The 70,750-nt window shown below is 46.3% G+C and overlaps 4 protein-coding genes across 7 annotated transcripts; 2 read left to right on the top strand and 2 right to left on the bottom strand.

The window, feature by feature from the left end:
• Positions 1-40,478: 40,478 nt before the first annotated feature.
• Positions 40,479-41,140, top strand: LOC142768293 (uncharacterized; the record flags this gene model as incomplete). Its single annotated transcript, XM_075870252.1, has 1 exon — positions 40,479-41,140. A coding segment is annotated over one exon (660 nt), but the record flags the coding sequence as incomplete, so codon positions are not given.
• Positions 41,141-41,170: 30 nt separating this feature from the next.
• Positions 41,171-52,980, bottom strand: LOC142769197 (uncharacterized). Of its 2 annotated transcripts, none has more exons than XM_075872207.1 (2): positions 46,073-52,980; positions 41,171-41,520 (listed from the first exon to the last, which is right to left on the bottom strand). In XM_075872207.1, exons 1-2 carry the CDS (start codon positions 46,253-46,255, stop codon positions 41,188-41,190), a joined length of 516 nt encoding a protein of 171 aa, XP_075728322.1. In that variant the 5' UTR covers positions 46,256-52,980; the 3' UTR covers positions 41,171-41,187. The 2 variants fall into 2 exon arrangements, with proteins under 2 accessions (XP_075728322.1, XP_075728323.1); XM_075872208.1 differs by lacking the exon at positions 46,073-52,980 and adding an exon at positions 42,127-43,316.
• Positions 52,981-55,741: 2,761 nt separating this feature from the next.
• Positions 55,742-61,821, bottom strand: LOC142769196 (uncharacterized). The gene is made up of 8 exons (XM_075872206.1): positions 61,634-61,821; positions 59,995-60,107; positions 59,594-59,909; positions 58,472-58,608; positions 58,177-58,315; positions 57,580-57,654; positions 57,315-57,435; positions 55,742-55,899 (listed from the first exon to the last, which is right to left on the bottom strand). Exons 1-8 carry the CDS (start codon positions 61,818-61,820, stop codon positions 55,860-55,862), a joined length of 1,128 nt encoding a protein of 375 aa, XP_075728321.1. The 5' UTR covers position 61,821; the 3' UTR covers positions 55,742-55,859.
• A 91-nt stretch (positions 61,822-61,912) lies between these two features.
• LOC142769195 (uncharacterized) lies at positions 61,913-67,014 on the top strand. Of its 3 annotated transcripts, none has more exons than XM_075872204.1 (5): positions 61,913-62,387; positions 63,202-63,315; positions 63,375-63,524; positions 63,789-63,857; positions 64,384-67,014. In XM_075872204.1, exons 1-5 carry the CDS (start codon positions 62,175-62,177, stop codon positions 66,562-66,564), a joined length of 2,727 nt encoding a protein of 908 aa, XP_075728319.1. In that variant the 5' UTR covers positions 61,913-62,174; the 3' UTR covers positions 66,565-67,014. The 3 variants fall into 3 exon arrangements, with proteins under 3 accessions (XP_075728319.1, XP_075728317.1, XP_075728320.1); XM_075872202.1 differs by having other exon boundaries at positions 64,381-67,014; XM_075872205.1 differs by lacking the exon at positions 64,384-67,014 and having other exon boundaries at positions 63,789-64,101.
• The last annotated feature ends 3,736 nt before the right edge of the window (positions 67,015-70,750 follow it).

Here is a 70,750-nt window from a genome sequence, read left to right as displayed (position 1 = left end):
TAAAACGTGAAGAACTGTTAATGTCTCACCACATTTATCACACAATGGTGGATCACCACCGGATAAAAGATGTGTGTGTGTCGTGTATGTGTGTCCTATCCTGAGTCTTGTTAGTGTTACCTCTGTTAGACGTGATTTTGATACTGGTGGCCAATGGCCAAGGTGTGGCTTGATAACGTGTAGTTTGTTTTGTGTGTGTGTATCCCACTTGCTCTGCCAGTAGTCCCTGAGGTTTTGTTTGAGAGAGTGCTTCAGATCAAGGACCGGGATTGATATGGATGTAGGGGCAGTGTTTTTGTGGACGGATGCAGCGAGCTGATCCGCCCTCACGTTGCCTTGGATCTCACGGTGCCCTGGCACCCAGCACACCACAACATGTTGGTTGAGTGTGTAGAGTGTGCAAAATATGGAGTAAAGTGAGACAAGGACAGGGTTTTTTTGTTTTTTAAGACTGTGCAGAGCCGTTACCACACTGAGGGAGTCTGTATAAATTACTGCTTTTTGTATTTGTAATTGTTTAATGTGTTTAGCTGCCACAAGTATCGCGTAAGCTTCCGCTGTGAAGATACTTGTGCCTGGATGTAGAGGGCCAGCATCCGAAAAGGAAGGGCCAACAGCAGCGTAGGACACAGAGGAGTTAGACTTAGAGGCATCTGTAAAAAACTCAGGACGTGTGTATTTGTGTTGAAGTTCCAGGAAATATGTTCGGATATGAGCAATGGGCGCATGTTTTGTGACTTCTAGAAAAGACACATCACAGTCTGTAGTCTGCCACTGCCACGGTGGCGGGTATGCTACAGGAGCCATTAAACTGTGTTCGAGTGACACTCCAGTGTCCTCAGCTAGACCCTTCAGGCGAACCGAGAAGGGCTGCCTCATTGAAGGCCTGTTTTGAAAAAGAATGGAGCTCGACAAGTCATTGATAGTAGAGTATGAGGGGTGCCTCTTGTCTGCTTTCACCTTAAGGAAGTATACAAAGGACATGTAGGTTCTTTGCAGATGAAGCGACCACTCATTTGACTCAACATAAAGGCTTTCTACGGGGCTGGTGCGAAAAGCACCCGTAGAAAGGCGGATGCCCAAATGGTGCACGGGGTCCAGCATCTTCAAGGCACTTTGAGTAGCAGACTGATAGACAACGGCCCCATAATCTAAGCGGGTGCGAATGAGGCTTTTATAGAGGTTCATGAGGCATTGCCTATCACTACCCCAGGTAGTACGTGACAACACTTTAATAACATTCATGGCTTTTGATGATGATGATATATGGTGTTTTTTGGCGCAAGGGCCATTTGTTGGCCAAAGAGCGCCATTTCATCTTACTAAAAATATGGACAATGATTGTGATAAGCGGCTGTATAAGGGCCATAAAATTCCTCGCGATAAGGCGGGTAAGAACATACAAGTAATAAAATGATGACCATGCCGTGAAAGATGTGTGTGGTGTGAATGATGACAAAAGTTGATGATAATAAGACGATGGTGGATATGTATGGCATTAGCACAAGTGCCTCACTCGTTCGTACCCTTGCGTCCAAGGGCCGTGAGGCATGTGCTTTCCTGTGTAGCCACCGCAGCAAAAACCTCTCAAGAGAGGTCGTGCTACGGTATGCCCGGGTATATGATATGGAAATTATGAATTTCCTTTAAAAACGCTAATAGTGATTTGTGACTAAAAAGCGGTTCCCTACCGACGAACATTGCAGGGAACATTCATGGCTTTTAAACATTTTGTTTTTAAATACTTGATGTACGGTACGAAGGTCAACTTGTTGTCCAAGATTAAGCCAAAGAATTTATACTCGGCTTTGACAGACAGACGTTGCCCGTTCAGTCGAATGTCAGGTTCCGAGTGCATGCCTCTCTTTCGAGAGAACAAGACACACGTGCTCTTTTGTGGGTTCAGTCGGAATCCGTTTTCCTCTGCCCATTTGGAGACCTTGTTTAAACCTAACTGAACCTGTCGCTCACACATTACCAGATTGCAAGATCTGAAGCCAAGCTGGACATCGTCGACATATGTACAATAAAACATATTGCGAGGGATGGACAAGTGCAAGGAATTCATCTTGATGAGAAAAAGTGTGCAACTAAGCACGCCACCTTGTGGCACGCCTGTTTCCTGGACAAATGTTTGAGAGAGCACACTGCCCAGACGGACACGGAATGTCCGGTTTGACAGGTAGCTTTCGATTATATGAAACATTCTTCCGCGCACACCAAGCTGGGACAGGTCTCTTAGGATTCCAAAACGCCATGTTGTATCATACGCCTTTTCGATATCGAGGAACACAGAGAGAAAATATTGTTTATGGACAAAGGCGTCTCTGATCTGTGCCTCGATACGAACAAGATGGTCTGTGGTGGATCTACTTTCTCGAAACCCGCACTGAAATGGGTCGAGCAAATTGTTTGTTTCAAGGATATGTACAAGTCGGCAGTTTATCATTTTTTCGAATACTTTGCACAAGCAGCTTGTAAGTGCAATAGGCCTATAACTTGAAGCTAAAGAAGGGTCCTTGCCCTCTTTCAAAATGGGAATAATAATAGCCTCTTTCCAGGAGCTAGGGATAGTGCCAGAAAACCAGATAGCATTGTACAAACAAAGTATGGTTTTTCGTGTTTCGGCTGGTAGGTTTTTTAGCATTTCATACACCACACGGTCAAAACCTGGGGCAGAAGTGCTGCAGGAGTTTAGAGATGTTCGGAGCTCCGCTAGACTGAAAGCTTGGTTATATGCCTCGTATCTAGTGGATTTGTGTTCGAGTTTCTGCTTTTCTATTCTTGTTCTGTATTTTTGGAAAGTGTCAGTATAGTGGGACGAGCTGGATACCCGTTCAAAGTGTGCCCCGAGGAAGTTTGCCTGATCTTCCAAGGTATCCCCTTGAGTGTTTACGAGTGGAAGTGTGTGTACTTGTTTCCCTGCTATCCTACCGACCATGTTCCATACTTTAGCCTCCTGTGTGTATGAATTGACCCCTGATAAAAACTTCTGCCAGCTTTCTCTTCTGGCCTGCCGACGCGTTCTCCTGCCACGAGATTTTATTTTCTTAAAGCTCTCAAGGTTTTCCGCTGTCGGCGAGTTGCGCAGCAACCTCCATGCCCTGTTTTGTTCCTTTCGCGCATTCTGACACTCAGTGTTCCACCACGGGACGTGTCGTTTGCCGGGCAGTCCAGATGTTTGTGGAATGCACTTGGCTGCTGCGTCAGTAAGAAAAGCCGTGAAGTACTGCACAGCTTCATCTATGCCTAATCCGCATATGTCGGTCCAACTTAGGTGTGTAATCTTTTGAAATTGTTCCCAGTCGGCTTTGTTCACCAGCCATTTGGGAACATGTGGAGGATATTCATATGTTATTGGTGTACTCAAAACTAAAGGAAAATGGTCACTTCCGTATGGGTTATTTATGACTTTCCACTGAAGTAATGGTACAAGTGAAGGAGATGCGATACTGAGGTCTATGGAGGAGTAAGTATTGTTTGCAAGGTTATAATATGTTGCCTGTTTTCTATTCAACAGACAAGCACCTGATGAAAAGAGGAACTGTTCAATGAGACGACCTCGTGCATCACATCGACAGTCACCCCATAAACCGCTGTGCGCATTCAGGTCCCCTAGAACCAAATAAGGTTCTGGTAACTCATCTATGAAAGACTGGAAATCATGTTTTTCTAGGCAGTGTTGCGGCGGTATGTATAGAGAGCAGATGGTGACGAGCTTATTCAATAGAACTGCTCGAACAGCCACTGCCTCTAGGGGTGTTAGTAGTGGTAGATGACTGCATGCTACTCCTCGATTAACTATAATGGCTACACCACCAGATGACGCCACAGCATCATCTCTGTCCTTTCGGAAGACAACATATTGACGCAAGAAACTTGTATTCTTGGATTTTAAGTGTGTTTCTTGTACACACAGCACTTTTGGAGAATGTTTGTGTAGAAGTTCTTGGACATCGTCGAGGTTTCGAAGCAGTCCTCTGACGTTCCATTGTATAATTTGTGTCTCCATTATGGGAGTAAAGAAGTGCTGTGTGTACGAAATGAGTGTGGCTGGTGTCTAAAGAGAGAAGTGATTTATCTTACAGAGCCTTTAGAAGGCCCTGTAATTACCGTTTTGTCTTTTTTAGAGCGGTCGAGGGAACCCCGCCGCTCCTTTGGCGCAGTCTGCGCCGGTGCAGTTGAAGTGTCCATCGCCTCAGGAGAGGCGACAGATAATGTTTTCGTTGTAGGCTTCGTCGTAACAGACGGAGCCTTAAACCCCACCGGGCTGGAGGTCGAGGGGACCTCTTTAGTTTGTGTGGTGCCCTGGCTGCTGCCAAGGTTCACAGGAGCCTTCGGTAGGGCTGTATTCAAGGAGGGTGGGGCAGCCGAGGCTGCTCCCCCCATGGGGGCTTGTGGCGTTTGCCTCGGCACGCTAGGCGCGGTCCGGGCAACTGCCAAGGGCCTTTGTGGTGCCGCCCCTCGTTGCACCACTTCGGCAAAAGGTGTTTTTAGTGCTAATGATAACGAGACCCGTTGTCTTGCTTCCCTGAATGTGATATTTTCCTTAACTTTTATAGTGATTATTTCTTTTTCTCTTTTCCAGGCTGGGCACGCTCTGGAGTATGCGGGATGACTACCTTCACAGTTAGCACAGAGGACCTCGTCATGACTACATTCATCAGCGCTGTGGCCGGTTGTGCCACACTTAGCACACATCAGCTGTCCTCGGCAGCTCTGGGATGCATGACCAAATCGCTGGCATTTGAAACAACGCCTCGGGTTTGGAATGAAAGGTCGGACATGGAGTTTTACATAGCCAGTTTCGAGACTTTCAGGTAAAGTGGTTGAATTGAAGGTGAGTATCACGTGCTTTGTTGCTATTTCATTGTTGTTACGTCTGATTTTGATGCGCTGGACATGTATCACACCTTGGTCCTTCCATCCATCAAGAAGCTCTTCTTCACTCAGTGTCATCAAGTCTTCGTCCGATACCACGCCCTTCACTGTATTCATAGTACGATGTGCGCTCACCGAGACGGGGATGTTACCAAAGGCTACAAGGTGCGAGAGTTTATTGTACTGTTCTTTGTCTTTTAGTTCGAGAAGCAGATCACCACTTGCCATCTTCGTGGCCTTATAACCGGTTCCAATGGTTTCTCTCAAGCACTTAGCTACAAGGAAGGGTGAGATTGTTCTAGCTTTTGTAGATGATTGTTCGCAGTGGAGAACATGGTATTTTGGAAAAGTTTCTCTGTTTTTGGGCCAAAGTAGTAGAGTTGCGTCGGTGCGTACCCTTTTCGAGGCACGATCAGTTAGAGAGGGGGTCGAGGATCCCATGGGAAAATGTAGATTTTTCGGTAACAGCGCCTACCACCCACCACGGAGTCCAACAAGGGGACGTGGCAGAGCATGTGGGCATGTCTGCGCAACGCCAGCAGTACGCAGTTACTATAACCCAATATGGTTTACCCTAGTTTGGATAGCCACACAAGGTTAACCCTTGCCGCCAGGAAAAATCGGAAGTAAAATGAAGTGAGGAGAAGACAGGAAAGATGTAAAGTGAGAACAAAAGACGAAGATATAGGGAGAGAGAGATAGGAAAAGGCGACTGCCGATTTCCCCTGGGTGGGTCAGCCCAGAGGTGCCGTCTACGTGAAGCCGGGGCCAAAGGGGTGTGTTGCTTCTGCCGGGGGGCCTTAAAGGTCCAATCACCCAGCATCAGCTCAACCCCCAGGATCCCCTTTTCCCCGGACACGGCAAAGCCACGCACGGCTAGGCGTGGGAGGGAGCCGAAACTCCCCCGTTAGCTCGGGTCCGTGGTGTCGCTACACACCAAACGCCTACTTGCGCAGGCGCCCCTGCGGGGGTGAGGTGTTCATTGATCTATGAGGTGAAACAGATACTGGGATATTACCAAATGCTTTGAGACTGCCAAGTTTTTCATAGTGGTGTTTTTCTGGCAGCTCAAGGAGAAGGTCTCCGCTAGCCATCTTTGTAACCTTGTATCCTGGGCCAAAGAGCTCAGTCAGAGATTCAGCAACGAGAAATGGAGATATGGCTCTGGCTTGTTTTGTTGGCTTTTCGCTGTGCACTACATGAAATTTCGGAAAACAATATCTGGGTTGGTTGAAAATTAATATTTCATCGGTGCGTCCCCTCTTAAGCGGAAGACGATCTAGGAGATGGGGAAATGCAGGTGTTCCCATAGTAGTGTACTTTTTTTTTCGGCAGCAATGGCGACCACCCACCATGGAGTCCGACCAGGGGACGCTGAAGCACTTAATAGCATAAGGCTGCAGACGCCAGCCGTACATTGCCACTATAACCAAATATAACTACTCAGGGTTGAGTAATTACACAAGGTTAACCCTTGCCGCCAGGAAAAATCCGAAGTAAATGGAAGAGAGAAGAAGACAGGACCGATTTAAAGATGAGAAAAGACTAAGATGTAGGAAGAGAGAGATAGGAAAAGGCGACTGCCGATTTCCCCTGGGTGGGTCAGCCCAGGGGTGCCGTCTACGTGAAGCCGGGGCCAAAGGGGTGTGTTGCCTCTGCTGGGGGGCCTTAAAGGTCCAATCACCCAGCGTCGGCTCAACCCCCAGGATCCCCTTTTCCCCGGACACGGCATAGCCACACACGGCTAGGCGTAGGAGAAGTAGAAACTCCCCCGTTAGCTCGGGTCCGTGGTGTCGCTACACACCAAATGCCTACTTGCGCAGGCGCCCCTGCGGGGAGGACACAGAGGAGTTAGTCTTGGAGGCATCTGTGAAGAACTCAGGACATGTGTATTTGTGTTGAAGTTCCAGAAAGTATGTTTCGATATGGGCAATAGGTGCATGTTTTGTAACCTCTAGGAAAGACACATCGCAGTCTATAGTCTGCCACTGCCACGGTGGCGGGTATGCTACAGGAGCCATTAAACTGTGTTCAAGTGACACTTCAGTTTCTTCAGCTGGACACTTCAGGCGAACTGAGAAGGGCTGCCTCATCGAAGGCCTGTTTTAAAACAGAGTTGAGCTCGACAAATCATTAATTGTAGAGTATGAGGGGTGCTTCTTGTCTGCTTTCACCTTAAGGAAATAAACAAAGGACATGTAAGTTCTCTGCAGATGAAGCGACCACTCATTTGACTCGACATAAAGGCTTTCTACGGGGCAGGTGCGAAAAGCACCCGTAGAAAGGCGGATGCCCAAATGGTGCACCGGGTCCAGCATCTTCAACGCACTTTGAGTGGCAGACTGATAGACAACGGCCCCATATTCTAAGCGGGTACGAATAAGGCTTCTATAGAGGTTCATGAGGCATTGCCTATCACTACCCCACGTAGTACGTGACAACACTTTTATAACATTCATGGCTTTTAAACATTTTGTTTTTAAATACTTGATGTGCGGTACGAAGGTCAACTTGTTGTCCAAGATTAAGCCTAAGAATTTATGCTCGGCTTTGACGGACAGATGTTGCCCGTTCAGCCGAATGTCAGGTTCCGAGTGCATGCCTCTCTTTCGAGAGAACAAGACACGCGTGCTTTTTTGTGGGTTAAGTCGAAATCCGTTTTCATCTGCCCATTTGGAGACCTTATTTAAACCCATCTGAACCTGCCGCTCACACATGGCCAAGTTGCATGACTTGAAGCCAAGCTGAACGTCGTCGACATATGTACAATAGAACATCATGCGGGGAATGGACAAGTGCAAAGAATTCATTTTGATGATAAAAAGTGTGCAACTAAGTACACCACCTTGCGGTACGCCTGTTTCCTGGATAAATGTTTGGGAGAGAACACTGCCCACATGGACACGGAATGTCCGATTGGACAAGTAACTCTCGATTATAGAAAACATTCTACCGCGCACGCCAAGGTGGGACAGGTCACTTAGAATTCCAAAGCGCCATGTTGTATGATAAGCCTTTTCGATATCGAGAAACACAGAGAGAAAATATTGTTTATGGACGAAAGCGTCTCTGATCTGCGCCTCGATACGAACAAGGTGGTCTGTGGTGGATCTACTCTCTCGAAACCCGCACTGAAATGGGTCTAGCAAATTGTTTGTCTCAAGGAAATGTACAAGTCGGCAGTTTATCATTTTTTCGAATACTTTGCACAAGCAGCTTGTAAGTGCAATAGGCCTATAACTCGAAGCTAAAGAAGGGTCCTTGCCCTCTTTCAAAATGGGAATAATGATAGCCTCTTTCCAGAAGGTAGGGATAGTGCCAGAAAACCAAATAGCATCGTACAAACAAAGTAAGGTTTTTCGCGTTTCGATTGGTAGGTTCTTTAACATTTCATACATCACACGGTCAGAACCTGGGGCAGAAGTACTGCAGGAATTTAGAGATGTTCAAAGCTCAGCTAGACTGAAAGGTTGGTTATATGCCTCGTTTCTAGTGCAGTTGTGTTCGAGTTTCTGCTTTTCTATTCTTGTTCTGTATTTTTGAAAAGTGTCAGTATAGTGGCATGGGCTGGACACCCGTTCGAAGTGTGCACCGAGGAAGTTTGCCTGATCTTCCAAGGTATCACCCTGAGTGTTTACGAATGGAAATGTGTGTACTTGTTTTCCTGCTATCCTACCAACCATGTTCCAGACTTTTGCCTCCTGTGTGTATGAATTGATCCCTGACAAAAACTTTTGCCAGCTTTTTCTTCTGGCCTGCCGACGCGTTCTCCTGCCTTAAGACTTTATCTTCTTGAAGGTGTCAAGATTTTCGGCTGTCGGTGAGTTCCGAAGCAACCACCATGCCTTATTCTGCTCCTTTCGCGCATTACGACACTCAGTGTTCCACCATGGGACGTGTCGCTTGCCGGGCTGTCCAGATGTTTGTGGGATGCATTTGGCTGCTTCGTTAATAAGGAGAGCTGTGAAGTACTGCACAGCTTCATCTATGCTTAGCCCACATAATGTCAGTCCAACATAACAGAGCTTTGTTATGAAACTGTTCCCAGTCGGCTTTGTGTATAAGCCATTTGGGAACTCATGAAGGACATTCGTATGATGTTTGTGTACTCAAAACAACCGGAAAATGGTCACTTCCGTAGGCATTATTTAGAACTTTCCATTGGAGTAATGGTAAAAGTGAAGGAGATGCGATGCTGAGATCTACGGAAGAGTAGGTTTCGTTGGCAAGGTTATAATATGTTGCCTCTTTCCTATTCAACAGACAGGCACCGGAGGAAAAAAGGAACTGTTCAATGAGACGACGTCGTGCGTCGCAGCGAGAATCACCCCATAGACTGCTATGAGCATTCAGGTCACCAAGAACCAGATAAGGTTCGGGTAGTTGATCTATTAAGGACTCGAATTCTCGTTTTCCAAGGCGGTGGTGTGGGGGTATGTACAGAGTGTGGGGGTATGTACAGAGAGAGCAGATGGTGACGAGCTTGTTGAAAAGAACTGCTCAAACAGCCACTGCCTCTAGTGTTGTTTGCAGTGGTAAATGTGTGCATGCTACTTTTTGATCAACAATAATGGCTACACAGCCGGATGATGCCGCAGCATCATCGACCTCGACAGAGCAATCCAAAGAATTTCACCTCAGAGTTATCATGATGTAGAGCAGCGTGTGGCTCTTGGGGACCAAGGCTGGACCAGTAGTAATACCTATGGCGCAATTTAATACATTTGAAAATTACAAAGAGTTTTACCATGCAAAGCACCTCTATCGACACGTTCAGATGCAGCTACACTTGGGCACAGTTGAACTTTCCGCGCACTTCAGAGAGCCGGGAGACATAGCACGCCTGCATTAGGCAAATCTATATAGTTAGTTACGTTGGGTTTTATGGCGCAAAAGCAGCAATGGCTGATGCGCCAGACACTGGGTGATTATGATAATAGGGTTAAAATATGAGATAAAAAACAGATTTGTGTTTACAGTTTGTTTAAAATGCCTGCGGCTTCTAGAAACCGGAGAACGTCCTCTATGAGAATGATTGCATTTTCTGATAGTATTAACATTGGGTGGAAAGGTGTTTGTGTTCTGTAAAATTGTTTAAAGTAAGCTTGTCTTCTTTTTTCAAAGACTGGGCATGTTATTAAATTATGATTGATAGTCAGAGGTTCCTTGCAATGATCGCATTCTGGTTGATTTTCTCAGCGAAACAAGAAGTTGTGGGTGAGGTGAGTATGATCTATCCGCAGGCGGCATAGTATTACTTCGATGAAGCCCTTTTGGTGATTGCATGACTTTCATTCTTGTAGAATAGGCTTGACAATGTGCAGCTTGTTATGCACTTGAGCCTGCCACTCTTCTTGCCATTTTGCCCTAAAGGCTGTCCAACAACTGTTGAAACAGTCTCTAAATGATGCCCTTATTTCTGCTATTTTTTGATGGCCTGCTCTTGTTGCTACCCTGTCTGCCTTTTCGTTTCTTAAGCATTGACCACGTGTGGACACGTCACGCCCGTGTGTATGTCTTGCGAGGTAAATTCTACCGTCGGTGTTATTTTTTTTTGCACTGTGCCTTAGTGCTTCAAGAAACCATGCTGATGTGTTTCGTGCCCAAGTGTGCTAGCAGGTACAGAAAAAAAAAAACGCTGAGAAATGCCACTTCCCTCTGCCATCTGACCCCCTCTTACTGTGTATGTGAGAAAGATCCATTCCACACATGGGGGAAAAAAAACTTAGGGAATACCTGTGCAGAGTGCGGTGATCACTTTCAAGAAACCGGCATCCTGAAAGGCACATAAGCGTGTCAGAAATTGCGAAGTGGTCACCACACGCTAGCTTATAATATGAATACAGTCAAACCTCAATATATCGAACACGATGATTTGATTGATTTGATTTGTGGGGTTTAACGTCCCAAAACCATTATATGATTATGAGAGACGCCGTAGTGGAGGGCTCCGGAAATTTTGACCACATGGGGTTCTTTAACGTGCAAATATATATAGGGTTGTTAGTTTTTGGGTAAAACCCGATTTTACCCGATTCTTGCACCCCGAACAAGTTTCAGAGAATCGGGTTAAACCCGATTTCTCCCCGAATAAACCTCCCTGTAGCGATCTGCACAATCGTGAGTTGCTGCTAACTCGTGTTGATGCTCTTCCCCTTCTCTTCTCAGCACTACCTGTCTCCTTTGTCACCCCTTTCTCCTCTCTAATCTTTACATCCCCCCTCTCCTCTGCACGCACATGCTTGAGAGCGTACATGCACCCCCCCCCCCTAAAAAAATGCTTGCAGAAGAAAGTGGGAAACACGTTTGAGGCCGGCCATGCTTCGAGTACATTGTGAACAAATTTAGGGTGAAAGAAAAGCAAAGAAATCTGCCCCTTTGCCCACTGCAGATTAGTCTCAGGTATGTGCTCCTGCTTCCAAGAATTTCACGCGGAAGGGACGGGTGACCAGTCGGTGGGAGAGAGATTAAGCGACGAAGAAGCCAGCCATACCCTTCCCCGGCGTCCAACCCCGCGCGAACGCCCCTCACTCTCTCGCGCGACACAAGACGAGACGCATATCGCCATCCTCACTTAGCACTACCAGGCGCGTCTTGTGAGCGCAAAGCCACTGTCGCGGACATAAGGCGGCACCGGAAACTTCAGCGTGGAGATGGGAAGAAAACGAAAGACACTGGATTACTGGTGTGAAGAACATGAAGATCTCCAGATCGCAACGAAAGACAGTGAAGGCAACCGCACTTCTTCACCGATCCAGCGAAGAAGCCCTACGACCGAATTCGTGAGCATCTAATGTCATCTCGGCATAAGAAGTTCAAGACGGCTTCCAAGGAAGCCGAGACTGCGGGAACGTCTCAGCAGACCCTTTTTGATATGTCCTGTAGACAGCGTGCGAAAGAAACTGAAGCAGACGGCGTTATCCATGACTTTGTTCGTGCCCTAGCGTACAGCGGAATAAGCATGCACCAGGCGGACGGACCGCTGGGAGACTTCAAGGCCGCGAAGACCATGCCAACAGTACAAAGACTTCGGCTGAAATACCTGAAAAAAGCTTTTGACAAGGACATGGAGAAAATCCGCGATGATATGCGAGATGTAAAAGTGAGCGTCATCGTCGATGAATCCCCAGACATCACTGGTGTGCCTACCATCAACACTCTCCTGTGCTACTATAGCCAGAAAAACGTGAAGAAGCACGTTGTTCTGGTCGACGTCGACAGGGTAAATGCATCGAACAGTTACACGGTGGCCAGCGCAGTTAGCAAGGCACTCCTGACGGTTGGCAAGACGTGGAAAGACGTTGTGGCAGTAGCCACAGACTCAGCGGAGTACATGCGAAAGATGGTTCGAGAAATCTGTCAGGCTGAAGGGATCCAAATCTTGCATGTGAAAGATATAGCACACCTTATTCATGTGAGTGTTGACCATGCCATTTCTTTACCATGCATGTCTGATGTTCGATCCGTAGTGATCAAGTTTGGAGCGTTATTTAGGCACGCTAACAAGCTTTACCAAAAGTACACCGAAATTTGTTCTTCTAATGGCCTCTTTGGACCTGACATTAAGATGCCACCTTCTGTTGTCCCGAATCGATGGCAAAGCTTCTACAAGGCACTTGTGGTAGTAGTAGAAATGTGGAGCTCGTTAACAGAACTTGCTGAAAGCTCGCATGATAGCAGCAAAGCGGAAGCTATTCGAGGGATACTTTCTGAAAAAGAAGTTGTTTATGCGAAAGCAATCTTGATGAGAGATGCACTCGGCCCACTTTTGGAAGCCCAGAAAACGCTGCTTTTGATGCCCAGCTTTAATCACCTGGTAAACGTGAAGCTGCAGCAGATTGTCGGGGAGCTTAGTTAGTTAGTTATGTTGGGTTTAGTGGCGCAAAAGCAACTAAGGCTATGCTGCGCCAGCCACATGGTGAAAAAAAGGAGAGAAAAAAGAGCAAAAGAAAACGTCACTAGTTAGCTCGGCATACATTGTGCTGTGAAAGTCTGATTGAAAAACTATTTTCTCTGAGGGAGTAAATCCGTCAGTCAGGGGAAAATGTGCTTCGTCGTCCAGGTGATTTTTCCTTTACAATGGTCATGACTATGAATGCGCGGTTGACGATGACTAATGGAATAAAATGAATAATGTTGTGCGGCTGTATAGAGACCTAAAACCAATCGCGTAATGTGTATACTTTTAAAATTATGGACATGGTACATGGCGTGGTCAATGGGTATGGTATGTGCGTGAGGTGATTTTGTCAAAAAATGTGAGGGGATCGCTCCAGCACTCCCGCCTCACCTGTGTCCTTGTGCGCAAGGACCAGGAGGTAAGTGCTGTGTTCAAAAGAAGCTGTCACAGCACTGACCTCTCGCAAGAGGCCGTGCTGTGGCCACACAGGTTCGTGAATCTTGCAGATCTGTACCGTACAAATACGATGGCGTGCTTCTTATAACTTATTTAGAAATTTGGTGTCATCCAGGAAGTTGACAACGTCGGTTAGGGGTATCAGCGCGTCATCTCCTAGAAGGAACATGGGGTGACGTGGAATGCGTAACTTGTACAAGGTGTAAAAATGTTTTCTTCGATGTGCTTCCAAATGTGCGCATGTAAGCAAGATGTGCAACACTGTTAGAGGTTCATCGCATTTATCACATGTTGGCTGTTTTTCTTGTTTTAACAAGTAATTATGAGTGATGTGCGTGTGACCAATTCGAAGACGGCACAGGATTACTTCGATAAAACGTTCTTGGTGGTAACATGACTTCCATTCATTTAGGAATGGCTTGATTAGTTGAAGTTTGTTGTTGCCTGTCATATTCCATTCCCGTTGCCATTTAGATGTTAGCGCTGTACGGATTGCGCGGATACTATCCCTAACGGGAACATTTACTTGCGAGATACTTAAGTTCTTTGCTGCTGCTGCGCACTGATCTGCCCTTTCATTTCCGGGTATCCCGACGTGACTTGGGACCCAGCAGAACCGGATATTTTGTCCTTCACTTAGACGCGATAATACGCTTAAAATGTCGCCGATGAAGGGTTCGTATTGAGAGCGTATATGGAGGGCCTTCAATGCACTCAAGGAATCCGTAAAAAGTATTGCTTTCTTGTATCTAGCACTTTCAATTCTTTTTACTGCCATCCACAAGGCATAACATTCAGCAGTAAAAACTGAAACAAACCGTGGTAATCTGACTGTTTCTTCCCACGCACCTTGGACGACACTGCTACTGACATAACTAGCCGTTTTGGAGCCATCAGTGTAAAATTCTTTGTATGTGCTGTACCTTTCTTGAACGATGCGAAATTCTTGCAATATGTGTTCACGTGGTGTACCTTGTTTTTTGAGATGTGTCAATGAGAGGTCAAGAAATTGCGTAAAGTTTTTCCAGGGAGGCAGCCTTCTTGGCCTTTTAGTAACAGAAAGGGCATCTGTAGGGACGTTACACTCGCGACATTTTTCTTCGAATCTGAGTATAAGTGGCCTTATTGCGTTTGGTTTGTTTGTGTAATGGAGTCGTTTGTCACAGTGTGTGATAATGTTGTAGCATATATGGTTTGGCGATGAGCGAACTCTTAGGACATATGTAAGCATTAGCTGCGTTCGTCTGCTGTCCAGTGCCGGTTCGTTACTCTCGGAGTACAAGCTGGGAAGCGGCGAGGTCCGGTATGCACCGGTTGCCAAGCGTATCCCTTTGTTATGTACGGGGTCGAGTCTCTTGAGGTAGGATTGTCTCGCTGACCCGTAAACTACACTTCCATAATCTAATTTGCTACGCACCAATGAACGATATATGTGCAGAAGGCACTTACGGTCAGCGCCCCACCGCTTCCGCGACAGAACTTTGAGGACATTGAGTGCCCTAGTCGCTTTAATTTTTAGACTGGTAATGTGTGATAGAAAGTTAAGTTTCTTGTCAAATATGACTCCTAGAAACTTGTGCTCTTGTTTAACTGGTAGGACTGTTGCATTCAGTTCAAGAATTGGGTCCGGCTGCAAGCCTCTTTTCTGAGAATACACTACGGCAACTGTCTTTTCCCCGGAGAAACAGAAGCCGTTTTTCTCCGCCCATTGTGTTAGTTTGTTCAACGTGATTTGAGTCTGTCGTTGACATGTCACCATGTTAGACGCGCGGCACGCAATCTGGAGGTCATCAACGTACAGAGAATGCATCAGTGTGGATGGTATAACTTTGTTTACAGAGTTCATTTTCACAACAAAAAGTGTAGTGCTCAGAACGCACCCCTGAGGTACACCGTTTTCTTGAGTAAATACACGAGAGAGTGTCACGCCAAGGCGGACCTGGAAGGTTCGGTTGGACAAGAAGTCGGAGAGACAGTTAAGCATTCTGCCGCGGATTCCCAGATCCGCCAAGTCTCGTAAAATACCATACCTCCAAGTGGTGTCGTAGGCTTTTTGAAGATCAAAAAAGACTGCTAGGCAGTGTTGTTTGTGTAAGAAAGCTTCTCGTATTGTGTTTTCCAGCCGAACTAGGTGGTCAATTGTTGAACAACCTTTTTTGTACCCACATTGGTGGATATCTAGTGAGTTTTCTGTTTCGAGGACGTACGTAAGCCTGATGTTAATGACACTCTCGTAGGTTTTTGCAAGACAACTTGTAAGTGCGATTGGCCTATAGCTGTTTGCTAATGTAGAATCTTTTCCCGTTTTTAGGAATGGGATTATAATGGCCTTCTTCCAATCCGTGGGCATTCGACCAGTTTGCCAAATAACGTTGAAGAAAAACAGAAGGGCCTCGACTGTTTTTGGCGACAGGTGGGCGAGCATTGCATAGTGTATTGTGTCAGGACCAGGCGCTGTTTTTTTACCTGTGGAAAGTACTGTGTTCAGTTCATGGATGGTTAAAGGCGCATTGTATGGCAAGTCTAAGAAACCTGCTGTAGGAAGCTTTTGTTTTTCTATAGATTGCTTGTGCCTTAGGAACGTTTCTGAATAGTTTGCTGAGCTAGATATGTTGTAAAAGTGAAGCCCTAATAGGTCTGCCTGTTCCTGTAGGGATGTCTGAGTACCTGTTGTTGAAAGAAAGGGGATGGTATAGGCAGCGTAGTTGCCATTAAACTTGCGAACCTGATCCCACATTCTTTTGGATGTGACCGAGCTGTTTATGGATGAAACGTAGTTTTGCCAGGAGATTTTCTCGGCTTGCCTACGAACATATCTAGCTTTCGCTTTCGCCTTTTTGAAGGAGATGAGGTTATCGTACGTCGGGTACCTCCGGAAGATACCCCAGGCTTTATTTTGGAGTTTTTTGGCTTCTGTACATTCGTGCGTCCACCAGGGCTTCAAATTCTTTTTTAAGCAACCAGAAGACTGAGGGATAGCTCTCTTTGCTGCCGCGATTATACACGTTGTAATCCTTTGATTCATTTCATCTACGCTCAGATTATCTAGACTCTCTTTATCCAGACTGGCTTGATCGGTAAAGAGAGCCCAGTCTGCCAAATGAAGTCGCCAGCGGGGTGGTCTGGAGGGTATGGTAGGAAGTGCTGTGGTTAGACTGATGAGTGCAGGCATGTGGTCACTACCGTATGGATTATCTATTACCTTCCATTTAAAATCTGTGAACAGCGCTGGAGAGCATAGCGCAAGGTCCAGGCAGCTCATAGCTCCTGAACTTGGGGAGCAGTAAGTGGCAGCGCCAGAATTTAAAAGACAAACATCGTTGGCTAAAATAAAATCTTCAAGTGTTTGTCCTCTAGAGTCAACTGTTTTACTACCCCAAAGCGTGTTATGTGCATTAAAATCACCTGCTATCACAAAAGGTTCGGGTAGTTGGTCTAAAATTAATTCTAAATCGCTTACGGTGAATTGCGTGTGCGGTGGAATGTAGAGGGAACAGACGGTGATGGTTTTGTGCGCTACAATGGTAACGGCGGCGGCCTCTATATGACTATTAATATGAATTTCTCTCACTGCTATACCACCTTTAACAACAACAGCCACACCGCCCGACAGTCGGCTTGCCTGCGTACGATCGCGCCGCACAACAGTGAAGCCTTTTAGGATGTTTTGATATCGATCACCTAGGTTGGTTTCCTGAAGGCACAAGGCTACAGGAGAAAAGTCGTGTAGTATTTCCTTTACGTCACCAAAATTGTTTAAAAGCCCTCTACAGTTCCAATGAATTATAAAAGCCATGTTGAATGTAAAAGTTTAAAAATCGAAGGACAAGTGAGTAGGATATAGTAGAATGGAGGTGACTTGCTTCTAAAAGAAAAAAATGCGAGTTCCAAAATGGTGCAGGTTCACTTATTTTACAGGGCCCTTTTCTGGCCCTGTAATTGGGGTTTTGCTTTTTTTGGAGCGGTCGAGAGTGTCTCGCCGCTCCTTAGGCGCTGCCTGCACCGCTGGGCCAGAAGTAGTGTCCATCGCCTCGTGCAAGACGTCGGACAGTTGCTCTAGCGAGCGATGATGGCGTTGTGTTGGCTTCGTCTTGGCAGACGAGGCCTTTGACCCCACCAGAGAAGAGGTCGGCAGGACCTCTTTGGCCTCTGAGCTGTCCCGGCTGGTGCCAGGTCTAGGAGAGGCCTCCAGTGTGGCCACGTTAGGGGAGGGTAGGGCAGCCGTGGCTGCTCCCACCGTGGGGGCGAGGGGCGGTCGCCTCAGCGCACTACGCGTGGCCTGGACGGCCGCCTGATGCCGTTGTGGTGCTGGCCCCCGTTGCACCACTTCGGCGAATGATGACTTTTTAGCAAGGTATGGTGAGAGACGCTGTCTGGCTTCGCGGAAGCTTATGTTTTCCTTATATTTGATAGTGATGACCTCCTTCTCTTGTCTCCAAGCTGTGCAGGATCTCGAGTACGCCGGGTGGTCACCATCACAATTTGCACAGTGAGCTTCAGCATTGCAGTTGTCATCAGCAGAGTGTCCCGTAGCGCTGCACTTAGCACAAGTAAGCTGCCCTCGGCAGCTCTGTGATGCATGGCCAAACCTTTGGCACTTGAAGCAGCGCCTTGGGTTCGGAATGTATGGTCTGACGTGCAACTTCAAGTAGCCTGTTTCTATTTCGTCTGGGAGTGTGCTAGAGTTGAAGGTGACGATTATGTGCCTAGTGAGTATTTCCCTGTTGTCTCGTCTGATTTTTATTCGTTGTACCTGTACAACATTCTCATCCTTCCAGCCGGCCAGGAGTTCATCATCAGTAAGGTCCATGAGGTCATCGTCTGACACGACACCCTTCACCGTATTCATTGTTCTGTGGGCGGTGACAGTTATCGGTTGGTCCCCAAACGCTACAAGGTTCGTCAATTTTTGATATTGCGACTTATCTTTAACTTCAACCAGCAGGTCTCCACTGGCCATCTTCGTGGCTTTGTAGCCGCTTCCGATGGTCTCAGTGAGACACCTTGACACTAGGAAAGGTGAAATGTTACGGACTTTTTTGTCGGTGTTCTCACAGTGGATGACGTGATACTTGGGGAAGGTGTCTTTCTTTTTCTGGAGGATTTCAGCGGTTACATCGGTGCGCCCCCGCTTCGGGGGACGATCATTTGCGAAAATGTTGGACGATCCCATTAAATGAGTACATTGTTCGGCAACAATGCCAGTCACCCACCACCGAGCCCAACAAGGGGACACGGCAGAGGTTGTGATGGAGCAAGCCCTGCCATGCCAACTGTACATCGTTGCTATAACCAAATATGGTGTACCCAAGGTAGGACCACCACACAAGGTTAACCCTCGCCGCCAGGAAAATTGGAAGTAAATAGAAGAGAGTAGAAGACAGGACAGATAAATAGTAAGAGATAAAGACGAAGATGTAGGGAGAGGGAGATACGAAAAGGCGACTGCCGATTTCCCCTGGGTGGGTCAGCCCAGGGGTGCCGTCTACGTGAAGCCGGGGCCAAAGGGGTGTGTTGCCTCTGCTGGGGGGCCTTAAAGGTCCAATCACCCAGCGTCAGCTCAACCCCCAGGATCCCCTTTTCCCCGGGCACGGCAAAGCCACGCACGGCTAGGCGTGGGAGGGAGTAGAAACTCCCCCGTTAGCTCGGGTCCGTGGTGTCGCTACACACCAAACGCCTACTTGCGCAGGCGCCCCTGCGGGGAGTCGGGGAGCTTTCGGCGATGATCGGTAAAAGCGATCAGGCCAAAGCTGTTTTGTCTATGTTACCCAAGCGCAGCGCTAATTTAGTAAAAACATGTTCAGAAGAGTTCTGCACGAAACTCGCCACAAACTGGCGCTGCACTCTTGGACAGAACGTCTCAGAAAAAGAGGAAAACCAGCTAACTTTGTGGAAGTTGGGAGCTGTCCTTGATCCGTTTCAGAAGCGTCAGCTGGGGCAGTCATTTAAGGACTACCGACCTCTGTTCATGCCCATAACCGACAATGTAGATTCCCTTAATGACGAGTTCAACCAGTATTTGCTGGAAGCGAGCCCCACAAACCCAGCTGTCGAACTAATCGAGTACAGTAAACCCTCGTTAGCTCGAACTCGCATATCTCGAAATCTCGGTTAAGTCGAAACTTTTTTTCCCCGTGCATTAACCTCCCATAGGTGCTATGTATTTGCCCCCTCTTATCTCGAAACGTTTTCCGGAGGGAACAGTGGATATCTCGAAATCTTGACAGACGATGATGATGTTTGATGTTTTATGGTGCAAGGGCCATTTCACGGCCAAAGAGCGCCAGTTCATCTTACCAAAAATATGGACAATGATTGTGAGAAGTGGCTGTATAAGGGCCATAAAATTCCTCGCAGTAAGGCGGGTAAAAACATACAAGTAATAAAATCATGACCATTCCGTGAAAGGTGTGTGTGGTGTGAATAGATGACAAAAGTTGGTGATAATAAAAGACGATGGTGGATATATATGGCATTAGCACAAGTGCCTCACTCGTTCATACCCTTGCGTCCAAGGGCCATGAGGCACGTGCTTTCTTGTGTAATCACCACAGCAAAAACCTCTCTGGAGAGGTCCTGCTACGGGATGCCCGGGTATATGATATGAAAACTATGAATTTCTTTAAAAAACGCTAACAATGATTTGTGACTAAAAAGCGGTTCCCTACCGACGAACATTGCAGGGTGTAAAGGTATATGTTGTCGGTAGGGTAATGGACAGTGTTCTTTTCTTACAGTGTCCAATTGTTTGCACTGAATTAAAATGTGAAGGACTGTTAATGCTTCACCACATTTGTCACACAATGGTGGATCGCCACCGGACAAAAGGTGTGTGTGTGTGTCGTGTATGTGTGTCTTATCCTGAGTCTCGTTAGTATTACCTCTGTATGACGCGATCTCGATGATGATAATGTTTGAAGTTTTGTGGCGCAAGGGCCATTTCACGGCCAAAGAGCGCCAGTTAATGTTACTAAGAATATGGACAATGATTGTGATAAGCAGCTGTATAAAGGCCATAAAACTCCTCGCGGTAAGGCGGGTAAAAACATACAAGTAATAAAATCATGACCATGCCGTGAAGGGTGTGTGTGGTGAGGATAGATAACAAGAGTTGGTGATTATAAAAAACGATGGTGGATATGAATGGCACTAGCACAAGTGCCTCACTCGTTCATACCCTTGCGTCCAAGGGCCGTGAGGCAAGTGCTTTCTTGTGTAACCGCCGAAGCAAAAACCTCTCTAGAGAGGTCGTGCTACGGAATGCCCGGGTGTATGATATGAAAATTATTAATTTCTTTTAAAACGCTAACAATGATTTAACACTAAAAAGCGGTTCCCTACCAACGAACATTGCAGGGTGTAGAGGTATATGTTGTTGGTAGGGTAATGTAAAATGTTGTTTTCTTATAGTTTCTAAGTGTTTAAACTGGATTAACATGTGAAGGACGGTTATATGATGATGATATATGGTGTTTTTTTGGCGCAAGGGCCATTTGATGGCCAAAGAGCGCCAGTTCATGAGACAGGAATGTGGACAATAGTTGTGATTAGCGGCTGTATAAGGGCCATAAAATTCCTCGCAGTAAAGCGGGTAAAAACATACAAGTAATAAAATCATGACCATGCCGTGAAAGGTGTGTGTGGTGTGAATAGGTGACAAAAGATGGTGATAATAAGACAATGGTGGATATGTATGGCATTAGCACAAGTGCCTCACTCGTTCATACCCTTGCGTCCAAGGGCCGTGAGGCAAGTGCTTTCCTGTGTAGCCACCGCAGCAAAAACCTCTCTAGAGAGGTCGTGCTACGGTATGCCCGGGTATATGGTGTGAAAATTATGAATTTCCTTTAAAAACGCTAATAATGATTTGTGACTAAAAAGCGGTTCCCTACCGACGAACATTGCAGGGTGTAAAGGTATATGTTGTCGGTAGGATAGTGGGAAGTGTTGTCTTCTTAGAGTGTCTAAATGTTTACATTGACTTAAAACGTGAAGAACTGTTAATGTCTCACCACATTTATCACACAATGGTGGATCACCACCGGATAAAAGATGTGTGTGTGTCGTGTATGTGTGTCCTATCCTGAGTCTTGTTAGTGTTACCTCTGTTAGACGTGATTTTGATACTGGTGGCCAATGGCCAAGGTGTGGCTTGATAACGTGTAGTTTGTTTTGTGTGTGTGTATCCCACTTGCTCTGCCAGTAGTCCCTGAGGTTTAGTTTGAGAGACGGCTTAAGATCAAGGGCCGGGATTGATATGGATGTAATGGCGGTGCTCTCATGGACGGATGCAGCGAGCTGATCCGCCCTCGCGTTGCCTTGGATCTCACGGTGCCCTGGCACCCAGCACACTACAACATGTTGTTTGTGCGTGTAGAGTGTGCACAAAATGGAGTAATGTGCGACAAGGACCAGGTTTTTTTGTTTTTTAAGACTGTGCAGAGCCGTTACCACACTGAGGGAGTCTGTATAAATTACTGCTTTTTGCATTTGTAATTGTTTGATGTGTTTAGCTGCCACAAGTATCGCGTAAGCTTCCACTGTGAACATACTTGTGCGTGGATGTAGAGGGCCAGCATCCGAAAAGGATCGGCCGACAGCAGCGTAGGACACAGAGGAGTTAGACTTGGAGGCATCTGTGAAGAACTCAGGACGTGTGTATTTGTGTTGAAGTTCCAAAAAGTATGTTCGGATATTGGCAATAGGCGCATGTTTTGTAACTTCAAGAAAGGACACATCACAGTCTATAGTCTGCCATTGCCACGGTGGCAGATATGCTACAGGAGCCATTAAACTATGTTCAAGTGAGACTCCAGTTTCCTAAGCTAGACTTTTCAGGCGAACTGAGCAGGGCTGCCTCATCGAAGGCCTGTTTTGAAACAGAATGGAGCTCGACAAATCATTAATAGTAGAGTACGAGGGGTGCTTCTTATCTGCTTTCACCTTAAGGAAATAAACAAAGGACATGTAAGTTCTCTGCAGATGAAGCGACCACTCATTTGACTCAACGTAAAGGCTTTCTACGGGGCTGGTGCGAAAAGCACCCGTAGAAAGGCGGATGCCCAAATGGTGCACGGGGTCCAGCATCTTCAAAGCACTTTGTGTTGCAGACTGATAAACAATGGCCCCATAATCTAAGCGGGTGCGAATGAGGCTTCGATACAGATTCATGAGACATTGCCTGTCACTACCCCACGTAGTACGTGACAACACTTTTAAAACATTCATGGCTTTTAAACATTTTGTTTTTACATACTTGATGTGCTGTACGAAGGTCAACTTGTTGTCCAAGATTAATCCTAAGAATTTATGCTCCGCATTGACAGACAGACGTTGACCGTTCAATTCAATGTCGGGTTCTGAGTGCATGCCTCTCTTTCGGGAGAACAAGACACACGTGCTCTTTTGTGGGTTCAGTCGGAATCCGTTTTGCTCTGCCCATTTGGAGACCTTGTTTAAACCTAACTGAACCTGTCGCTCACACATTACCAGGTTGCAAGATCTAAAGCCAAGCTGGACGTCGTCGACACATGTACAATAAAACATATTGCGAGGCATGGACAAGTGCAAGGAATTCATCTTGATGAGAAAAAGTGTGCAGCTAAGTACACCACCTTGTGGCACACCTGTTTCCTGGACGAATGTTTGGGAAAAAACCGTGCCCACTCGGACACGGAATGTCCGGTTTGACAGGTAACTTTCGATTATGTGAAACATTCTTCCGCGCACGCCAAGGTGGGACAGGTCTCTTAGAATTCCGAAACGCCATGTAGTATCATAAGCCTTTTCCATATCGAGGAATACAGAGAGAAAATATTGTTTATGGACGAAGGCGTCCCTGATCTGTGCCTCGATACGAACAAGGTGGTCTGTGGTGGATCTACCTTCTCGAAACCCGCACTGAAATGGGTCGAGCGAATTGTTTGTTTCAAGGACATGTACAAGTCTGCAGTTTATCATTTTTTCGAAGATTTTGCACAAGCAGCTTGTGAGTGCAATAGGCCTATAACTTGAAGGTAAAGAAGGTCCTTGCACTCTTTCAAAATGGGAATAATATTAGCCTCTTTCAAGGAGTTAGGGATAGTGCCAGAAAACCAGATAGCATTGTACAAACAAAGTAAGGTTTTTCGTGTTTTGATCGGTAGGTTTTTTAACATTTCATAAACGACACGGTCAGAACCTGGGGCCGAAGTACTGCAGGAGTTTAGAGACATTCACAGTTCAGCTAGACTGAACGCTTGATTATATGCCTCGTATCTAGTGCATTTGTGTTCGAGTTTCTGCTTTTCTATTCTTGTTCTGTATTTTTGGAAAGTGTCAGTATAGTGGGATGAGCTGGACACCTGTTTGAAGTGTGCACCGAGGAAGTTTGCCTGATCTTCCAAGGTGTCACCCTGAGTGTTTACGAGTGGAAGTGTGTGTACTTGTTTTCCTGCTATCCTACCGACCATGTTCCAGACTTTAGCTTCCTGTGTGTATGAATTGATCCCTGACAAAAACTTCTGCCAGCTTTCTCTTCTGGCCTGCCGACGCGTTCTCCTGCCTTGAGACTTTATTTTCTTGAAGGTGTCAAGATTTTCGGCTGTCGATGAGTTCCGAAGCAGCCTCCAAGCTCTGTTTTGCTGTTTGCGCGCGTTTCGGCATTCAGAGTTCCACCATGGCACACGCCGTTTTCCAGGGTGTCCATTTGTTTGTGGGATGCATTTTGTTGCAGCATCAATCAAAAATGCTGTGAAGTGGTTGACAGCAACATCAATGTTCAAAGTACTTATGTCATTCCAACCTAGACGAGCGATGGTATGAAAGTGTTCCCAGTCGGCTCTGTTTACGAGCCACTTGGGAACACGTGATGGACACTCAGTTACTGTATTTGTGCTCAAAACTATGGGGAAGTGGTCACTTCCGTACAGATTACTGACGACTTTCCACTGGAGTAGAGGCAGAAGAGATGGAGATACTATGCTTAGGTCTATGGAGGAGTAGGTGTTATTGGTGAGATTATAATAGGCTGGTTTTTTTCGATTTAGGAGACACACGCTCGAGGAGAGAAGGAACTGTTCCATTAGTCGACCTCGCACGTCATTCCGAGAGTCACCCCATAGCCTGGTATGCGCATTAAAGTCTCCAAGGAGAACATAGGGCTCCGGAAGTTCATCAATTAGAGAGTGTAAATCACGTTTTTGCAGCTGATAGCTAGGAGGAATGTAGATAGTGCAGATTGTGATAAGTTTATCAAAAAGAACTGCTCGAACAGCCACTGCCTCAAGGAATGTTTGGAGTTGTAAGTGTGTGCATGCAATTCCTTGATTCACTATGATGGCAACACCTCCGGATGATGTCGTGGCATCAACACGGTCCTTTCGGAAAATAACGCATTTATGAAGAAAGTTTGTGTGTTTTGAATTAAGGTGTGTTTCTTGTACACACAGCACTTTTGGTGAGTGTTCGTGTAAGAGCTCTTGGATGTCGTCAAGGTTTCTGAGAAGGCCCCTGACGTTCCATTGTACAATTTGAGTGTTCATGGTGAATGTAAAATAGTGCTGTGTGTACGAAAAGCGAGTAGCTGTTTAGACAGGGAGTTTAAGTTCACTTAACAGGGCCGTCACCAGGCCCTGTTATCGGCTTTTTTGTTTTCTTGGCGCGCTCCAAGGAGCCACGCCGCTCTTTCGGCACCAAGGGTACCGAGGTATCCATTGCCTTCTCGGAGGCACTGGATGCCCGCACGTGCGGGCTGCTAGTTTGAATTTCAGGCCTCGCCTGGTGAGGTGAGGCCTTGAGACCCGAGGACTCTGGAGTATCCGGTCTCTGTTTGGGAGTAGGCGGTGTAGCCTGGGCTACAACCGCCTTGGGGGCGTGCCACAACCTCCGGCTCGGTATGCGCGGGCCGAAGCAGTGGCGAGGGCTGGTGCGGCGGTGCCCCCTGACAGCCGCATCAGCGTATGTAGCTCTATAGAATGGACCGACTCTTCGCCGTGCTTCCTTAAATGTAATGTTCTCCTTCACCTTCAACGTAATTATTTCTTTTTCTTTTTTCCAGTATGTGCAGGAGCGCGAGTATGCGGCATGGTTTCCTTCGGAGTTTACACAGTGTGGCGGTTGTTTGCAGTTCTCAGACACGTGGCCTAGGACTCCACATTGTGCACAAGTCTGGCGACCACGACAGGTTTTAGAGCCATGGCCATACCTCTGGCATTGGAAGCAACGATGAGGGTTTGGTATGTACGGCCTGATAGATGTCTTTGTGTACCCTGTTTGAATAGATTCCGGTAGTTTACTGGATGCGAATGTTAGTATTAAGTGTTTTGTCGGTGTTTCCTTATTATCTCTTCTGATGATGATTCTCTGTACATTAGTGACATTTTGGCTCTTCCACCCCTCCAAAAGTTCAGTCTCAGTCAAGTCAAGTAAGTCCTTGTCACATACCACTCTGCGAGTTGTGTTCATTGATCTATATGGTGTTATGGTTACTGGTATGCCACCGAAATCTGAAAGACGGTCTATCTTTTTAAATTGTTCTTTGTCACGGATTTCGAGGAGATGGTCTCCACTAGCCATTTTGCTTACCTTGTATCCTGTGCCAAGAGTTTCGGTAAGACATCTAGAAACCAGGAAAGGAGAGAAGGTTCTGGCTTGCTTTCCAGTTTTCTCACAGTGAATGACGTGGAAATCGGGAAAAGTTTCTGTTGGCTGGTTAAAAAAGTTAATATCATCGGTGCGTACCCGCTTTAAGCCGGTACGATCAGACAGAAGAGGGAATGCTCCATGCATGCCGGTCTTATTTTTGTTCAGCAGCGTTGGCGGCCACCCACCACGAAGCCCAACAAGGGGACGCTGCAAGTTTGCAGATGCTGAAAGCTTGCAGACGTCAGCCGTACAACACTGCCATAACACAATGCGCCTAGACCAAGGTAGGCTATTTGCACAGGGTTAACCCTTGCCGCCAGGAAGAATGGAAGTAAACAGAAGAGAGTAGACGACAGGACAGATAGATAGGGAGAGATAAAGACGAAGATGTAGGCAGAGAGAGATAGGAAAAGGCGACTGCCGATTTCCCCTGGGTGGGTCAGTCCAAGGGTGCCGTCTACGTGAAGCCGAACCAAAGGGGTGTGTTGCCTTTGCCGGGGGACCTTAAAGATCCAATCACCCAGCGTCAGCTCAACCCCCAGGATTCCCTTTTCCCCGGACACGGCAAAGCCACGCACGGCTAGGCGTGAGAGGGAGTCAAACTCTCCCGTTAGCTCCGGTCCGTGGTGTCGCTACACACCAAACGCCTACTTGCGCAGGCGCCCCTGCGGGGGGGAGTAGAAACTCCCCCGTTAGCTCGGGTCCGTGGTGTCGCTACACACCAAACGCCTACTTGCGCAGGCGCCCCTGCGGGAGAAATCTTGACAGGGAGGGCAGAAGGCAGTCTACTCCCAACAGGAAACGAGGGCTCCATGCGAACGCTTAGCTCTTACTATACGTGCCGAACGCAGTCGTGAAGAGCGAATTTAAAATTCCCGCGGACGCAGCCGTTTCCTATCAGCCTTGCCAGGCAACTGTGGGAGTGATCACGTGTGCGCACCTGCGCGCAACTTATGCGCGGTGGGCGGCGTGTGCAGCATGCGCCCGTCAGTACGCAACCTAGCCCTTGCATGTGCGAGCTGGTATTCTTTGTTTTCCTCGCGATCTGTGCACGACGCTTCTTGAGCTCAGTTTTGCTGAGTAGTGAGTGGTCGGTGCAAGGGACGCTTCCGTATCAACCAAGATGTCCTGCCCAAAGCAGTGCAAATCTCTGACGTTGGAGAGAAAAGTCGCGCTAATCAAGGAAGTGGAAAAAGCAAGTGGAAACAAGTCGTGCATCGCCAAAGAATTCGGCATCCCTTTGTCAACCCTCTCGACAGTGCTTAAGAACAAACAAAAGGTTTTGGAAGGCTTCGAGCAAAGCTTCTCAAGCGGAAGCGCATTCGAGCGTCCAAATTCCCGGACGTCGAAGCAGCACTTCTGTTGTGGCTCCAAAACGTTCGAGCAGCCAATCTTCCCGTGACAACCCAAATGATGATGGAGAAAGCAGACGCTTTGGCACTGCAGATGGGTCACGCGGATTTCAGTTGCAGCAATGGCTGGTTCGAGCGGTTTAAGACGCGAAATAACGTGTCATCGAAGCCTATCCACGGCGAAAGCAGCATTGTTGACGAACAGGCTGCAGACGCATGGCGCAAGCTACGCCTAGCCGAGCTGCAAAAGGAGTACGCGGACAAGGACATCTTTAACCTAGACGAAGCCGCTCTCTTTTACAAGATGCTGCCTAACCGCACATACACACCAAAAGGCGAAGCGTGCTCAGGCGCTAAGCAACGAAAAGACAGGATAACAGTTCTTTTTGGTGCCAACGCTACCGGCGATGAAAAGCTGCCCCTCCTCATCATTGGCAAGTCGCTGAATCCCAGGTGTTTCCGAAATGCACGGCTCCCGAGGGATGTGACCTACAGCGCAAATAAAACAGCCTGGATGACGGCGGCGCTTTTCGAAGAGCATGTCCGTGCGCTTGATCAGAAGATGGCAAAGGACGGTCGGAAAGTGTTGTTTGTTGTGGATAACTGCCCCGGCCACGGAAAAATCGACAACTTGGCGGCTGTTACGCTGGAGTTCCTGCCGGCGAACATGACGTCCGTTCTCCAGCCAATGGATCAGGGAGTCATTGAGATGGCCCGCAAGTATTATAGGAAAAGCCTGCTGCACCGAATTCTGCTGTCATGCGACAATGGGAAAAAGTATAAAATCGATCTGCTGGGTGCAGTCAATCTGATGGCCGAAGCCTGGCGCCAACTACGCCCGCTGGCGATTGCTAACTGCTTCGCACATGCAGGTTTTTCTCGCGCTCCGGAATCGATCGAAGAAGACATTGGCGCAGAATTCAGCGGCTGTGATGAGCTGTGCAATGAAGTGCGCAAGGCAACTGGCTGCGTGAGCGATACTGAGGACGGCGAGATCGCCTTTGAGGAGTATGCACTCTACGAGGCCGACGTCCCCGTTACTGGAATACTGTCGGACGCCGATATCGTTGAGATGGCCGTGAACGACGCAGATGACCATGCAGATGAGGAAGAGCCTCGAGAAGTGCCTACGACGACAGAAACACGTAACATGCTGTGCTTGCTCCGCAACAAGGTCGAATGCAGTGGTGGCGACCAACGGCTCATGCGATGTGTTGAGCAACTGGAGAACGCCTTTCTCGGACCGAACGCTAAAGCGAAACAGGCGAGCATCACGCAATTTTTTGGTCCTCGGTAATAAATTTTTTTCCCCTCCGAATTCTTGTACCTTTACTACGGTAGCTGTTTTGTGCAGTGGAGCTTTTCCTAGCAGCACTGGCTTTTCTTTTACAGTGACCTGGGCGAACATTTTCGGCGTTTTGCTTAACTCGAAATACCGCCTATCTCGAAATTTTCCCCGGATTTGATGGCTTCGAGTTAACGAGGGATTAGTGTATTGGCATGACTCTACTTCTCGCTACCCAAGGCATGCAAAAGCTGCACTGACATTGTTGTGCCTAGCTAATGGTAGCTGTGATGTGGAGAGAACTTTCTCCCAGCTGAGATATGTTCAACGAACGGACAGATCTCGAATGGAGGCTGACATGTTGCGCATGCAGATGATAATGTATGTCAACAAGGACGTGTAAAAAATGGATGACCAGATTTTCGAGAATAAAATGTATAATTTCTAAGAGTCAATGTTTACTGATTCATTCATTTTCAAACACCACTGATTCATTTTCAAACAAACACGAAATTTCGGGTAGTATACTGTATTTGCTATAATACTCTGGTGTCTGTCCCAATTACCAGCTTGAAACACCAAATTTAACATGTTATACTTAAAAAGCCGTGATACGTTTTGATAAGCTCAGTGTAAGTTCTGATAAGTACAACCGTATATTTAACCCGAACAAACCCGAAGTAAGGAATGGTTTTGCAAAAAAAACGATTTTTCCCCGAATATCAGTTTGAAAAATATCGCCCAATTTTTACCCCCCTGAATTTGAAAAAATATAAAACCCGAAAACAAACAACCCTAAATATATATCGAACACGGATACATCGAATTATTGCCTATAACGAACGGTTCCTATATCACGCGGAAAATCGCATGCATTATTGATTTTTTATTTCGAACAAAGTTTGACATATAATGGATATATCAAGTTCAGCCACCCCAAACCGCCCGCGCTCCATTGACAGGCGGCGAGCTTTCCCGCAACTCTCGAAAGTAGCGGTAGAGCGGCGGGCGTTTACGAATGCTGCACACATCGATGGCGCCCAGAGCGCCACTTTAACGTAGCAACGTACGTGCGCCGCAGCCTTGCGGCAGAGGTTCTTAAATGTGGAAACAGAAGAGAAAAGCGTGGAGCTGTTATCGTCTTTCAATACGAAGGTACCGACACGGCTTCGCGCGGGGAAAGGGGGGGTGGGAGGTAAAGATTGAGGAGGAAAGAATAGGAGGGAAAGGACGCAGACGAGTGTGTCGGACGCGGCCCGCGCTGCCGCCCGGAAAGAAAAAGCAGTCAGGCGAGCCGGCATGGGCCCGCCATGTGTGCGCTATACACCCGGACTCGCGCCGCAGCCTTGCAGCTTGCAGTCGTTGCAGTCTCTATGGTGTCAACGGCATACTGCGCACTTGTTGCAAGCTCCTTCCCCGTAGCATCGGCAGGCATCGGTCGTTGTGCTCGCAGTGTTCGTTCGTTCGGAGTTAGGCCTGTCGCACGCTGTGGTGCGCGACAGGCTTAACTCCGAACGGCGGAGCTCACGGATGTGGAGATTGTCGCCAAAGCTACTGCTGAGCAGCCAAATGAAGACTCTGCTGAAGTGGATCCCGCAAGCGCTGATGGTGCCCTGCTCCCGGCATCAGCTGATGTCGTAGCTGCCTCGGCCCTTGTGCGCCGCCACTGCGGCGCGATTGAAGGCACCGGCATATCACTTATGGATCGCCTCGACTATATTGAGGACGCAGTCAAACACGCCATGGCCAACAAAAAGCAGGCTACCCTTTTCAATATTTTAAAGCAACACAATAAATACTATGTTTGAATCCTTAAGTGAGTATTTACTGCACCACGCTTGAACGGTTCGTTGGTTGTTTTCAGCAAACTGTTGACACATTTTTTTCGTGATCTTTTTATATCGAATTCTGGATATATCGAACTATTTTGCGATTGCCGCGCCGTTCGATATATCGAGGTTCGACTGTACCTGTGGCACTATCCCCTCTGCTTTTTTTCAAGTTGTTCTTTCCTGCTAGTGCATTTGTCACTTTTATCATGACGTTCTTTGCAGTTTATGGAGCATTTCTTTGAAATAATGAATCAAATCAAAAGGAAGTCTCATTGCAATCTTTGACTGCGGGACATCATTCTCTATATTATCACTATGTAACCTTCGTACTAATTACAATAAAATTAATCTATTGATTGGTTGACGATGATGATATATGGTGTTTTTGGCGCAAGGGCCATTTGATGGCCAAAGAGCGCCAGTTCATGGGACATGGAATGTGGACGATGATTGTGATTAGCGGCTGTATAAGGGCCATAAAATTCCTCGCGGTAAGGCGGGTAAAAACATACAAGTAATAAAATCATGACCATGCCGTGGAAGGTGTGTGTGGTGAGGATAGATGAAAAGAGTTGGTGGTTATAAAAACGATAGTGGATATGAATGGCATTAGCACAAGTGCCTCACTCGTTCATACCCTTGCGTCCAAGGGCCGTGAGGCAAGTGCTTTCTTGTGTAACCGCCGCAGCAAAAACCTCTCTAGAGAGGTCGTGCTACGGAATGCCCGGGTGTATGATATGAAAATTATTAATTTCTTTTAAAAACACTAACAATGATTTATGACTAAAAAGCGGTTCCCTACCAACGAACATTGCAGGGTGTAAAGGTATATGTTGTCGGTAGGGTAATGTAAAATGTTGTTTTCTTATAGTTTCTAAGTGTTTACACTGGATAAACATGTGAAGGACGGTTAATGGTTCACCACATCTGTCACACAATGGTGGATTGCCACCGGACAAAAGGTGTGTGTGTGTACTGTATGTGTGTCCTATCCTGAGTCTCGTTAGTATTACCTCTGTGTGACGCGATTTCGATACAGGCAGCCAATAACCAAGGTGTTGCTTAACAATGTGTAGTTTGTTTTGTGTGTGTGTATCCCACTTGCTCTGCCAGTAGTCCCTGAGGTTTTGTTTAAGAGACGGCTTAAGATCAAGGACCGGGATTGATATGGATGTAATGGCGGTGCTCTCATGGACGGATGCAGCGAGCTGATCCGCCCTCACGTTGCCTTGGATCTCACGGTGCCCTGGCACCCAGCACACTACAACATGGTGTTTGAGTGTGTAGGGTATGCACAAAATGGAGTAAAGTGAGACAAGGACCGGGTTTTTTTGTTTTTTAAGACTGTGCAGAGCCGTTACCACACTGAGGGAGTCTGTATAAATTACTGCTTTTTGTATTTGTAATTGTTTGATGTGTTTAGCTGCCACAAGTATCGCGTAAGCTTCCGCTGTGAAGATACTTGTGCGTGGATGTAGAGGGCCAACATCCGAAAAAGATAGGCCGACAGCAGCGTAGGACACAGAGGAGTTAGTCTTGGAGGCATCTGTGAAGAACTCAGGACGTGTGTATTTGTTTTGAAGTTCCAAAAAGTATGTTCGGATATGGGCAATAGGTGCATGTTTTGTAACTTCTAGGAAAGACACATCGCAGTCTATAGTCTGCCACTGCCACGGTGGCGGGTATGCTACAGGAGCCATTAAACTGTGGTCAAGTGACACTGCAGTTTCTTCAGCTAGACACTTCAGGCGAACCGAGAAGGGCTGCCTCATCGAAGGCCTGTTTTGAAACAGAGCTGAGCTCGACATATCATTAATTGTAGAGTATGAGGGGTGCTCCTTGTCTGCTTTCACCTTAAGGAAATAAACAAAGGACATGTAAGTTCTTTGCAGATGAAGTGACCACTCATTTGACTCAACGTAAAGGCTTTCTACGGGGCTGGTGCGAAAAGCACCCGTAGAAAGGCGGATGCCCAAATGGTGCACGGGGTCCAGCATCTTCAAGGCACTTTGAGTAGCAGACTGATAGACAACGGCCCCATAGTCTAAGCGGGTGCGAATGAGGCTTCTATAGAAGTTCATGAGGCATTGCCTATCACTACCCCACGTAGTACGTGACAACACTTTCATAACATTCAAGGCTTTTAAACATTTTGTTTTTAAATACTTTATGTGGGGTACGAAGGTCAACTTGTTATCAAAGATTAAGCCTAAGAATTTATGCTCGGCTTTGACGGACAGACGTTGCCCGTTCAGTCGAATGTCAGGTTCCGAGTGCATGCCTCTATTTCGAGAGAACAAGACACACGTGCTTTTTTATGGGTTAAGTCGAAATCCGTTTTCATCTGCCCATTTGGAGGCCTTATTTAAACCCAGCTGTACCTGCCGCTCACACATGGCCAAGTTGCATGACTTGAAGCCAAGCTGAACGTCGTCGACATATGTACAATAGAACATAATGCGGGGAATAGACAAGTGCAAAGAATTCATTTTAATAATAAAAAGTGTGCAACTAAGCACGCCACCTTGTGGCACGCCTGTTTCCTGGACAAATGTTTGGGAGAGCACACTGCCCAGATGGACACGGAATGTCCGAATGGACAAGTAACTCTCAATTATGGAAAGCATTCTATTGCACACACCCAGGTGAGACAAGTCTCTTAATATGCCAAAACGCCATGTTGTGTCGTAAGCCTTTTCGATATCGAGAAACACAGAAAGAAAGTATTGTTTGTGGACGAAAGCGTCTCGGATCTGTGCCTCGATACGCACCAGATGGTCGGTGGTAGATCTACCCTCTCGAAACCCACATTGGTATTGGTAAAGCAGATTGTGTGTTTCAAGGAAATATAAAAGTCGGCGGTTTATCATTTTTTCAAAAAGTTTACAAATGCAGCTGGTTAGTGCATTTGGCCTATAACTTGAAACAGAGGAAGGGTCCTTGCCCTGTTTCAAAATAGGGATAACAATGGCTTCTTTCCAGGAAGTAGGTATGGTGCCAGAAAGCCAGACAGCATTGTATAGGGAGAGTAAAGTTTTTCGCGTTTCAAGCGGCAGGTTTTTCAACATTTCATACATGACATGGTCGTGGCCTGGGGCAGAATTACTGCAGGAATTTAGTGATGTTCGTAGCTCAGCTAAGTTGAAAGGTTGGTTGTATGCCTCGTATTTTGTACACTTGTATTCCAGTTTCTGCTTTTCGAATTTTGCTTTGTATCTTAGAAAAGCTTCAGTATAGTGTGACGAGCTAGAGACCTGCTCGAAGTGTGCACCAAGGAAGTTCGCCTGATCTTCTACGCTGTCACCCTGTGTGTTCACGAGTAGGAGTGAATGCACTTGTCTTCCTGCTACTCTACCAACCATGTTCCAGACTTTAGCCTCTTGGGTATAAGAATTAATCCCCTATAAAAACTTGTGCCAGCTTTCTCTTCTGGCCTGCCGACGCATTCTCCTGGCCTGAGACTTCATTTTCTTAAAAGTGGCAAGATTTTCGACTGTTGGTGAGTTCCAAAGCACCCTCCATGCTTTGTTTTGCTGCCTGCATGCATTTTGGCACTGTGAGTTCCACCATGGCACACGTCGTTTTCGATGATGTCCATTTGTTTGTGGTATGCTTTTTGTTGCTGCATCGATCAAAGATGCTGTGAAGTAGTCGACAGCAGCTTCAATGTCTAAAGTGCATATGTGGCGCCAATTTATATGTGTGATGGTATAAAACTGTTCCCAGTTGGCTTTGCTTAATAGCCATTTTGGAACCTGGGGCGGGCATTCAGTTGATGTAGGTGTGCTCAAAACTACGGGAAAATGGTCACTTCCGTAGGGATTAGTGATGACTTTCCAGAGGACAGGCCGGCAGGTGAACGAAGGAGGGCGATGGCTGCTTTTTGACCACATCTTCAGTGCGCCTGACAACCAGAAACTGGTTTTTGCCTGTCACCTTAGTTCTTGGATCTCTTGAGGGCTACACGTTCAACAACCCCAAGAAAAGGACCACTGAGTGTGCTTTGGGTAAGGCACAGGAGGAGCTGAAGCGCAAGCCCATCTTCAGTAGTATGACTGTGAGAGTAACTGGAGTGCTCCTTGAGCTGGTTCGATATCGCACAACACAGGTGAGAGCGGGTTACTCCTTGAAACGAGCACTCGAGAGAGTGCAGGGACGAGCTGGTGACCTAGGGAAAGAAGAGAAAAAGACTATGAAGCTGAGCCATCTACAGAGTAAAGAAAAAAAATAAATTATCCGCTTCCAGCGTGGCCGTTGCAGCTGTTTTGCAACAGTGCATTAACTCCGAGTGGAGACCCTTGTCCGTTTACTCTCGAAAGTATGGCCTTTGCCGGTACTGAAGAGACTGACGTTGAAAACTGGTTCACTCAATACGAACTGATGAGCGCTAAGAACAAATGGGATGACGCTGACAAGTTGACTCGCGTCATCTTTTACATCACTGATGTTGCCGAACCCGAAGTTCGGACATTCGGAAGTTCAGTGGTCAGTGCCCCGTAAGAGAAGCACGGCGACGCGCACTTGGCATCGACAGGCCAAGAAGATATTGACCCCGTGTGGCAACAGACGCGCAGATGATTGACCCACTTAAGTCAGTTTCCTCGCGGTCCGCTGGTACTGCGAGCGGCCCTTCCGGATTGCGGGATAAGGACTACAAGGAACTCGCCGACATCGGGTTACGCGTACGGTTGATACCCCCAGGAAGCTCTTGGCAAGACTCTTTGTCCAGCTCTTCGGAAGAGATTTGGGTCGACGACCCCTCGTCCATTCTCGGTGGTTGCAGCCGCGATGCCACTGTGTCCTCCGGGGCTCACGCGTCTGAGGAAGTTGGGGAGGAAGCTTCCAGGAGAGCCCATTAGGAGGCCTATGCTTCCTCAGAAGTGAACTACTGAACAGTTTCATTCCTACTTTTGTAAAAAAATGCGGTACTACAACGACAAAAATTACATTCAGACAAGGTACTTCTTCAAGACGTCGTTTGCAGACGTTTTCGGTTGACCTGCTGTCTGTGTGTCCTACACTGAACAACGCTTGCATACTCGTGCACAGAAGCCATACGAGTCATTCGCAAGTTATATTGAAGAGATTGTCTTTGTAACCATGTCAACTTCGACATGCCCGAGTCTGACAGGATTCAGCACATCTTCAAGGGGTCAATGATGGCACATTTCAGATGCTCCTGGCCCGTAATCCTGACATCGTTGCGGAACTCACCACCTTGTGTCAAAGTTTTGACGAGTTGAAGCAGCGCGCCCTGACTCGACCTTTTTCCTTACATGCCGACTCTCTCTCTAGCCGTACTGTTGTTTCCGACCACTTACCGTCCCTGCTAAAGACTTTGTATACTAAAAAGTTGCTCGGCAACTGTCCTTCATTCCTTTCCCGCAGCAGCCGCCGTCTTCTCGTCAAACGCAGCAGCCGCTGTCCACTCAGGCTGTTCTCGTCGCTCTCCACAAGCAGCCTGCGGCCACGCCTGTTCCTTGTGTGCCGGCTATGCAGCCCGTAGCTGCGCCTCTTACATATGCCCAGTTGGTAGGTACGCAGGCCCGTCAGCAGCATTTTACACCCATGCATTTACCTGCTCCCCACTCTGCCCCCCTTTCGACACCATGGGCTGCAAAGCGAGTCCACAATTCCTGGCATTGTCCAGAACTGCGTTGTGAAGACACGCCTAGAGACCTAGAAAAGACGGGTTCGAATGCACCTATTAAAGATATCTGGAAAAGTTACAACAGTGATGACACACTACATTTGAATTTACATATGACAAGCGCTGTCACAGAGCCTGACAATTTTGAAATAATGAGGGTGAACTGAGTCTTCACTTCTTTTGAGTGATAAAGTTTTTGGAAGGTTGTCCACGTGAAAAGATGAAGCAGAAAATGTAAGTGGCAATCTCATTCATATGTGCCAATGTCCGAGCTCATCTTTGGGATAACATCAAGGAGCAGCCACGATGCTTTGGTATCAAAATCGCCGGCTTGAAGAGGGGTAAAAACTTTCCCTTTGAATTTAACATGGGAATGTGATGTAAACCTTGGTTTCTTGAGTAAAATGAATGCAGAGAGACTGTATGTCACACTAAAAGGCACAATATACAGTGCAGTCCACTTATAACGATACCACATATAACGATATATCGGTTATAACGATGGATCGACCTAACACTCTCATTTTATGCATTGGGGCTATGAGGAAAAAAACCATATATAACGATATGTTATCCACCGCATATCGAATACAACGATGAAAAGTTTGCCGTGGACGGCATGTTTCATTCAGAATAATCGTAACATTTAGATTGATAAGTTCCTCTGAAACGAACGATGCCGAGACAAGACGAAAAGTTAGCGTAGGCGAGTACGTATCTGCCGCCACTGCAGCACAGCGCCGGCAGCGCGTCCCGGCCATTCAAAAAGCCGAGGAGAGCATCGCGAGTTGGCGCGACATGCTACAGATGGCGCGAGCTGTCACGTTTTGCGCCTCGCCGCGCGTCGACCGCGGAGAGGCTGAGAGAATTAAAAAAAAAAATGCGAAAAGCAAAGCGCCGCGGCGGCATCGGGGCGGGGCCTCGTTGGCATTTCGGCTGTGTACCTCTGGCTGTGCTTTCTTCCTCCCACTGCTCCCACCCCGCCGTCGGTCAGTCTCTCTTCCTCAGCGATCGCGCGAGACACGTCTAGAGCGGAGCAGAGACAACCCTCTATGGCGCCGACGAAGCGAAAGGCCGTGTCGCTTGAGACAAAGTCGAATATTTTGCAGGATTCGCGACGCGGTTTTAAAGTGAGCGCCCTTGTAAAAAAATACGAGCTTGCCCAGTCAACGATCTCGACCATCCTCAAAGCCGGAAGCACCGCGCTTTTGAAGGCTGGAACCAGTGGCCATGCCGACGAGCGGAAGAGAGTTCGGGAGCCCTTGTATGCAGACGTCGAAGAGGCACTCTACCAGTGGTTCTTGTCGATCCGTGCCCAGAATGTGCCGATTAGTGGGCTAATACTTGCCACAAAGGTGAAAAACTTGGCCTTTCTGCTTGGTAGGCCGAATTTTGAACCCGGCGGCGGCTGGATACAAAGATTTAAAGAGTGGCACGGCATTGTGTACAAGAACGTGGTGGGAGAAGCGGCCTCTCTCGATTCAGAAGCGAAGCAGCAGTGGCTCCAGACCAACCTGCCCGTATTGATGGAGCGCTTCTCAGCCAGAGACATTTACAACTGTGATGAGACTGCCCTTTTCTTTCAAATGACACCATCGAAGACGCATGCTTTGAAGGGCGATCCATGTCCCGGCGGTAAGCACTCCAAGGTTAGGGTAACCGTATTACTTTGCGTGAATATGGACGGGAGCCATCGGCTCAAGCCCTTCGTGATCGGGCGATCCAAGAAGCCTGTGTGCCTCAGGAATCGGCACATCCCGGTCCGCTATAGGAGCAACAAGAAGGCCTGGATGCCCGTGTCTTGTTCGAGGAGTGGCTGCTCGAGATGGACAGTGTCATCGAAAGTCAGGGGCGGAAGGTGCTGTTGCTGCTTGATAACTGTAGCGCACACAACGTGAGCCCGAAGCTGACATCAATTGAATTGGTGTTCCTGCCGCCGAATACGACGGCAGGCTTGCAACCACTAGACGCCGGCGTGATTTCTAACTTTAAAGCGTTGTACCGGCGACGCATGCTCGAGTGGCTCGTGTTAACGATTGACCGCTAGGCTCCCGGTACGTCGGGCAATGCAGGCGGGCCCTCTGATGCCCCTGATCTGAAGATTAGCCTTCTAAAGGCCGTGCGCTTCGTTTACGGCGTGTGGTACGAGGTGAGGCAGACCACCATTCAGAACTGCTTCAGGAAGGCAGGCTTTGTGCACCAGGACTAGCCTCTCTCGTCTAGCGATAGCGACAGCGAGACCGGCACGGAAACTGCGGATCTGACGGGGCTCTGGGAGCACGTACCTACTGTTGATGCAGATAGTGGGTGTGTCGCGTCGGTTGAGGACTTCCTGACGGCAGACAGTGCTGCTTTGTTCTGCGATGAACTCACCGACGAGCCAATCGTCGCAGATGTGTTGTTGCGACAGGCGGCGGCGTTGTGCGATGGCAGCGACAGTAGTGATGAGGAGGTTGACAGCGCCTCTACGACCCCGTCGATGACGACGCAAGGTGCACTGATGTCTATCGACTCCCTGATTGACTTTATGCACATCAAAGGAATGCCGCCAGAGTTTTCGCAGCAGCTGGAAGCTATGCGCACCGCGGTTGTGAAGCTGAAGCTTCCGCAGAAGCAACTGCAGATTTCGGACTACTTCGGCGTGCCGAACCCGTGACGCGTTCTTCAGAGTAAGAAATAAAGTCTTGTTTTTGACATCCTACTATCTACAATATTTATTAATTGGTGAAAATAGCGAAATGAAGCCTGGAGCTACAAAAGGTACGTCCAGCGACGATTTTTTGGCGGCAGTCCAGATATATCGATCACCAATTATAACGATCATATTTTTAGGTTTTCTCGATATCGTTATAAGTGGACTGCACTGTATATCCCAGACAAGATCTGTGATAAATGTGATAAAAAAGGTGGTGTACTCGTCCAATATACCTGTGTCACACGGGCGCGCAAAAAGTCTAAGTAAGCGGTCTTTTAGGAAGTTGAAAGACTTTTAACAAAGAAGTGTTTGAGATGCAGACACACGGCAGCAACGATCTCCTTTTAGTGTTTTCGTTCGAAGACGCTAGCGAAAGCGTGGCGCTAGCAGTTAAAAAAGAAGCAATGAAAATTAAACGATGTATCACCATGTACAAATTAAAGACTTGTTGCACTGCTCGTTTCTTCAAATAAATTTAAGAATAAGAGATGAAGAAACACCAATGTGAAAGTTTTTTGCACTAGATAAGGAAGCATTCCCATAACTAGCGACGTGCACAAGTCCATCTGGCACCACTAGGTTTTTATTTACCGTATTTGTTTTTCGCTGCTCTCGACACCTTATGGGCGACCGTACGGGAGAAAAAGCGAGGATCGCAAGCCTCACGGCCTGCCTTCTCGCTCTGGAAAGCGAGGCAGATGCTGCAAAAGCCGCCAAGGAGAGAATAAAACAGCAACTGCTATTCAGCAATTCCGTGCTGTGCGCACTGGAGCTGTCGGAGAAGGCCTGCATTCGATCGATCTGGGTTTTCAGACGAAACGAGAGGTGGTTCGAGGAAACTGTACCTCACCTCGGTGAGCAGAACTTCAAGCAATCTTTTCGAATGTACCCGTCCACATTTCGTTTCATTGGGGAGAGCTTGCGCAGTGAGCTCGAAAGACAGTGCACCAGCATGCGTGAAGCCATCACTCCTGAGAAGCGAGTCGGCATTGCCCTATACAAGCTGTGCTCGTCAGCCGAAGATAGGACTGTGGCCAACCTCTTCGGCGTTGGACGCTCGACAGTAAATACCTTATACAGGCAGTTTTGCGAGGCTGTTGTCGCTGTACTGGAACACAAGTGGATCAAAATGGTGATCGCAGAGGAAATGACGAGGCACATTCAGGAATTCGAGGCCGTCACCGGTTTCCACCAAGGCGTCGGAGCTTTGGATGGATGCCACTTTCCAATCTCGCCATCTAAGGAGCATGCCACAGACTACTACAACAACTACAAAGGCTGGTAAGTGGCCTAATACCACTTCTTAATGTAAAAAAAGCATGATTTATACTGTATTTTAATGTGCCTAGAAAACAACACTATTCAACCTTTTCGTTACGCTATATAGTTCACTCCTAGCTCTGCCACAAGGGCAAGTCCACATCGCAATAAATAAAAAAAGCGATGCCAAGTGCTTTAGTCAACGCACAATTTGGTTCCTACCATCTCGCATCATTTACAGGTACTAGAGCAAGCCAAGCAACGCAGTTTTCACGTAAGCATTTTAATGCAACAGCATGAGATGCCAGATTGCATTTGCAATGATAATTCCGACATGCTCATAACGGCTGCAGAAAGCAGCAGCTCATCTGCAGAAAACTTAATGTCTATTACCTACTATGTTGAAGATATATCACAAGGCTGCAAGAAAACAAAAACATTCCCGGCTCCATTATTGACCACAGAAAGCAGCAGATTCTTAGCTGTACACAAATATACATGCTTTTGTGATAGTACTTTAAGGTAGCTGCACGACTGTAACAACTACAAAACACACGCACACACATTTGGTGTCCATTGTTCGCTGCATTCACCTTATGTGCCACGCACTTTGTTTATTGCAGGTACAGTATCATCTTGCTGGCACTTGTGGATCACAGATACCGCTTCAGGTATATCAACGTTGGAGCACCTGGACGCTGCCATGACTCGCACGTGTTTGGGTATTCGCAAATCTCCAATGCTATTAAGGGTCCCCTTTTTAAAGCTCCACTTGCCACCATACCCGGGACAGTAGTACCGCCACTAATTCTGTGTGACCAAGCATTTTCATTGGCACCCAGCCTGATGAAGCAGTTTGGACACCGCGGGAAGATTAGTGAAAGTGAAAAAGAGTTCAACTATCATTTAAGTTCAGCCAGGAGAATTGTTGAGAATGCATTTGGAAGGCTTAAGGCCAGGTTCCGCTTCACTGCAAAAAGGATGGAGTGCCATGTAGGCAATGCTCGCTTAGTAATACGGGCATGCTGCATGCTAAGCAACATTTGTGAGCACTTCAATGACAATGTCCACCCGCAGTGGTTAAATGAGGTGCAGCAGTCAGACGTTGACTTCCCGCAGCCGTCATGCACAACAGAAGCCCAAGTTGGAAACGCAGCAGACATGAGAGCCGCACTTGTGGACTACTACAGTCAAGTGAACTAAAACGCACCAATCACAAGAATCGCCGGAAAGAGTACAGGAAATCGCATCACTATTTATTAAAAAAATCAACCATTGCATCTACAAGTTTCTTCTGCAGCTTTAATGCTTTGGTTCGAATTTCCATCTCCTCTTTATGGGCGGCTTCAAATTGCTCGCTCAAGAGCCGCTGCTCATTCAGCATCTTCTCCTTGATTTCGGCACCTGTGTACTTCCTCCGTTTTCTGCGGGCGCCATCTCCACTGTCGCTTGAGCTGTTTCTGCGCCCGGTGACACAGTCTTGGATGTTGCTTGGCTGCTGAGGTGCTGATGAAGCCTGTGTGAATTTGGGTGCATCTACTTCCGTATCGTCACTTGACGATCCGGCCACCATGCCAGAGATGAGCTGCATTTCAAGAAAATGACAGAAATGCGGTGATTGCACATTTTCACATGTGAAATAGCCATTAATAACTGTGTGCTATACGTCTGAGTGATGGAAATGTCACATAGAGAAGGAAATGTCAACAAGAGTGCTTTTTGTGTTACAATGCTGACTCCCACACGAATCGCTTAACCATTACGTTTACCCTAAGGACTGGTGTAATGGTTCCAAAAGCTCTGTGATGCCGAAATGGCAATGTGAGTGCAGATGTATTTCAGCCACTGCAGTATTTGTCCCATAATGTACTCTTATGACTGTTCCTGTTATATTTGTTCTGGTTTGTGCCACCATGTCATGTTAAATCGTACTTTATTGTGGTGATGTAACCGATTAAACGCAAAAGAAAATGCTTTCTGAAAATATATTTCTTTGTTTTTTTTAAAACACTACAGCAACAATATCTCGGAGAACATGGCTAAAGGCAAACATGAAGCACCAACGGGGTGCACACTGTGCTACACTGGTACAAAGAGTGGGTTACAGCTTCAAAGAACAAAAAGCCACTGCCATTGCACTTAACGCTGCTACTTGCTTGCAATAAAGAATGTAGCTGCCACTAGAAGTTACTTCCTCAACTGAGGGACTGCTGCTTGCTGGGCTCGAGCTGATCCCAGCCTCCTCCATTTAGGGGGGGCGCGGCAAGTAAAGTGCCGATTTTGGTCAAAATATGCGATTTTCTGATTTATTTTTTTTCGTAATCTTCAGACCTTCAACTTCCTTGTTCTAAAATATTACAGCGAAACGTGCGCTACAAATCCCGCAAATAGTGTTTTTGCCGAGGCTAGTCGCCGAAAAGTGCGAAAAAAAAGCCCCTGAAACGGTGTTGTTCACGCCGCACAAACGCGCCAAGTTGTTGACCGAGGGCCGCCATTTTGGTAGCTTTGGAAAGAGGAGAAAGCCGGCTTCCCGATGGTCGCGGTCTCGTATTTCGCCGAGTGAAAATAAAAGCGCGAGGAGCAAGTAAAAAAACGAAAAGGAAGAACGGCAATTGGCTGCGCGGGTCACGTGGTAGCAGGCGCGACCTCTTACTGGTCAAAGCTGCGCCACGCACCTTGGCAACCTTGGAAGCGCGAGCGCATCTGCGGCCGCCGTGCCGAGAATCATCCGGCGTGCGCTTCGTTTTTTGCCACTTTGCTGTTTTTGTGATAGTTCGCGTGCTTTTTTCACCAAGCTTTGTTTACATCGGTGGTCTCTTCTGAGTGCTTGCTCATACTGCGGTGCTATGTTGCCGCAAAAAAAGTTCCGGAGCGTCCACAAGTACGGCAAGCGTCGGAAAGCTTGGAACAAAGGGCAGACGACTGCGGCTGCCGTCCCAGTCGCAGTTCCGGACGGAGCGTGCTCTTCAAGCGTCACGGAGCCTCTACTCAGACCCTTCGCTGATTGTTGTGAGGCCGAGAGTGTGGAAGGTGCCACATCGTCGTATGTCAGACCGCCGGATGCCGTCGACCGTGATAGACGCTCTCGCGAACCCGATTGCGGTCGCACCGCGTCGGCAGCCGTTGCAACTCCGGGCGTGCGCGCGTCGAACATTCTATCGCGAGTTTCGGCCCAGATTCCGAGCAGTGAAGAAATCGCGCAGCGGGCGCAGACAAGGCGGGATGTTTTGGATGCCGTAGCATCGAAGTCCGCTTCAAAGCGGAAGCTCGAGCTTCTGAACGAAGGCTGCGACGAAAATGACGGCGGTAAGGACTCCACATTCTTCATTGTAAATAAGAAGATGCTGAACGGTCTGCTTTCGTCAGTAAAGTGCAACAAGTGCGACGAAGGGTCGATACGCCTCGAGACTACGCACTGCCTTGGACTCGCGGCGAGGATGGAACTTTTTTGTGACAATTGTGGCATAGTGAACAGTGCGTGGTCGTCCCCGAGGTGCTCCGGGCAACAAAAAACGAACCCCTTTGAGGTAAACGTGCGTGCTTTGAGGGCTGTGCAGTCAGTTGGCAGAAAACAATCTGCCATAAATGACATTTTTTCTGCGATGGACATTTCGCATCGAGCACTGCACCACAAGTCCTACCAGAGACTGCAAAGGAAGTACAGCCACCCTGCCACCACATCAGCTGCCACCCGCATTGAAGCAGAAAGTGCACAGAAGGTGCATGACATTTACAAGGACCTAGGAGGAGTGCCAGGCAACATTGACGTCATTTACGACGGCACGTGGATGACGAGGGGGCACAGAAGTCATATTGGCGTGGGCTGTGTAATCGAGCTGTACACAGGTTTGGTCTTGGACCACTGTGTCCTGTCCAACTACTGCCAAGGCTGTGCTGTTGGCCCCAAGCCTGGTGACGACAACTATGAGGAGTGGCTTGAGAAACACAAGCCACAGTGCCAAAAGAACACCGATGCTAATGCAGGCCAAATGGAAGTAGAAGCAGCTAGAATCATGTTTGAAAGATCGTTTACCAAGTACAAGCTTCGATACATCAATGTGCTCTGCGACGGTGACAGCCGTACGTACCTTGCCCTCACGCAAGACAAGGTGTATGGCTACATGGTGATTAAGAAACAGGAGTGTGTGAACCATGTGAAAAAAAGAATGGGCACTTCCTTGCGCAACCTTCTTGATGAGCACAAATCCAAAGGCCGAGGACTGAGCATGGGTGGCAAAGGCCGGCTGACGCAGGGCCTGATAAAGAAGTTAACGAATTATTATGGCTGGGCCATTAAGAGCCACCCCAACTATGTTCCTGGCATGGAGAGGGCCATCATGGCCACTTATTACCATGTAACATCCACAGACCAGGATCCACACCACGACCTGTGCCCAAGTGGGACTGACTCCTGGTGCCCGCACAATCAGGCATTGGCCAAGGGAGAGCCGCTGCCGCCTCACAAACATAAACTGCCCCATCACGTGCGAGTGGCACTGCTGCCAATCTACAAGCGCCTCTCGAACAAAGAGCTCCTTGAAAGGTGTGCGCAGGGAAAAACCCAGAACGCTGTGGAGAGTATGAACAGCCTCATTTGGTCAGTCCAAGAGCCAGTTCGCCTCCCTTCGAAGTGTGGAGAGTGCAGTTGCAGATGCAGTCTGCCGTTTCAATGGTGGCTGCAAGAGATCACTGCTCAACTGGGCTTCAATCCAGGAGACTGCTCTTTGCGGCGAGCAGCCGAAAAGGATGCCAAAAGGGTAAAGAGGGCTCAAAAGGCGCATTGTTCCACGACAAAGAAGCGCAAAACTGGGTTGCGCTCTACAGAGGCCAAGGCCACAGCATCTCAGGATTACTGCCCAGGAGGATTCTGAGTGTTTTAGGCATGTTGTGAACTTCCAAACAAGAGTGAACTTTCAAAGTCAGTTTTCTCAACTCTTGATTTTCGCCTATGTGCCTTCGCTAGAACATCTGTCATTTTCTAACAAAGACTGATAGAGTCGTACCGTTTTTTGCACTAGGCTCAGGAGGCCTTTAGCAGTGCAATAAAGCTTTATCTCTCTTCTTACTCATCATTTAAAATTTTTAGAACACAGTTTATAATTACTGCGATGTGTGCGCAAAACAACATCCATGTTTTGGAAATTTTATTTATGGTTACAAGAACTAGAAAAATCAACTAATAGCTTCTTTGCACAAGTTGATGCTTTGGGAACATAATAATATGAAAAAATAATTTCATTTAGCAATAATTATCTCTTTAAGTGTGAAGAGCATTAATTAGTATAATTATGCTTGTAACTCAAAAAGTACAAGAGGTATTTGAAAACGGTTTTCATATTTGGAATCCTCACAATCATCCACATACACACACCAAATTTCATCACAAACAGTCCATTAATAAAGAAATTAGTTTTACTTGCCACGTCCCCCCTTAAAGAGGGGTCATTCATGGGTAGGCTTCCAAGAAACTTATGGATCTCTACAAAAAAGGGCCAGTTTGGTGGGGACGAGCCCGTTGTCTTTTCTTTAAGGCATTTCCTGAAGAATACGAAAATAAATGATTAAACATATGTTACAAGACTGACAACTGCACACCGACAAAACCACTGGTACATGCGAAATGTACAATCGCGCGGCGAAAAGTAGAAAAAAGCGAATTGTTAAACCTGCGCCACATCAATTGCGCATTTCCTTCTTGTTACATGACAGGTTTGCGTGCTTAACAAGTAACAAAGATGCGTTTCTTGACGTTTGTACTTAAACGTGTAACTGCAACATCGCGTCATTGTAAAGCAATCCCACTGCAAATCGTCGAAAAAAAAAACGTGTGCAGCTAAAACGCGCGATAAGCATGCTTCCAAACGTGGCCATTCACTTGGCGTTCAGCGTTTTGCCTACGGTGGGGCGTCGTTTCGAAAAGATTGTTCGGACGTTTCCCACGCCAAATGCGCTTCACCGGCTCGCAAAAAAAATTCTGCTCAAATAGCCAGTAAACTTACTGGAAGCGTTCGATAATATACCTGCAATACAATTTCAAAAAATCATTTTTTCCCATGATCCCTGTTGTCGTGCCACTTCCCTCCTCACGCTTACAGGCCGCTAAGACACGTCAAGCTTACTCAAATAATTTGCCTCACCTGTAGGTGTGTGTCAGATTTTCTATTTTCGTGTGCCCTTGGTCCTTCGTGCGGGAGACACCCGCACTTGTGAGCGCAGCCGCGATGCTGGCGTACACCTCGCCGTTGTGCTTCTGCGCTCGCAACAAGTGCAGGTTGTCCTCCCAGAGTCTGATTAGGCTCCACGTATCTGCTTCCGACCATTGCAGACGCTGCCTTTTCCGTGGGGCGCCGGCTGCTTGATCTGCGGAGTTGGCCATAGACGCTCGGACTCGGACCACTTGAATGACGGGCAAACACACGACTGCCACGCTTTCCTCGCTTGTGCAAAATGGCGCGGCGCGAGACCCAGTGTCACCACGTGATATTGCCGACGCGTTGTAGCTGCTTACGAGAGTAGAAAAGGAAATAACCATAAAAGAGTTCATTACACCTTCTGCAAGACATGAAATTTGTTTTCACAAAGAGTTTTGGTGACAGAAAAATAAGCATTCGCACTTTTTTTCCCACCACTCAAAAATTGCTGGCGCTCACTGGTTTCGAGGCTACTCATTCGCAGCCGTAAAAGAGATCGACGAACGCCATTTACGAAAAAGACCGCTTCTGAAAAGGAGTTCGCTCTGTGCCGTGTGTCTGCTGTCAGGAACTCCTTTTCGGAAAAAGACCGCTTACTTAAAAGACTTTTAAGTGCCCGTGTGACAGGGGTATAAACCAGTTAGTCCGTGATCGAGCCAGAAGTGACTAAATAAGCAACTTTGTTGCAGACTATGTTGCCCGCAAAGTGCAAAATAATATGAAATTGCAGCCGGAAATGGCAGTTGCGAGCTGTTGGATGCGCCGCGTTAACTGCAGTGCATACGAGTCCTCAAACGGAAGACCTTTGTGATCCTTCAGTCGTCACATCAATGGCCCAAGACGGGTTCCAGCAGGTGAAGGATTTTTTTATGTTGCCAACACTCGGCTGAAAGCAGGCGAAAGATGGGCAACAGTCACCTGCTTCCCAATATAATCTCTTCACAATAAATCCCACGAATGGACTGGGCCCTTTGTTAGTGGACTGTCTATTTGAAACAGTATTCAACAGAAACTTTTCTCGCATCCCTTCACTGTTTGAGGTGCCGTCAGGCATAACTGCTGCTGCTGAAGTGACAGCCGCGCTTCAGAGAGGCTCTCAGAAGTGGTGGTGTCGTTTAAAGGCAAACTACCCAAATAGAGATCTTTTAACACATCAGGACCAGGCCCTTGCAAATAAGTGGCTTAGCCGCGTTTCAAGATTGTTGAAGGACAAGGATAAAATTAGGGGACTTACGTTCCGGACTAATCTATACCCAACCAGGGCTCTAACTAATAAACAGAGCACAGACCCTGCTTCGAGGCTATGCCGCCTTTGTGATGAAAAGCCAGAGACAGCTTTCTATATTGCCAGGAATGCGTGTCCGTCCACCTTTCTCGCACAGAACGCCACAACTATGTCTCCAGACAGGTCGCCAGGTTGATCAGAAAATGAAATCCGGCTCTCACGGTCCGTGAGGAGCTGCGATTTACCACAAGGAATGGCGTCAGACTCAAGCCTGACCTGGTTGCCGAGTCTGGCGACCAGGTGATGGTGATTGACCTGGCGATCGTCTAGGACGCTAATGAAGGTGTGCTTAAGCCCAAGGCGTGCGAAAAAGGTGCAAAGTACCGGGTCCTGAAGGATCTCCTATCCGCAGAAGGCTTTCTCATCGTGCGGCATTGTCTTCGGAGAGAGGAGCATGGTCTGTAGGGAAACTGTGGAGCTCGGGTTAGCGCTTGGGTTTAGTCGGCACGATTTCGCTTAAGTTCATCAGATTTAAGGGGGAGTTTGATTTGCCTTCATAGGTTTCGCAACAGAGTATAAGCCTTGAGCTCATTTTAGTTTCCTTTTTGTTTCGCATTTCGCTATGATCTTCCTATGTTGATTGTTGAATACAATAATTGACTTTTCTTTGTAGTTGTGTTTTTTAGTTAGTTTCTCTCATCCCTCGTGTTGTTCATTTTTTTCTGGTGGCCATGGCAATAAAGACAAGTATTTCAATACAATTACACTATAGCTTCCATGGATAGTTCATACACATGACGTCCTTGAGAAGGCCAATGGGGACTGCAAATGCTAACGTTGGCTGGGAGTAATTCCATTCCTCTTCTGGGCCTTGCAAACGTCCTCACACTAAGTCTTGTCGTGGTCACCTCGCACCACACAAGGCTGTGAAAATGTATGTTTTTTTCCCCAGTTTGGAATGTTTCATGAAAGCCTTGGCATCGACGAGTCAACGGTGTCGTAATAACGAGCCCACTCTTCCAGTTGATTTTGGCAAAAGACTTGAATGATGTGCTCTCTGAGTGGGCACACTTGTGATAGCTGAAATGTATATTGTAGGTGGAACAATAGGATGATGAGACACCTCTTGGGTTCAGGGTTGTTAGAAATTTCATGTCTGTCTTGCCCGCCCTTAAACAACATGATGTCTGTTTTGACAAAGTACAGGCTTTGCACGATCTCCTGACGTGTACATGCATTCATATATACGTCGTGGCCAGGCACCGCTATGACAATACAAGAATGATAACTAAGCAGAAGAAATCGCAGAGAGGGACTGTTAGCCAAGAGTCATCTGCGCTAACACAGAAAGATCTGGCATTTCTTATGTCAAATATGCACACATCTCTGGGCAAAATGTTTTTTCTAGCTTTTTTTTTCCTTTCTAGTAAGCTTGTGGACTATCTGAAACTGTGTCGCCGGCTATCGGGAAGGCCAGTGGGGAAGATAGCCTCTCATTGTGGTGTGGGGTGTAGACTATCTCGTGTAGGTTGTTGTCCCGGCAGCCGGAACAAACAACGTCGGCACGGCCACCGGTCCTCAAAACTTCAAGGCGAAGTGTGGCCATGTGGGCACGGCAGGAGAGGCAGGAGGTGCCACGCTACTTTGTGAGCAACGCACCTTGGAAGACGCAGCGGCGTTTACGGCGTGACCTGCCCCTGGACAGTGTCCCGTGGCCATTCCGGGGCTGCACACTGGCGGACATCGAGAAGGCAGCCGGAGGTGCCCAACTGCCTACCGATGCTGCGGTGGAGTTCTGTGCCACGTGCCGTGTGACTGTGCACTATCAGTGCCACTATAAGGGTGCCATGCACGTGGCGCGGACAAAGACTGCTGCTGAGGAGATGGCCACCACGAGGAAGGCTTCAAAACCAGCCCCGCTCAGCCAGCGCTCGGACACTGACCTGGCGGCCCTGTGCTGACAGCGAATGGGGGAGGACCCCCATTTCGCGGCACTGCTGTCAGGGCTGCCACTGCCCACAACCAGCGAAGGGCCATCGATGGACAGCGTCCCCACGATGGACGTGGATCGTCTGTTAGAACTATAGGGCCACGCGGAGCCTCCCCCCCCCCCCCCCAGAATGCTGCACCAGGCCAAATATATGTTTTTTTTTATTTCTGGAGTGTATTGCTGTGTTGTTTCATTTTTTTTTCTTAAGCAGCAGTTGTGGAGCGAGGCTGAGGGTAGCTGTTGCCCATTGCATGACGTCTTTTTATGGATGGGCGACGACCGACTGTCTTTGCAGACCGGTATATAGGGTGAATTAGGGAGAGGAGGATGTGGGGATCTGAGGCGCGCCCGCGACCGTTTCGCCAGCATTCCGTCGCACGGCCACACCCTTTTGCTTTTTCTGCTCTGGTAACGACGCGCGGCGATAGACAGCGCCACGTGCGGGCGCGGCACACGGTACGTGCACGCTGAGGGAGCGGTCTCTCCTCCGTGGTCGGCGCCGGGTAAGCGTGTGTTTCCTTCGTCCGCATCCCCTTTGGGAATCGCCGGACTGTAGCCTGCCTGGGGTGGCCTTTGGCACCTCGGCAGGCGTGTTTACTTAAGTGCTAGCTTCGGTACCATAAGCCAAGCCCACAGCAGTGCCTAGTGCTTGAAGTGGTCGTACCACACCAAGCCGCACTTGCCGTAGGCCTATGCGTACGAGGTTTGCCCTAACAATCGCGACCAGGCCCAGTGGTCATAGTGAGAGTGCGCAGCATAGCCCCGAGGGACCTTTTCCCGATTGGCGTGCCAAAGCTCGCCATTGCCAGCTGCGACGTGCTCGCGGTTTTCCCTTACTGTGAAAGTCCGCGTGCGGGTGCCTTTGCTCTCCGCGTCCCGGGAGCGGACGTTGTACTGTTGTTCGAGGTGCCGCCAAAGGCAATAAAGTGTGTGTTTTGTATTGAAACACTGTCTGTTTTGCCGCGCTGCGCTAAACGCCCAAGTAGTTGAGCGCCCGGAGCGGTGCGCTTCACGCGAGTAGGTGACGAAGTCGCAGCCCTGTGGCTCGCTAAGGGGGAACCCGCGGTGATCCGCTACGGTGAGTAGCGGGGTCACCATAACTTGAAAAGTGAGCAAACACAGAAATCATACATGCTATTCACTTGCGTCGTAATACGCGCTGTTCACCTGGAGCTTGTTTTACGCTCCACAGCAGACAGTTTCTTGGAAGCTTTTCGGCGTTTCACTGCACGTCGTTGATTCCCTTTAGTGATTTACTCGGACAATGCTTTGTGCTTTAAATGTGCTTCTCGCGAACTTCATGCTATGTATGACACTATTAGGAGAAGTCAAGTCGGCGATTATCTGTGTGCTCATAGCATCACGTGGAAATTCTCTGCTGACCGTGCTCCTTGGTGGGGCGGATTTGGGAGTGTATGGCGAGGTCAGTGAAAGACAACTTAAGACGCCTGCCCATTTCTTACATCGCAAGCAATTGACTGCTCTCCCCGACTTGCAAACTGCACACGTGGTGCCTAGCTCCAATACGGAGCTTCTTAAAACTTGGATACAGCGACAAAAGCTTCAAAAAGACTTCTGGAATCACTGGTATAAGGAATACTTAATACTCCTTAGAACCGCTCATAATAGGCTGGTGGTGGACATTACTAGTATTGCGGAAAGCAATATAGTGATAGTGCGTGACAATGCTCTGCCCAAGTTGTGTTGGAAATTTGAGCGCATTCTGAAAAACATTACGGGACACGACGGCATTGTTCGTGCATGTCGCCTAAAGCTAGCAGACGGCAAAATTGTAATGCGGGCTATACAACATTTGTGTTTCCAAGAAATGCGCTCGCAGCAATTCATGGGCCGGGAGTGTTAGAAACAGTGGACATAGGGTGCAGGAGAGGAAGAGAAGGACGAAGAATGGCACGTGGGGTGGTTCTTGGATCTACACCGCAATAAACGATCGCCGAGACACTCTGCTCTTCATCTCCAGGCGTATTAGTCCTTTGAAGCCGGTTTTTTACGAAAGAAGTCTTCGGATATTGCAGACAAGTGGATCCAGCCATTTAAAATGGGAGAAAACCAAGGATCGTTTATAGTACATTTTGAGAGGACTTGTGAAAGATTGACCTGCCCTCCTGATATGTGGGCACAGAAGCTTCCCACAGCCTTCCTGGACACGAGGAAACCAGGGCAGTGGTGAGAGCCACAAACCTCGACACCTAAATAACAAAACTCTAGAGGTTGCGAAATCCCAATGTGCTTCGCTGAGTTTCAGTCCAAACTTGCCAAGCTTGTACTGAGATAACGAGTTTTATGCCAGTGTTATGGGACAAATGGCCATTACCAAGTGTACATGGCCAGACTTTATTGTGCATTCAGCAAATTGGCTTGCCATTGAGCATATATTTTTAAAGGAATAATAGTGGAGTGATATGAAAGTAAGGCTTTATTTTATGCAAGAGATGCCGTATATTTCCAGGGATTGAAGATACCCACTGGTGCATAAAGGTGCATTCAGCCGCTGCCAAAAGACAGCCTCCGTGTTAAAGAGCTGACATTGACGATCTGGGACATGGCATATTCGAAGGGTCGAAGACAGCCGGGCCTTCAACAGTCTGAAGGAGGCATAGGTATGTGGCTTTGTGCTAATGGAAAAAGAGGACTGTGTCAACCATGTGCAAAAGCGCATGGGCAGAGCTCTTCGAAACCTCCTGTACAAAGAGCCGAATCAAGGCCAAGCCTTGGTGGCGAGCGCAAATTGACAGGTGAGCTGGTCACAAAGCTCACTTCATATTATGGATAAGCTTTGCAAAGTAACCAGGGTACTATTGAGGCCATGCATAATGCTGTCAGGGCAACCTTTTATCACGTTCCATCAACTGGTGCAAGCCCTCGGCCCTCTCATTATCCAACTGGTGAAGAGTCATGGTGCAAGTACAACAGGGCTGTAGCCAAGCAGGAGACTACTTCAAAATATGATGATGATGTTTGATGTTTTATGGCGCAAGGGCCGATTCACGGCCAAAGAGCGCCAGTTCACCTTACTAAAAATATGGACAATGATTGTGATAAGTGGCTGTATAAGGGCCATAAAATTCCTCGCAGTAAGGCGGGTAAAAACATACAAATAATAAAATCATGACCATGCCGTGGAAGGTGTGTGTGGTGTGAACAGATGACAAAAGTTGGTGATAATAAAAGACGATGGTGGATATGTATGGCATTAGCACAAGTGCCTCACTCGTTCAAACCCTTGCGTCCAAGGGCCGTGAGGCATGTGCTTTCTTGTGTAGCCACCGCAGCAAAAACCTCTCTGGAGAGGTCATGCTACGGGATGCCCGGGTATATGATGTGAAAGCTGTGAATTTCTTTTAAAAACGCTAACAATGATTTATGACTAAAAAGCGGTTCCCTACCGACGAACATTGCAGGGTGCAAAGGTATATGTTGTCGGTAGGGTAATGGAAAGTGTTGTTTTCTTACAGTGTCCAATTGTTTGCACTCAATTAAAATGTGAAGGACAGTCAGTACTTCACCACATCTGTCACACAATGGTGGATCGCCACCGGACAAAAGGTGTGTGTGTGTCGTGTATGTGTGTCCTATCCTGAGTCTCGTTAGTATTACCTCTGTATGACGCGATTTCGATACTGGCAGCCAATGACCAAGGTGTGGCTTAATAACGTGTAGTTTGTTTTTTGTGTGTGTATCCCACTTGCTCTGCCAGTATACTCTGAGGTTTCGTTTGAGAGACGGCTTAAGATCGAGGGCCGGGATTGATCTGGGTGTAGATGCAGTGTTTTTGTGGGCGGATGCAGCGAGCTGATCCGCCCTCACGTTGCCTTGAATCTCACGGTGCCCTGGCACCCAGCACACTACAACATGTTGTTTGAGTGTGTATAGTGTGCATAAAATGGAGTAAAGTGAGACGAGGACTGGGTTTTTGTGTTTTTTAAGAGTGTGCAGAGCCGTTACTACACTGAGGGAGTCTGTATAAATTACTGCTTTTTGTATTTGTAATTGCTTGATGTGTTTAGCCGCCACAAGTATCGCGTAGGCTTCCGCTGTGAAGATACTTGTGTCTGGATGTAGAGGGCCAGCATCCGAAAAAGATGGGCCGACAGCAGCGTAGGACACAGAGGAGTTAGACTTGGAGGCATCTGTAAAGAACTCAGGACGTGTGTATTTGTGTTGAAGTTCCAGGAAGTATGTTCGGATATGGGCAATAGGCGCATGTTTTGTAACTTCAAGAAAGGACACATCACAGTCTATAGTCTGCCATTGCCACGGTGGCAGATATGCTACAGGAGCCATTAAACTATGTTCAAGTGAGACTCCAGTTTCCTCAGCTAGACTTTTCAGGCGAACTGAGAAGGGCTGCCTCATCGAAGGCCTGTTTTGAAACAGAATGGAGCTCGACAAATCAATAATAGTGGAGTATGAGGGGTGCTTCTTATCTGCTTTCACCTTAAGGAAATAAACAAAGGACATGTAAGTTCTCTGCAGATGAAGCGACCACTCATTCGACTCAACATAAAGGCTTTCTACGGGGCTGGTGCGAAAAGCACCCGTAGAAAGGCGGATGCCCAAATGGTGCACGGGGTCAAGCATCTTCAAGGCACTTGGAGTAGCAGACTGATAAACAACGGCCCCATACTCTAAGCGGGTGCGAATGAGGCTTCTATAGAGGTTCATGAGGCATTGCCTATCACTGCCCCAAGTAGTACGTGACAACACTTTTAAAACATTCATGGCTTTTAAACATTTTGTTTTTAGATACTTGATGTACGGCACGAAGGTCAACTTGTTGTCCAAGATTAGGCCTAAGAATTTATGCTCGGCTTTGACGGACAGACGTTGACGGTTCAGTTTAATGTCGAGTTCTGAGTGCATGCCTCTCTTTCGGGAGAACAAGACACACGTGCTTTTTTGTGGGTTCAGTCGGAATCCATTTTCCTCTGCCCATTTGGAGAGCTTGTTTAAACCTAACTGAACCTGCCGCTCACACAATGCCAGATTGCAAGACCTAAAGCCAAGCTGGACGTCATCGACATATGTGCAATAAAACATATTGCGAGGGATGGTCAAGCGCAAGGAATTCATTTTTATGAGAAAAAGTGTGCAGCTAAGTACACCACCTTGTGGCACGCCTGTTTCCTGAACAAATGTTTGGGATAGAACCGTGCCCACTCGGACACGGAAAGTCCGGTTTGACAGGTAACTTTTGATTATGTGAAACATTCTTCCGCGCACGCCAAGGTGGGAAAGGTCTCTTAGAATTCCGAAACCCAGTCAAAAAAAATCAATGGGTCCAATTGGACAAATACCAATTGCTACGAATTGGTTCTCGACCAATTGGAATTTCGCCACCAGTTGGGAGCGTACCAATTATATCCAATTGGTAGACCAGTTTACGTCCAATTGGTGAACCATTTGGACAGTGCCGGTGGCCAATTGGTTTTCCAATTATATTTAACTGGACGTAACCGAATCTTAATTGGTGCCCAGCTTTCTTTTCACTGCAACCAGTTAAAGCTAACTGGTGTCCAATTGGTCAACCAATTCTAGATAACTGGTGTCCACCTATTCAACCAGTCAATGTAAATTGGCGTCCAAATGGTTATCCAGTTAAAGCCAACTGGTTATCCAATAGAAGCTGATTGGCGCCCAATTGGTTAACCAGTTGAACACGTATGGTGATCCAGTTAAAGCCAACTGGTGCTCAACTGTTTAGCCAGTTGAACACATATGGTCATCCAATTAAAGATACTGGAGTGCAATTGGTCAACCAGTCAATGACAATTGGTGTTCAAATGGTTAACCAGTTGAAAACATGTGGTGATCCAGTTCATGCCAACTGGTGCCAACAGGTCATCCAATTGAAGCTGATTGGTGCGCCATTGGTCAGCCAGTCAAACACATAATGATCCAGTTAAAGCCAACCGGTTAACCAGCTCACGTGAATTGGTGTCCAACTGGTTAACCAGTTGAAAACGTATGGTCCCCCAGTTAGAGTGAACTGGCACCCAACAGGTCATCCAATAGAAGCTGACTGGTGCCCAAATGGTTAACCAGTTGAAAACATGTGGTGATCCAGTTCAAGCCAACTGGTGCCAACAGGTCATCCAATTGAAGCTGATTGGTGCGCCATTGGTCAGCCAGTTGAATGTACATGGTCATCCAGTTAGAGCTGGCTGGTGTGCAACTGGTCAACCATTTGAAGTGAACTTCTAGCTTGGTCTAGCTTGAACCTAACATTCTTCCATTACAAATTGGTGTTTGGCTGAAATACATGGGCAAAGAGCACACCAAATTGTTAAAGCAAAAATGTTCATCCTGACCAAAATGATCCGGTATGCTTGGTCGTGAGTGATGTGTATTGCACATGCATAAAATAAAAACCATAAAATGAAGGTACTTGATTTACAATAATTTATTACTTGTACAAGTATTGCAAAAGTTGACTGGAAAATGACTAGACCAAATTTGCAGGCACGGCTTACTCTTGACCTTGGAATTTGCTGGCCTTATTCACAGCTTTCCTGTGGCTTAAGGTTGTCCTTCTCCCTGAAAGTGTTGAAAAATACACAAGTGCATGAAAGTTACAAGTTCACATCGCTAATGTTACATATACACATGATGCAACGACATTGTGGTGCTTGAACCACACTACGACTTCAAGGCATGAGAGCTGGCCCTTTGCAACATTTTCAATGGTAGCCTGCTGCAGAACTATCCTTAGAAATGGACCTGTCAGAATATTAGGGATAGGTAATGACATTGCTTATTGCTGTAGGCAGAGTGTGTATCATATTTACGCAAATCTAGGCCAATAGTCTTTCTCAAACTCAAATACTGTCGGGTTGGTTTATATTTGAGTACTTAAAAAATTGTTACAGTTGAGTGATAGCAGTAATTGTTTCCACCAGCATAATAACCATGGATTGATCATGCCATCAAGGCTCATAAGCTTGTTGATTCAAGGTGCACCCCGCAACTCTAGGTGTGGCCAGTAGCATGCTGTACTGTGCAAAATATTTCACATTTTCATTTGGACGCACCGGCTGGCCATCGATTAAGACTTAAGCACATGTGGCGATGGCTGCAAATGTGATAGCAGCCACTGACAAACATGAGAGTGCAACGGATTGCCGACAGCCCTATTGCACTAGGCATTTTCGACTACCTGTTTAGCAGCATGTAAGGCACAGCGCCATTTAAACTTACTGCATACTGCTAATATGCAACAACCCAAATGCGTTGGTGCCATGGTGGAATAGCTAAAACCGCCTTAACTGCACAAAAAAGCATAGCCGCCACATTGGCCCAAAATGATGCACGCAACACCCGCTTATTGTCAGAAGTGAACGCTTACGCACAAGAAAATGTTACTGCACAGACACTGACATAGTAAACAAGCACGGAAAGGGGTCCCAGTGCAGTAATATTGTGACCATACATAGCAGGCTACACATTGTAGCAGGCGCCGGGTTTCAAGAGAACAGCACTGTTCAGCAGAGAATCATTGTACACACAAACACACACAGGAGAAAGCTGGACGAGTTGTCTGCTTTGCTGCCATATCAAACTATTTTGCAATCTCCTTTATGGCTCTATATATATATCTGGGTTCTACTGTATGTGTTTTGAGTTTTTTGCATACTGTAAACGTTTTCCTGCTGGGTCTACATTTGAGGTAACATTTTCTTTTCTTTTTTCTGGCTTCAAACCTTAGGGGGTCAGCCTAGAATTTGGGCCTGCTCAGATGTGAGTAAAGTGCTAACTTGATGTGCTAGGAGCTCAAGACTAGTTTTTACCACATGATCTCACACATACTTCACAGGTGTGAGTAAATGCACTGGCATGGCATTTAATCAGTATGATGCTTTGAACACTTTTTTTTACAAGGCTGCATGTCATTTAAAACTACATACAAGAACCTTCCTGAAATTCATCAAAACACATTTACAACTGCATCTCACCGTTTTGCCATCCTCTCAAGGTCTGCCAGCTTCTCCACCACAAAATGGTTTAGCTGCTTGAGTGCAGCAGGCACAAGGTTTTCAGGAATACCTTGGCGCTGCAGTCGCCGTCTGTAACAATCTAAAACAAAAGGTTCACAGGGCATCACTAACTGGCAAGAAGAAACAGTTCTTAAACAAAAATGGAGTCTATAAGAATATGGTCTGAGGCAGAATGAACAAAGACAGTCTACACCAAAATATCTTAAAAAGCATGGACACTTACCCCGCATCACTTCCACTTTCCAAGGCGTCAGTGGAGTTTTTGCAGGCCGATCCGGAAATCGTGGACACCGCTTTCCTGCAAGACACAAATGAACAGTGGTTAACTATAATACTGCTACTTCTAGTTCACAGCGCTAAAAAAAATTATGGCAGCTTCGCATTAGTGGTGCCAAGCCTGAAGAAACAGCGGAGCGGGGCAGCCTTCCTTGTTGCTCCTTTTAATTTCTCGGTTTCTTTCTTGCTCTTTCTTCCCTTCCTTTCTCTCTCTACTGATTACTTCCTCTATCTATGTCTCTCACTCTCTTCCTGTTTCTCTTTGTCTTGCTCTCTGCTTTTCTATCTCTTTCTCCGAGTCTAGTCTTTCGATCATTTTATGCCTTTACTCCTCTTAGTTCTCTTTCTTCCTCTCCCATGTTTGACATGCTCCACTCCGTCAAGCAGTTTTCATTTAACACTTGCACCTGCTGAACTTGCATTGGGGATTGGCCAATTCCTGTGGCACATACCCACCTAGGAATTTCTTTGCCTTGAACAGAATAAGGCTAGCCTAAAGAGCTTTGTCGTTATAAAAAAAAAAATCTATAGAACAGCAACATACCTTGCAAAGAGCGGTTTTTCAGCTGCTCCTTTGGCCAAATTCCAAGAAGCAGGTCTTTCACAAAAAGAGAATCCTTTTGATGGCCCTGGATGTGACTCCACGCACAAGAATTTATTCGAAGGCCACTGCCAATGTCCACCTGCATCAGAGGAATGTATTGCAAAAAAAAAATCATAACAACCATCTGAAAAAGCAGCATTTACAGTTAAGCAAGCACAAAAAAAATTTCACCTACAACGACAACTGTATGCAAAACTAAAAATTCCTGAAGCTGCCCTTTAGATATGCACATTACCGTGGCATTCTCTTTTCTTGGGCAATCATCTGGTGGCGGTGTTGTCTCCCTTGGAATCACATCCATGTCAATATCTATGAGCTCCATCCTTGAGTGCTCCGGTTTGCTCTTAATTGAGCACGCAGCTCTACTGTTGCCTGCACCATCAACATGAAGCGAGGCTCACTACAAACAGCAGAACTCAAGTCACTTTAAGAAGACAGCATTGTCAGCAATCAACATTCAAAACATATGAGTTTCAATATCAAGGCTCTCACCCAAAATATAGCTACATCAAAGAAATTGTACCAAATGCAAGTATTGTATTAACTTGAGTTTTTTTCTTTTTTTTTTTTTTTTGTAACTAACAATTTGAGAATGCACCTCATATTAGATGTGAAACCAGGCTACACATAAAACAGCAATTTTATTATTTTGTTTCAAAGCACCTTCAAAGAGCATTCTAAGTGACAATGGACGTGTTGGATCTATGCAATGTTTTGCACATGCAACCACTGCCTGGTAAAACATGAAGAAAATGCAAAAGGATTTGCTTAACAATAAAACAATAAACTGTCCAAAGATATTCGAAAATCATAGGCAGTGGCATCAAGGCGTAAATGAGCATATAGTTGTTGGGTGATGAAGAAGTGCGACAAATTCTTTCATGCTCCGCTGACTTGAAAAGCCTTTTGTGGTCCTATGCAAGGTCGTCACCACTGGTCAGAAGAGAAGCTCTCCAACATAGGATGGCGAGCTCATGTTATAACTGCAATACCCTATATTTTTTTGTAATTTTCTTAAATAAGCAAACTCGCTCCTTATCGTAAGAATGTGTAAACATGGTAGTATGCACAAACATCACTTCGTTCGATTTTGTGGTTTGAAATTGTAAGGAATAGCTTTAAATTTAAGGAAGCCCATAATTCCCCCCCCCTGAAATTTCAGTTTGGCATGTGTATAAACGCGCATACAAATGCATGCATAAACATACATAAAGCATAGCTGAGTGCCCCCTCCCCCCCAAACCTGAAAAAAAAAAAAAAAAATGTGTGACCATGCTACTGGCATACAAATTACAAATAAGTCTACGTACATAGCAGCCACAGAAGCCACAAAACTACGAAAAGCCGAATTCCATACCTTTGCCTTCATCTAAGGCTGTCAGAATTTTTTCCTGCAGCCTCACATTAAGCCGCCTCAGCTCCATGGCCTCCTTTTCTAATGTGTTATTCTTGTTTTGGAGCTGCTCTATTTTTTTGCTCTTTCTATCCATCAGTTGTTCAAGCCTCTGTAGCTTGTTCTTGAGCTCACTGACTAGGCTGCCCCTATCGTCATAGGTCTCCCTCTTTTTTTGTTTCTTTGTAGCTGTTTCCTCCTTTCGGCAGATGTCATCCTTTTTTCTCTTCAGCATGTCCAAGAGCTCCTGTTTTGGGCCAGAGGGCTTTTTCACGGGACGCTGTACACAAACAAAAAAATGTCTTATGAGGCTGTTTAAGTTGTGCAATGCATAAAGAATGATATGGCACTGCATAAACAAGTACCTCTGGCTGGACATCATCTTCATCCTCACTTCCGCCGTCAGGTGAATAAGCCATTTTTTCAAACCTAGGCCTCTGCCGGCTTCCTCCCTCCCCCTCCAAGTCGTCTTCAGATTCTGGAAAATATTGAGGTCGTACACATTGAAAAATGTTACGAGGAAATAATTTCATTATGAGCCATGGATGTGCGACTAGGCTGCACTGCAAGTATAAAGAAAAACACAGAAGAGTGACAACAGATTAAGTGGGAAGGAATATTATGCTAAGTGTACACTTAAATAAGCCTTCTACTTATATGAAAGGATCCTTGAAATTTCCGGTAGTCTTTGTTTCAATATTAAAAAAGTTCATGCTCTATATGCATGTAAGCCTTAAACAGAAGCAGGGAGAATATATATGTGCGTAGTATCACAACCATAAAACATGTGCTCATTAACTGTCTTTGCATAAGACTACTGTATATACTGTATAACTGAGCTCTAGATGTTTGCGTATATGCATTTGTGTAAGGAGAGGTCAAATACGCAATATATACATATATATATACACGCAAATCCTGGTTCCTTTTTTTTTTTTATTTCGGGGAGGGGGGATCTGACTGCTATGGTGAAGATAATGAATTAATGATTATTGCATGAACACAGATGATCAAAAATAATTATTTTATTTGACCTACATAATAGTTGAATGCACTTATGGAAGGGCGCCGCTATGAAGACTACTACAAAGAACGCAGTTTTACAGACTGAGCGCAAGCATCAACTAGCCTTATTATTCACTACGCATGAAAATAAGACCACTTGACGGTTGCACTCGTTCTGTTAAACTCTGTCCTGTGTTCTTTGTAGTCTGTTCTTTGTAGTCTATGCTTGTTTCTGGTGTATCACTGACTGATCAATAAATTCTCTTGCTGTCACAGCCTGAATTTAATTTATGAAATTACCTGCCACAAACATGTAGTATCACCTAGTTTGCGGGAACGAGTCCAGAGGTGGCTTCTCTGGGTTCTCCACACAGTGTGGAACAATGTCTTCATTCTAGCGCCTGCGCAATTTTTCAACTCCACTTAATACGAACAATTTTATAGTCCCATTCGAGTTCGAATTAACGAGCTTTTACTGTATTCTGAAAACATAAAGGCAGCTGGGAAGGACTCAACAAGTTTGCCACGTGCCGTACGCTGGAAGCTTCGCAGACAATAGCGTCAAAAGTTGGAGGAGAGGGGTCTATGATCTGGATCAGTGCATACATTTTAAGGAATATTATCGAGTTGTGCTGTACCGCATGAAGAATAGAAAGAAAGGCGATCCCTTAGATATCCATCTCACTTAGCAACAAGTTTTAGGCATATTAATTGCATTTGCAAGAGCGCAAAAGACAGTTGAGTATATATAGTAATTTTTATACACTAGCTTCATTAGGCCTATTTATAAATAACGGAAGTTGCAAGACTATATTTGAACTACGCTCATTTCAAGACAAAATTATGTTTCATTAATCAAATTATACCTGCCGACCGACCGCACGCACCGGATAGCATCAACGATAGGCATATGCGCACCGCGGAACACAAAAATGCACTTAATGTTGAACTTGACAAGGCAAAATAAATGTGTGCCAGGGTCGCAAACGAAGAGCTTACCTCCCAAAGCTAGGATCCGAGCCCGGTAGTAATCAGAGGTCCCGTCCGGATCGGTCCACTTTACAGAATAGAAGAACTTGGACTTGAAGTCCTTCGCGTGCTCTGGTTTGAAGTTTTCGATGTCGCCAACATCCACAATCGCAAGTTTCCGATCGTCTTCGTAACGTACTTTAGCGTGCGTGATCATTCTGCAGTACACTGTGCCGTTAGTGCACGAAAAAAACACAAAGAGGATACGCAGCCGAATGATCACTTCGCAGGATCGCACGCAAATCTGCGGCCAGCGGTCAGACTGCCGTTGCACGTGCTGAATGTAAACGTACGCGCGAGCCGCGAGCTCGTACTTCAAGCCGACTGGCAGATACAGGTTTCCACGTAAACACATCGTGCTACATAGACGCATATGACTTCAATATTAATATGTCCATTTTATTTAGGTTTTATGAGTATATATTGGTTTACCAGATGTACAGATATTACAGTAATAAATGAAATATTGAAATACGAAACTGGACATCTTTTGTGACGCTGACCAGTCAGGATGTGCCATGGTTGCCGTTGTGCTGAAGTGGTGTTCGGTTGTGCGCTCAACAACAATCTGAGGAGCATCCACACGTGCACCAACAAATCGTCTAATGCGGTCATAATGTATCAACTTCCAAAGAGAAAGAAGAGAGGCCCATATAAACGATATATCAACCATGGATCGGACTTTGTGCTACCGAGAAGTACTGAGAGGGGTTGCCAACAGCGTGTAAGTTTACCTTTGTTTTTGTTCTAACGCCTTCAATTGGCGCTGGTGTTCAAGACTCACACGAGACTGCATGTCTTGGTTCGCATAACACGCCTAGCGTATTAACAACAGTTTGTGTGGGCGAACAACCTGCGTTTGTCCGCACATGTAGTTGCCGAGGGTGAACGTAAATATTGACGGCAGATATCGCTCGCTTGGCGGTACCGAACCACGCTGTAAATTACTGTTTAGTGAACAACTGGTAGTGAGCAAACTGGTATTGCTGCGACATTTGAGTACAAATAAAGCGGCTGTGAATGGCAGCCGCTATTTGAGCGGGTCATTGTAACCGATTTTAACATTGACTTAAAATTTTTTTTAACAAATCTCTAATAGGGCATTGAAAGCAGTTGTAGCAGTTCAGTACATTGCATCTGTTAGAACATTTAAAGCGGACTTTTCTGTCTGAATTCACGGCTTACGTAAAATGGTAACAATGTTCGCAGGAGTTTTGCGAATATCTTGCCTACAGGTTAGTTATATTTTACATTAATGCGTAATTAATCGATTTTGCGTGCCTTGGGTTTGTTATTAGCAAAATTGTGATGTCACTTGTCATTGCTGAGTCAGTCATTGAGTTAAGTTTTTGTCTAAGTAAACCCAATATTATTATTAGCATTGGGTTTAAATGCAACAAACCCAATGAGAACTGATGCTGTCATTCTCAAAAACAAACAAAAACCTTTCTCTATTACGATACATTAGATAGGAGCTTACACAGTAAAGCTTCGACTTAAGGCGTGCACATATGTCTAAGATACTTCTTCGCATTCAGGAGGTGCCTATGGACACATCCTCGTCTGATGATGAAGCAGCAGGACAAGCTTCAGTCTCGACAGATATAAATGGCATACTTCGAACTGATACGTTGAGTAGTGAGGATGAACAGGTGAGGTAGTATGTTCGAGACGTTAAGTGCATTTTTATTAATAAGCTGTTTTCTTGCAGGAAACTTCAAGCGATGCTTGTAGCACAGCAGCCTCCAGGGTGACATCTGCTCCGGTCAGTCCCACTACTCCAGAACTGCAAGCAACCAATGATAGGCCACAGCATGCCAACCCGATGGTTTCCCATGACACATTGCTAAATGATGAAGAGGTATGCACACATATCTATATTTATGTGGGTATTTTTTTGTATAACAGAAGTGGTTGTTCGGAGTATTTAGTAATATGCGGTGACATCGCAGAGGCATGACAGCACTTGTGCCTGTTGTGTCTCCATATGTGGTGTCATTGCAGATTTTGCACTAAAAATCGAACATGGCTTTGTCACACGTCGAGGTGGTGCCGATCTCTGACGAGTTCCCTTTTCTCTTGGTTTCATCGTTTTTGTGTTTTCTCTGCTCTATTTGTTTTGCAGCTGTCCATGTCTGATGAGGATGGTTCAGAGCAACATGATCCTGGAGAGCTGCCTTCAGAAGATGACATGGTAGGTCCATCGGAAGTTGCAAAAATTACACAAACATGGCTGATGTCATTAACTGCTGGGGGATCACTTAGCTTGTTTAGGCATTGGAAATGCAGAATTTATGAACGGTAAGAGCTCACTGAAAACGAAGACACAATGAAGGCTCACACACACACAGCGCTATGTTTGTGAAAGCAGTGCAGGGAGGGGGATGACAAGGGGGCAAGAACATGTGCCCCTTTATCATTGTGCATCATGACCTTGAGCACCTTCTTGTTTTTCTTCAAATGCGTGGCTTACTGTCAGTGTAATCACAAGTGCACGGAGGGAGGGGGGTACATGGCGGCATCCCGCGGCGGCCACGGTAACTATATGCAGCAAATCAGCCAACCGTCATGGACGTGGGTATGTGGCACAGAAATTGGGATATATGGCATCATTTGTCGAGAAAAGAGGGATCGATTTCTAGCTGACTTGGATAATTAATTGTGAAGTCTCAGTCGAGTGCTGCCATTTTGAACAATTATTTCTTTTCTCCTTTCAGCAGCAAATGCCTAACAGTCCCACGGGGCCGAGTCATGGTGGCAAGTCGCAGTTTGGAGAGTTATTTACTGATGTTATCACTGAAAGAGTGGTTTTGTCCAGAGGTGACATTCTCCTCATGGTGCTGAAGCACGCTGTGAAAAATAATTTGTCATTCACTGGGCTGACCAGCATGTTGGACCTTATTAACAGAATTTTCGAACATCCAATATTGCCTGATTCACGGTACCAGCTCTCCAAACTTTTGAGCAAAACTGGCACAACCATGACATATTATTGTTTTTGCCCCAAATGCTTCACACATATAGAAAATGCTGAAACAAATGCCTCTTTTCAGTGCATACAGTGTGGGCACAGAACGAGTGTTTCCAGTCTATCTGATATGCCTTTTTTTGTGACTCTTGATGTGGAATCACAGTTGCAAAGATTGTTGAAAGACTGTGCACTCCTTGACCTAACAAAGCCACTTCACCATGATGGCTCACTGGGTGATCTATGTGATGGTGAAATGTACCACAAATTCGCAGCTTCAACACAGCAGTGTGGGCCCAGAATCACCTTCACCCTAAATGCCGATGGCACACCGCTGTTCAAATCAAGTGGCACGTCCATTTGGCCTATTCAGTTAATTGTTAATGAGATCCCAGCTGAACAGAGAATGTCAAAACTCGTCCTTGCGGCATTGTGGTTTTGGAAGGAGAAACCAAATATGGAGCTTTTTCAGAACACATTTGTAAAGGAAATGAGCCACCTCAGTGAAAATGGCTTTGTGTTGGAGCGGAAGGGTCAACTGCAGACATACAAAGCTTATTGCATTTGTTGTGCAGTTGACTCTGTTGCCAGGGCACCTATGCAAGGTGTCACACAATTTAATGGTTATTTCGGATGTAACTGGTGTCTGCAGAAAGGTGAACGAGCTGGTGGTTCTACTAAGTACCCTGTTCAACCATTGAACCCCACTGAGCGCACTGAAAGCCAGATGGTCGAAGATATGATGACTGCAGTTAGGGAAGGTGTGACTGTTAATGGTGTTAAAACAGCATCTCCGTTGATCGGCCTGCCCTATTTTAATATCGTATCAGGCTTTGTCCCTGACTACATGCACTGTATTTTACTCGGTGTAGCACGGCAGTTTTTAGACTTGTGGTTTGAGTCATCAGGTTATGCCTACTCCCTCAGTCGCAAGCAAAACATGGTCGATGAGAGGCTTTTGGCTATCAGGCCACCGAGAGACGTGAAAAGATTGCCGCGAGCAACAAAAGAGCGGAGATGGTGGAAAGCTAAAGAGCTGGAGAATTGGATACTATATTACAGCATCCCAGTGCTCCATGGTATTCTGGAGAGAAGATACCTTGAGCATTGGGCATGCTTGGTGGAAGCTTTACATATTATGCTGCAGCGCAGTATCGAAACTGCTGAAGTTAACAGAGCAGAGAAACTCTTGTTAGAGTTTCATGTGCGCTCAGAAATGCTTTTTGGAAAAGCTTTCATGACATATAACATGCACCAGCTGACACATATTGTCAAGAGTATCCACGACTGGGGACCCCTGTGGGCACATTCCGCATTTCCATTTGAATCGGGAAATGGGAGCCTCAAAGAGGCCATCAAAGCTGCAAATGGAATTCCACACCAGCTGTGTAGAGTTCTGCAGATTGAAAACACTGTAATGGAGCTGCAGGATCTGACTGCCAGCCCTAGCGTGGTGCTGTATTGCAATTCTTTTGATGCCAAGGTCACTCACAAAAGCAAAAGCAGCAGTGATGGCACCCGTTTTTTTGGAAGTGGTTCTTGTATTCCACCAGCCTGTTCATCACCTGAGCAAGAAATTCTGCCACCCTCTGTAAAGTACAGAAGAATGATGGTAAACGGTTCAATCCTGACAGACTGCTTGTACGCGTCAAAGAAAAAGACTAATACTTCAGTTGTTCAACTCTTGGATGGATCATTTGCCATTATTGAAAAGATCATTTCAAGTGGTGATAACACATGCATATGTGTCTGGAAACTTCGGTGCCGACCAGTAAAGTATGACTTGGTGACCGTTAACCATGTGCACAAAGTGTTATTCAAACAGTCTCCTACAGTAATTATTCAGCCTCTAGAAATAAGAAGTGTTAGTGTATTAATCAATGTGGAAAATGTTTCATATGTATGTGCACCTCCCAGCACTCTTTCTCTGTAGTCTTCTTCGACAATTCTATGTTCCCTAATTCATCATCATCATCATCATCATTGATTGATATTTGGGGTTCAACGTCCCAAAACCACCATATGATTATGAGACGCCGTAGTGGAGGGCTCCGGAAATTTCGACCACCTGGGGTTCTTGAACGTGCACCCAAATCTGAGCACACGGGCCTACAGCATTTTCGCCTCCATCGAAAATGCAGCCGCCGCAGCCGGGATTTGATCCCGCGACCTGCGGGTCAGCAGCTGAGTACCTTAGTCACTAGACCACCGCGGCGGGGCATCATCATCATTCTCAGCCTGTGTTAGTCCACTGCAGGTTGAAGGCCTCTCCCAATGATCTCCAGTTTACCATATCCTGTGCGAGCTAATTCCATTTTATTCCTGGGAACCTCCGAATTATGTCGCTCTGTCTAACTCCCTGCCTTCCCCAACTGTGTTGACCATCGCTTGGTAACCATTCTGTTGCTCTTATTGTTCACCAGTTGTCTGGTGAACACTTTTCTCTTTAATGATAGTGGCAGATTTCCTGACATTATTTGAGAGTGCCTGACGAATGTGCTCCAGCCCATTACAAGACCAGCCCAGGTCCATTTTTTTCGCTTGATGTCAGCTAGGACATCTGCAACTCCTGTCTGTTCTCTTAGCCATGCTACCATCCTCCGGTCTCTCATTGTTATTCCTACCATTCTACGTTTCATTGCACGCTGCGTGGTCCTCAGCTTTCGCTCTAGCTGTTTCATTATTCTCCATGGTTTATCACCATACATCCGAATTGGCAGTATGCCATGGTTGTATACTTTTCTCTTTAATGATAGTGGCAGATTTCCTGACATTATTTGAGAGTGCCTGACGAATGTGCTCCAGCCCATTCTTATTCTTCAGTGAATTTCTTTTTTGTGGTTAGGTTCTCCCATGAGTAGTTGTCCTAGGTATACATATTCTTGTGTACTCTCGAATGTATCGTTTTCGATCGTAAATTCTTTCTGTTTTGCCAGGCCATTCAAAATTAAGCAAGCTATTTTAGGTGTTTTAGCCCTTTTTGAGTAAGCCATAGGTGTAATCACTAAGAGATTATGGGGCACTGCTTTCTCCATTTGCTCATTTTCCTTGGAAGAGTGCTAGTGATAGTGCAAAACAACTGGTGCATTTGTTTGCATAAGCAGGTACAGTGGCTGCTCATTGTACTCTTGATACATATATAATGAAAGCCATGCTTCTGTGGCATCATTATGTGAAATAATAGCACTACAAGCTGGGTTTGTGCACATGAGCAGCATTGCAGCTCTAGTGACACTGGTGTGAGTGACCGTACATTGAAACTTGGTGCGAACACGACATCTCGCAGGACGAGGACACAGTATGAGCGCCGCCTAACAATTGAACTTTATTGAAACTAAATTAAACGTAGGAAAAACTAAGATCATGCATGCTCAGAAACTGCAGGTCACGTAAAGGAAATTGCTAACCAGCAAATTTTACGGAAATCCATTGACCTCTTAAAATTGTCTGAGTTGCCTAAATGCAAGCACGTCATGGCCAGTGTGCAGTGGGTATTCGGCACTCAGTTTTGTCAGAGTGGCATATGTCATTCAAGTTGCTATACCTTGTGAAATTTTATGTGCACTGTTAATTTGTAATTTAATTTCAGATGCAACTATGTGCAAATTTTGTGCATTTGTGTATTATTTTTTACATATGTACATATATTTCATGCATATTATTATTTTTGTGTTTTGTTTGAGTGTTCTTATGCCTGGACTTGTTGTATTTTTGCCCATTTTAATAAACATATTGTGGTGGAATGCCACGAGCTTTTCTCGGAAATGCGTGGTTGTCTTCTGTTGTACAAACAGCACCAAGGTTATACTGCTGTGATTTCATTAATTTCAAAAGCACTACTGTGCAGAAAGAGGTTGCATAGTCTATCCATTAAGATATATCAAGACCTATAATTAGGCAAGAAATGCTGCCATTTTTGGGCATGAAGCACTTGGAACGATGAAGGACAACAGTATTATTATAGGACAATTTGTTGTCATTCGGCAGCATTCACTTACTGCGTTATGTGCTTGAGGATACAAGCTGACTTCATTAATTTGTTCTTCCTTTCAATTTTCAATAAAATGTTACGTATTCTATATTTTGGCCACTATTCGGCGTCATTAGAATCAAAGATGAAATTTCACTATTCACACACCACTAGCTGTGAGTGATTCACAGGCTATATCAGCCCAGACATTGGAAATCTTAACACAACAGTGTGAATGAGCTCATGTCGCGAAATATCCAGATGGCAGCAAAAAATAAAAATCGTGGGTGAAGCCAGAATCAAACCCTGGAATTCTGCATGGCAGCCTCCACTCAGTCACTGCTTCAAACTACTTTAGAAAGATACCTTGTACAATGAAAAATACCTTGTCAGGACAAAGTAGTTGCAGAGTTGGCTTTCCTGTTTTATATCAATGTGATAAGCTTTACATATGTGCACTTAGGACTGTGCGAGCAATATTCAAGGGTTGCACTTGTCTGTATATAAGCACATCATCACTCGATAGCATGCACTTCATGGTAATATAACTGAAGTGCAAGCTCCAATGGGAACACTGATGTTATGTTGTGCCATAAGCTACCTTTCACGCGTCAGTGTACTTGATGTGCCTGGAAAGTCTACAATATGCACAGAGCTAATCAATTGGGACAAAGATGTCTATCCACCTCGTAACGCTGAAGGCTCAAAATGAAATTTCCAGCATTGGCTGACGCATGCTGACTGCTTCGCATATGACTAATTCCCACAACATGTGTGCTGTGCTGGATTTTTACACTCCGTTTGCACTACAGCTTTCGTGCACCAACTTCAACCTTTAATTTTATACCCACATCAGTGACTATTACTTCGTCTACACAAAATATCCAAGAAAAAAAAATGACAAAAACAAGTGATGAGGCTTGCATGTAGCAATGGGCCTATTTTTGTCCAGGCAATCACCCAGCAGGAGACTGAAAGTACTGCTTCTATGAGCACAGCTATAGGTCACAAACCAGCAGAACTAGCTGCATTTTTAATTGTACCATATTCAAACTCATGTTAACTGTTAATGCTATAACTGTCCCACTGTTTTGAGTTAAAATGTACCTTATAGTAAACGCCACAGCTCTAGAAAAAAAAGTTGCTTATAAGGAACATAAATGACTGAAGAACATAACCTAATGCACACTACAATGAAGTTTTCAATTCAAAATATGTATACATGGCTCAATTGACTCCAATATATAAGAATCATGACAATTACTTGAGCCTGGAATTCTGCCCTGGCCTATAGCAAATTAAGTTGCCATGTAAATAACAAATATCAACTTTTATGTATATGAAACAAATTTTAATTGAAAGAACAATGTTCCAACACTCTCCCAAATTGTAGTTGTACAACCAATTGGACCAACAAGCACACCATTTGGGATGCCAATTGGGAGGCCAATTGGAATGCACTGTTCCAATGGTTTTCCAATTGGAATGTGGGCAGCCAATTGGACTAACAAGCATTCCAATTGGAGATCAAATGGTCAGCGGTGAACCAATTGGACTGGCCAATTGGAACTATAAGGTCCAATTGGTCTTTCCTATTGAAGTTCAGCATTCCAGTTGGCTTCCAATTAATGCCATTTGGGACCAATTCATGGGAACTGGTATGACCAGTTGGACCCATTCACTTTTTTTGACTGGGAAACATAGGACGTTTTTTGGCAGCCAGTATAGTTCAGAGTTTCTCTCAATATCATGTTCCACATTTGATATTATGGTCTTCGAAAGTGACGAGGACTATAATGTGCACTTTAGAAAGGAACAAGACCACGACAACATGACCGCAACTGTAGCGCTGACAGCTAGCTCACAGGCAAGAACACGGAATCGCGGCAGCACATTATTCTTTTCACATGTATGCGCCTGCGCACCGCCAAACAATCATGGCACTTTTTATGTGATTCTTAAGGGAGAGAAGATAAAAGTGAGCCCGGTAACTGCGTCATAGCGCGACACCTCAACAGTAGCTCGCGAGGGAAGCTAGGGGTAAGGAGGGATTAAAAGGATAGGATTAAAAGGTATAGAGATAGATAAAGGATGAAGGAGAGAGCGTGGCGCAGGGGCAGTGACACCCAGAAGTAAGAAGATAGGAAAG

Source organism: Rhipicephalus microplus, chromosome 8 (assembly GCF_043290135.1).
Source record: "Rhipicephalus microplus isolate Deutch F79 chromosome 8, USDA_Rmic, whole genome shotgun sequence".
NCBI lineage: Eukaryota > Metazoa > Arthropoda > Arachnida > Ixodida > Ixodidae > Rhipicephalus > Rhipicephalus microplus.
The sequence above is the reverse complement of the archived record's forward strand: the minus strand, read 5'-3'. Positions and strand labels throughout refer to the sequence as shown.

Coding starts and splice junctions, on each gene's coding strand:
- LOC142769197 (XM_075872207.1), bottom strand. CDS start 46,255: ATGGTCGGAAGCAGATACGTGGAGCCTAATCAGACTCTGGGAGGACAA. Junction 41,521..46,072: donor AATCTGACACACACCTACAG/GTGAGGCAAATT, acceptor CTTGAAATGCAG/CTCATCTCTGGCATGGTGGC.
- LOC142769195 (XM_075872202.1), top strand. CDS start 62,175: ATGTGCCATGGTTGCCGTTGTGCTGAAGTGGTGTTCGGTTGTGCGCTC. Junction 63,525..63,788: donor CATTGCTAAATGATGAAGAG/GTATGCACACAT, acceptor TTTGTTTTGCAG/CTGTCCATGTCTGATGAGGA. Junction 63,858..64,380: donor TGCCTTCAGAAGATGACATG/GTAGGTCCATCG, acceptor TTCTCCTTTCAG/CAGCAAATGCCTAACAGTCC.
- LOC142769196 (XM_075872206.1), bottom strand. CDS start 61,820: ATGATCACGCACGCTAAAGTACGTTACGAAGACGATCGGAAACTTGCG. Junction 57,655..58,176: donor GAAAAACCGCTCTTTGCAAG/GTATGTTGCTGT, acceptor TGTGTCTTGCAG/GAAAGCGGTGTCCACGATTT. Junction 55,900..57,314: donor CTTGAGAGGATGGCAAAACG/GTGAGATGCAGT, acceptor CAACACTTTCAG/GGAGAAGGACAACCTTAAGC.